Source organism: Pseudochaenichthys georgianus, chromosome 19 (genome assembly GCF_902827115.2).
Source record: "Pseudochaenichthys georgianus chromosome 19, fPseGeo1.2, whole genome shotgun sequence".
NCBI classification, from domain to species: Eukaryota; Metazoa; Chordata; class Actinopteri; order Perciformes; family Channichthyidae; genus Pseudochaenichthys; species Pseudochaenichthys georgianus.
In genome coordinates, this window is record NC_047521.1 from 13,738,744 (window position 1) to 13,807,314 (window position 68,571).

The following is a 68,571-nucleotide window of genomic DNA, read 5'->3' on the forward strand; positions in this document are numbered from 1 at the left end:
AGGTGACTAAATACCAATAAACCACACCCACGTGACCATTGCCGGAAGTGATAAACAACAAGAATGAAACGCGATGCAAACAGAAATACAAGATAATAATACAAATAATAAGTAAGGCAAAAACAAGCATTTTGGCTCCTACATTCCGGCCCCTAATTATTATATAACAATTTATAATAATTATTCAAAACCAATTACAATAAAGCACTGTATATTCTAATGATATGCAGATCATCATGTTTTAAATCCAGTATTCATATATCAATATACAAGCAATCAAGTCTGCTGTGTGTGTATTGTGAGTGCAGGGTGCAAAAATAGTCACTGTATGCAGGGGGCAAGGAGCAAGGTCAAACATTTTAAATTATTTAGACATGGCAAAAGTTTCTCTGCCACATGAAAAAGGCGTACTTGGCTGAGGGGTATGTTCAGAAAGCCACTATTTGTCTTCATCTGAATCCCAAGTACAAGTCCTTTTTTCCTTGTCCTTTTCCAATCTAATGTGATTGAGCCTTCCAATAGTTTGGCAGATTTTAAGACTGGATCCCAGAACCGCTGATTCCCCATGGAAAGTCTCTGGATGTCTCTGCCACCTTCAGGATAGTGCATCTTAAATTGATGTTTCCACAGCATATCCACTGTCCTTACAGACGTCCTGCTGGCACCCATCACTGACTCTGAGAGTTTGCAGTCCCCTTCACCGGCCCCAGTAAGGCCACTTGTATGCAAAGAGGCTGGTTCTTTTCTGTACATCTTAGTTTCTTTTGTTTCTATGTCGTATTTAATTTGTCCCGCTTTCATGGTTGCAAATGTGCTTTCTACTGGATGAGGTTGTGACTCGAGTGTTATGGTAGATGTGATGATTTCAGTGTCAGCTCTGTCCTTGGTTGTTATTGTTGATGTTTTTAGATTAGCTACACTGTGCTCTGGAATGATTGGTGCAGATGTATATATAACTTGTGGCTGGGGTACAAAAGGATCTGTTTTGATATGAAGGGTTTTCTTTTCCTTAAATTCATTTACAAAATATGACTGCTTGCCATCAGATCCTGTAGTGCAGCTCCTCGGAACACTGGATTTCTTTGATGCAGCAAGAACCTTCATGTTAGCCATGGTGTCGGCGATGTCTCCTTCTAGGTCCAGTTGTTCTCTTCTTCTCCTCAGCTCATGTTCCTGTTTTTCTAAAGCATGTTTCTTTTGAAGTAGATTTTGTAAAACCATCAGGGCGGCCACTTCCGCCTGAGCTTTTATATAAGCAGGTGCAGTTCTTGAAAGGCTTCCTCTGGATCTTGAGCCATGAAAAGTAAATTTGCTAGTTCTGTTTCCAATATTTAACACACTGTCCACTCCATCCTCATTTTCGTTGTCGTCACTCATTTTGCATGTTCCAATATGCACACAACAGTTCACTCATGTCAATCTTGTCACAGACGTGGCGCCTGATCAGTGATCACAGCTGTGCACGTTACAAACAATTCCGGAAATCCAAACCTTCGCCGATATCGGCATAACCAGCACGCACAAAACAGGCCAAATAGCAGTCCCCAATGGACTAACGGCGGCACTTCCAAACTGTGTTCCAAAATAAAACATACACAGAATGAACGCAATTGTGCCCACCGCCTCAACTGGCTGTGATGTGCTCCAGTCAATCAGTTTCCGCCTGCGGAGTTGTGGCTTTTCCTTTCCACTTCGCCGAGGGGGAAACTGTCTCAGTGTTCCAACTCCGTGCTCCCGAACGTCCTGGCTTCGTCTGCTTAGGATCCGGTCCATTGCGTCGCGTCTTCAATGCGGCGATCCAGTTTTCTGTTGACTAATTGTAGCGGCAATAACTCCCTATGAGTTAGCTGCTGAGAGGCTAAAAGATGCTCTTTGCTGTGACGCGTTCCATATAAGAGTCCGTAGTCATTTGTAGTCCATGGTGTTTAATAAAGACGAAAACAAATAATATACGACTCCAGACCTGACGGTCAACAGAAAGTATCGGAGCAAATTCACCCTCTTCCTACATCATATCCTCCCAACCGGCATCCAACAGGTGACTAAATACCAATAAACCACACCCACGTGACCATTGCCGGAAGTGATAAACAACAAGAATGAAACGCGATGCAAACAGAAATACAAGATAATAATAATAAGTAAGGCAAAAACAAGCATTTTGGCTCCTACACAGAGGCTTATTATATTTACAGCCCTTAATAACATCCATTTTCTGGGCTCAATATGTGTCTTGGCCGTTTTCGTTGTGATCGCTAAATTCACCTTGTTTCCCTTTGTTTATAATATTATCACCGCTTTGTTTTGAAATCACTTCCGTGAGTTTCGCCCCGCCCCTCGCTCCAATGACCATTAGACCATTTAGTAAGGTAAAAAGCAAAAAGCAAAAAGGCCTCTCAAACGCTCTTCCGTTTACGTGTTTAATAAAGAAAAACAATTGGACGGTAGATACACGGATTATACAATCATACGTATTGGGATCATTTGTATTTAAATTCCAACTTTGGTCACGAAGAATATGTTTTTCTGTTGTCCACGTTCATAAAGCATAAAACAACAGCATCAGAGCACGGTGCAGAGTCTAGATGAGTTTACAGTCCCTCGTTCTTATTATACATCCATGTTGTACATCAAATACTTATTTCCCACAGTTAAATGCAAATCAATTTGTATCTTTTATATAATGTCAATTTCTGGATTGTTGATTTATTTGTAAGTGGGCAAACATACAAAATCTGCAAGGGATATAGGTCGATTGTTCAGCAGCTAAATACGACCCAGAGTCACGTTTTAAAGTGTAGCACCTCTAGTGGTCGTGTAAGAAACAACATGCTCCTGTCGATTGCAAACGCTCCGGAGGGTCGTTTATTCACAAATAACCCTCTCTGGGAAATCATAAATTGTGGAATAGTTTGGCCATTAAAATGCTTTTTTATTAGATTTCTAGCGAGAAGTGTGTAACGATCAACTATCTAAACTAGTTGTGTTAATTAAACGCACAAGGGGTTCTTGAATGAAACAAGATTATAAAGGTAAACAGAAATAATAAACGGATAATCTGCTCCTTTAAACAAAATAAACAGAGACAGATTTCATGCATGGATCCATTATATTGACAGTTTTCCAGCCACACAACACAAACAAAACAAAACAGTCCACTCTGGGATACACAAAAAGTGTCTTTACTGCCTAATCCAGGCTATTGTTCATTGAGAAAAAAACTGTTGCTCCTGCGCCCGTCGGCGGCAAAAACAGAAATGTTTGTAGGCCTTTTACGGCTATATTCCACACAAAAAAGAAACACGAGGTCCTGCGTGGCACACAGGAGCGATCTCACCCTGTGTCGGAGAGAATATCTCTCTCTCTGTGCGCGTCCTCTCCACGGAGACGTGCTTCCAGGTCGGTCGATGCAATATCCAGATACGGTTACTTTCAGTTACTTCCCCTATTTTTACACATGCTGAGAAACCGTAACCATCCCGCTGAATACCCGCATTCACCACACACAGGCTTCCTCCTCCCGTGAGAACCACCTCTGGCATCCTGTTGACGTGCCCTCTAAAAAGCCTCTGGGCGCGCCGCGACAGGTGAATATGCAAATGAGGCTTGCAGAACCACACCCTCAAACCAATATAAAAGTGGACATTTTAACGATTGTAGTTGCGAGGATAATACACATGCATCATAGATTCTCATTTCATTTGAATCTAAACTACATGCCTTAACCCTTTCCCCTGCCCCTACAGTTTATAACAAACACTAAGATCAATCTGCGACTGTCACAGATCCCCCCCCCCCCCCCCCCACCGGAGGTATGAGGGGATGCACCCCGAAGTAGGGCTTTAGGTTGACCACATTGATAGTGTCCATTTTCTTGTTCTGGCCGTTCCACTTTATCTGGTAATTGATAGGGCCTAATTTTCTCACCACTGTAGCTGGACCCGACCATTTAGGCGCAAGCTTTGCTGAGAAGTTCTCTGTTGCTTTAGAGAGTGGGTGAGTGCGGACTGTAAAGAAATATTTGTATGTATTCAGGTTAGTAAACTATCAAGATGCTTAAAAAGGGAAAATGATTTGTGTAGAAAACTGGGCTGGTTTTGGGCCTGCTAACATGTGGTTTTGTGAGGACAAAGGAAGAGGGGGAAGGTGTGGAGTTGACATAGTCATCTCAGATCCCTGTGATAAGGAAGCTGAGCCACTGGGATTGGGGACTTAAGATGTGGGGTGTTGATGATAATTTGGGCAGCCAATCACTGGTCTGGAAGGGAGGCGCAGATAACTCCTCCTTGGGTCAGCGAGGGATATAGACAGAAACCCCGCTGTGTTCGGTCTCTTTCTCCTCTGGCTGGCTGGCTGGCTGGCTGGCTGGCTGGCTGGCTGGCTCACGTGAGTATCAGGTAAATGTGGGATCCCACAGAACTGTATGTAATTTGTACTGTATTGATTGTACTTGATTGTATTGCATTGTATATTACCATTAAAGTGGATTATTGTTAAACGGTTACTTGTAGGTTCTGGGTTTCCTTCCTGTAAGATAACGGCTTGTAGGAACGCGAGGAGATTTAAGAAAGTGGACAAGTTGTCTACCAAATCTCCTAACAAATGGTGATCTCCGACGTTTCCGAGTAAACAGGGCTGTGGAAGGATTCAGAGGACCACACTGGGTCGGGAACAAGCACTTTTGGGCGCCTCGGACAATAGCAGGGCCATGTATGATTGCCTGTAGGCGTTTCAGAGTGTTTTTGAAGTTTGAATGGAGTATACAATGCATCTTTTTTACCATGTTAGGAAAGTTATATATAACACGTGAACGTTGATCGTCAGGTATAGAGAGTCCTGCGTAACAAGAAATTAGAGCAGTTTAGCGTGGATCTTCAGGTAGTTTAGTCCGGAAGTGGCGTAGGAGCGGTGCAGTTCGTGGGATGTGCGGTGTGAGTCCCACACGACGTAACCTGGATGATCGATATTTAAGATCGGTCCGCCGTTTATAACTGGGGGTAAAATAAGAGTCCAAGACCAAATAAGCGAAAGTGTCAGCGGACTTTTATCTGTTAAATCCTTGGGAGAGAGCGCTAACGTCACCTACATTGTGACGAGACCGGCTCCCGTTTCCCTTGTCTGTAAAAATTAATTTGAAAGGCTGACATAAACATAACGTTGATCGCAAGGTAGGCAGAGAGTCCTGCGTGACGACATATGAAGCACGTTATCAAGCCGGACAAAATGTAAGGGGAATAAATCTGTGTGATTTTTACCTAAATAACCTGTATGAGCATTGTCTATGGATATCAGACATTGAGTCAGAAGAGTGAAGCTCATTTGTGCTCTGCTGCTGCCATCTAGTGGCTGAAAGGGGGGGAAGCACGTTAATTAAGTCAGATAAATAAAAGCGAAGTCAATATATTGCGTATATTTAACTAAATGAGCTGTCTGTGGGTTGTCATTGTTGATTAGTACAGACCTTGTTTTATGTTGGTAAATGTAATGATACAAAAGCAAGCTATTCATCACAATTGTATTTTTAGGTTATGAATAAGACAAAAATAGTGGCCTAAGGGATAAGCAGAAAGGTTTTTGAACGCTTGTCAGTTATGACAAGGCGTTTAGGTTTTCAATGTGCGCCATCACGTTAAAACAGGATTGGTGGCATTTTCAGTTCATTGCTTGCTTCCACACGCCTTCCCCCTCCTTGTCTCTTTCACGACTATAGTTAATGCATTGGAACGATTGTCAATTTGCCGTGTTTCTAGGAACACGGCTGTTCCGGAACGGCCTTTCAAAATAAAAGCCAAAGGCCGCTGTTCGCCAGAGATGCCTTCACAATAAAACAGTAATTACCTTAACAATATATTTAACTTATATTGCGTCTTTAAATATTGATTTTAATTCATTACAGATCTAACCTGCTTGTAACACCACTTTGATCAAAAATAATAGGATAAGCAAGTGGTTAAAGGGGGTTTCCTGTCTGGCTCATTTGATTTAGAACTGAAGTAAGGGAGAATAGTGTTTTATGAGTCATTCCTCATGGTTTATAAAGATAAATCATCAGTTTGTCTGGACTTTGATATAGAGATAGGATCATGGTGGAGAAGGAAGACCTTTTTTGGTTTCAAATTAAAGTAGAGTTTAAGGATGAAGTAAGCAGGACCTCAACTGGCCAAAAGACATTTTAAAGTTTAATATTCTTGGTTAGCAAACAAGACATCTGATTATTATGTCACACGTGATAATCTTGTTATAGAAACTAGCTTAAAATATTGGAGAAAATATGTAGATGTTCTTTCGTGGTGTGTGGAATATGTGATGCTGGAAACATGTACGTTTTTCAATGTATAGGAGAAAATGGTTTCCTGAAAGAGTTATGTTGGGTACATATGTAGCAATGGATGAAACAATTTTTAGAGTGAGTTTTTGTAATATCATTTGTAGACATCAATTAGGTTGTTTAGATGGCATTTAACAATTAAGACAGATAGTATGATTACAAAGAGTCAGAGTGGAAAGGGTTGGATTTATTTAACCTCAGTGTGCTAGATTTTTTTATAGGTAATGCGTCCCGAGACCTGGACTCCCCCTCTGAGTTAGAAAAGGCTTCGATCCCGACCCTCCAAGCAGACAAAAGACCTAACCCAACAGGAAACTCCTCCTTCTCCATCGAACAGACAGAGAACCAGAGCTGAAACGACAACAACAAGACTGCAGCCAGAACTATCTCCGCCTGTGGCATCCAGAACCAGACAGCATGCTGACGGGCAGAAATCTACGCTCATCAGTCCCTCAGACAGGACCATGAAGTTCCAAGCTGAGCACAAGAGCAAAGTGTGGGAGATGAGAGCAGAATCTGCCCTCCATAAAAACAGCAGAGAGACTGTAAAGGAGGGGATAAAATGCAAAGCAGTGCAAGATGGGGCATGCAGAGGTAACTGGGCCAATGGCTGACAGCGGATGAAGTTACAGCTGAGGGACTGAAGAGAACACAGAATCAGAGGAGTTGGCATGGTCAATTAGAAGTGAGGAGGCCGGGGTCACGGCTTGAGAAAACCAAAGGAGGAGAAAAGGAAAACGGGAATGAGTGAGTTTACACATAAACACACTTATTCACAAAACGCACATTTAAAGCATAAATACGTAAAGACAGAAAGATTTATTAAATTAAAAATAGCAGTAAACTATTAGAGTAAAATGAGAACACACTGAGGGTTAAAGGGGGCCACATGACAAAGTACAACCATATTCTTCAATCTTTTCATCAGGTTAACAAAATATTCTTTGACATTTTTATTCACGTGTGAATAAAGTAGTGGGATAGTTTTGGGAACCACTCTATAAGACAAATCTTTATCTGTTTGAATAATGTTAAAGGGAGAGCTGGTGCCAAGCCAGATATAGTATTCCAATCTAAATAATTGATTTCACCATTGTAGCATAGTTATTACCATGGGAAATATGAAATGACTTCTGTTTTTAAATCATTGATAAAGGAGGGAGGAATGGTTGCATGTTCGGACATCCAGGGTTCCACACACTGCTAAAGAGTTTAACATTGGTTTTTAGGTGGACCAGAATGGATGACATGTGGTTGTTATACCATTGTTATCGTGAACAAAACATAAATAAAGAAATAGTATCTGCTTGAAGATGAATGGATTTCATATCCTAGAGGGGATTTAGTTATTGTGAAGACTCCACAAGGTATCTACTAATGTATTGTAAAGAACTTGAATTGACTTGATAAATAAGTGAAGATAAGAAGATGTATGGCCCATAAATTAGTCAAGTGGTAAATAAAAATAGCGGAAAAGAGGGGAACTATTAAAGGGAAGTGGAAAATCAGTCTAATACACACTGATAAAAAAAAGGGGGGGGGCATGAAGGAAGTATGCACTGGATTTTTTATTCGTGTGTGAATTTGGTAGTGTTTTAATTTGTTACAGTATTGATCAGTTCAAAGGGAGAGTTTTAGTAACAGCTCTATAAGATCAGATAAATATTTATTTATATAGGTCATGTTGAAGGGAAAGCTGGTTCTAAACAAAATATAGTATTTCAATTTGAGGTACTGGTTTCATGTTCAGACACCCAGAGTTCCACGCACTGTGAAAGAGGGTAACATTGTTCTTTAAGTGCACCAGAATTGAAGATAAATTGATAGAATGAGTTATGGAATAAATAGCAGAGCTTTACAGATCCTAGTAATGTTTTGACACAAGATAGTGAGGTACACATGTTTCTGAAATAGATCTATTAGTCATTTTAATACTAATTAGGTGTAAATGAATTGCAGTAATAGTAATAGTACAATAAGGAAGTGACATTTTTTTGGCTAGACACTTTTCAGGGAATGTGGGAAACAGCAAGGAGGGGTTGGAGATATCTTGAACATTATAGTTGTAATTGTGAATTAATAAGTGATGGCGCTCCATATATACAGATTTGTATAGACGGAGGATGCTGGCCTGTGCTGGAACATCAAAGTCTCTGCAGAGCACAACACATGGCCAAAAAGACTGAGACCAACTGACCGACAGGGTAACTTGGGAAGGCACTGTCAATGACTGACTCTGCGGTGAACCTGACCAAACCTGACTTTACAACCTGACAGTGTGAGTGTGAGTGTGTGTATGTCTGCACCTGATCAGTGCAACTGCGTGATTTGAAACGATGACTAATCAAGCATGTTTTGGACTAACACATTATTTTTGTGTGATAATAATGTGTGAAATGAGAGCTTTCCTAACATTGCACAAAAGGGGAAACCGTATCTAATCTGGTTGATGATGTTTCACTCCCACAGGAGGTGGCTGTTTGCAGAATGTGAAACTCAAACTAGGAAATTTGGAATTCTGTTTCTTTTAGGACTGAATGATGGAGAGAAACACTCTCAAGTGTTTACTGGGAAAAATGTTTGGTATTGTCTTATAATCCATTATGATAAGGTTTTCTTCCCATACAGGTTTTTGTTTACACATGAGAGAATGTGTAAAAAAGGGGGAGTGTAAACTTTACAATGTACATTTTTCATTTAGGGACTGAAAGGAACCTGCTGCCCAACTCCATTGTTCAATCTGACCATTGATTGACAGTTTTAGAATTGACCTGCTCCATATTTGGGGATAAGAGGCTGTTTGGTGAATGTTGACATGTCTCTAGTATTGATTGAGTTATAGCAGGTAGCACAGGTAGAGAATCAGTGGCCAAGGGGCTACCAGAGAGATGTAAGTCCAGAATGAAATACTGGAGAGGCTGACCGGTGAGTAATGTGTCAACTAATGTTTCAACAGGTATTAAAGTAACTGAGGTTTGAAATGTAGAAAGAACATATTTACAGTTAAGCTAAAACATAGTAATGTAATGAGACACAATGTGATTTGGACAACATCATGTAACTAGTCTGGTAAAGAAGTAAAAGCCATAGACTTTATTGTTTAGGTCATTATGGGGATATACATTTCATCTACATTTAGAAAGACATTTGATGACAGTTGGTGGGAATTCTGTATTCATTTTTTCAGTGGGATAATATCTAAGCACTGACGGGTAGAAGCAGTATCACCAGGAAGCCATTCACTTTGTTAGTATTGTGATTTTGGTTGTTTTTGAATCCATAAGATTAGTGTGTTTCTTTACCAGAAACATTAGCAGTTCAAATCATATTTTTAGATTTTTAATGGGATCTCAGGGATTTCATTTAAAAATAAATACAGATGCTTGTCAGAAATTCAGAGCTATTGAAATATGTTATTTAGTTTACCTAAAGATGTTGGGGTTCTTATTTAGTGGGCACAGTCCAAGATTCTGAAGCAGCACAATTAATTTAGAAAACCTGTGCACACACGTCTGTTGTTTTAAGATACCCCACCAACAGGCTCCAAGTTGCCACGCACTGGTGGGTTAAACAGCCGAGGGCCCCAGAGCCCGGAGCGTAGGCTTGAGGGATTTGTATCAGATTTCTCCACACAGGTTGTTGATGCCAAAAGGGGGACAACTGGTACCACTGTGCGGAGCCAGTATGCGGCGGGGGAAAACACCTGCGAGGACCCTAGACGACATCAGGACGGATCTGGCTCTCATCAGGGAGGTCGACTCGGAGGCTGTCATCAGCGGATTGGAGGAGAAGGACATCCATCATCCATCCAGCAGTCGTCCCGGGAGGCATCATCATCGGACCGGAGAAGGAAGATCGGGAGGACATCTATTCAGCATCGACTCGGAAGCCGCCATCAGCGGATCAGAGGGGACAAAGACACGGCAAGCCAGGACGGCACAGGGGACTCCACTCTCCGCTGAAACAGGAGTGTGGGTTAAGTGCAACAAGACGGTGTATGGAGCCAGCCAGGCCTGCCAAGCTATGGGCAGCCTCTACCATGACAGCTGCTTCACCTGCAGCGCCTGTAGTCGAAGGCTGAGAGGGAAGGCGTTCTACTATGACGCAGGAAGGGTTTTCTGTGAAGAGGACTTTCTGTACTCTGGGTTCCAGCAGTCTGCAGACAAGTGCAACGCAGGTGGACATCTAATCATGGACATGCAGGCCGGCAGGCCCTGGGGAAGTCTTACCGCCCCGGTTGCTTCCGCTGCGTCATCTGCAACGAGAGCCTGGACGGAGTGCCCTTCACTGTGGACACTGAGAATAAAAAGTATGGAGACTCAGCAGACAAGGATGCAGTTTTTTGCAAGTGCCTTGTGTAAATTGCACTCTCTTTTTTAAGAGTGCAAAAGAGGGAATTGTAAAGAAATATTTGTATGTATTCAGGTTAGTAAACTATCAAGATGCTTAAAAAGGGAAAATGATGTGTGTAGAAAACTGGGCTGGTTTTGGGCCTGCTAACATGTGGTTTTGTGAGGACAAAGGAAGAGGGGGAAGGTGTGGAGTTGACATAGTCATCTCAGATCCCTGTGATAAGGAAGCTGAGCCACTGGGATTGGGGACTTAAGATGTGGGGTGTTGATGATAATTTGGGCAGCCAATCACTGGTCTGGAAGGGAGGCGCAGATAACTCCTCCTTGGGTCAGCGAGGGATATAGACAGAAACCCCGCTGTGTTCGGTCTCTTTCTCCTCTGGCTGGCTGGCTGGCTGGCTGGCTGGCTCACGTGAGTATCAGGTAAATGTGGGATCCCACAGAACTGTATGTAATTTGTACTGTATTGATTGTACTTGATTGTATTGCATTGTATATTACCATTAAAGTGGATTATTGTTAAACGGTTACTTGTAGGTTCTGGGTTTCCTTCCTGTAAGATAACGGCTTGTAGGAACGCGAGGAGATTTAAGAAAGTGGACAAGTTGTCTACCAAATCTCCTAACAGGACCCAGACCAGGTCTCCCAGCAGGAGTTGTACACCTCTCCTGTGGGTATTATAATACTTGGCTTGTCTGGCTTGGCATACTCCAACTCTCTTTTTTACTTGTTCCACCATCTTTTGTTGTCTTTCCAGTAGTGTATATGTAGGTTGATGAGGAGGAGGTGGAGGGCTGATCAACCTCTCCAGTGGGCCTTTCAGGGATCTTCCGAGTGCCAGGGCTGCAGGTGTTTGCCCTGTTGTCTCCTGATAGGCAGCATTGACAGCAAAACGAAATTCCCTGATCCACTGATCCCAGTTCTTATGTTGTGTCCCCACATAAGAAGCAATCATCGTTTTGATGGTCCGGTTGGACCGTTCCGTGAGATTGGCTTGAGGATGATAGCTGGTGGTGAACTTTTGTGTGACTCCCCAGGATTTGCATAGGTTGGCCATTTCATGGCCAGTGAACTGCGCTCCCCGATCAGAAACCAACTCACGTGGGACACCGAAACGGGTGAAGATCTCATCTTTCAAGACGGCGACAATTTTGTGAGTTTTGCTGTCTTTTAGGGGAAACATCTCAACCCACTTTGTGAAATAATCCACAACCACGAGGAGAAAGCAATTGCCTTTTTTACTGCGGGGAAATGGTCCCATAAGATCAATCCCCAGCTTTTCCCAGGGCTCCTCCACCGGGGTAGGCTGCATGAACCCCGCTGGTTTTTGATTATCCGCTTTGTAGGCCTGGCAGGTGTTGCAACACTTTACATGGGCCCACACATCCTTCCTAACAGACTGCCACCAAGCCACCTCAAGGATCTTAAGAAGAGTCTTAAGTCTGCCCAGATGTCCACTCAGGGGATGGTTGTGGAAGTACTCCAGAAAAGATGTTACTAGACTCTTGGGAACCACTAGCTGATATTTGTCTCCCCCTATTCTCACAGGAGACCGCCGATACAGAATACCCTGTAACACAGTGTACCCTATCCTATCTGGCTTACAACTGGCAGCAGACTGTTTTGACATGTCACTGATTTCAGGGTCCCTTTCCTGGGCCTCTCGTATGTCTGATAGGGTGGTTGGTAAGTCAGAAGCACAGTGAGAGGTGTTTGAGGCAACATACGCAGTTGTGGATGGATGTGCAATCGCTCTGGACAGAGCATCAGGCACTATGTTGTGCAGGCCTTTTCTGTATTGGACCCTAAATTGAAATTGCTGGAGTCGTAAGATCCACCTAGTAAGCCGGGAAGAGGTCTTCGGACAGTTGAAGGCCCAAGTCAGAGCAGCATGGTCTGTGTATACCGTGAATTCTTTTCCCGCAAGAAAATGTCGCCACTTTTCAACAGCCCATACAACAGCTAGACATTCCTTTTCTGATGTGGAGTAGTTACACTCGGCTCCTCTCAATCCCCGTGAAGCATAAGCTATCACCTGCTCCCTTTCCTTAGTAGCTTGGACTAAGACTGCACCCAAACCGGCGTCACTAGCGTCTGTGTGCACCTCAAAAGGAATTGAGTGGTCAGGTTGTGTTAGGATGGGAGCGCTGACCATAGCCTGTTTCAAGTGTTCAAAGCTTTGCTGGCATTCTTCGCTCCATATCCACTCCACCGCTTTCCTTGTCAGGCGATGCAAGGGAGCTGCCATATCTGCAAAGTGGGAAATGAATTTGTGGTACCATCCCACAAGTCCCAGAAATCGTTGCAGTGACTTGATATTTGTGGGAGTAGGATATTCTTTCACTGCCAGTGTTTTCTCTGGATCCACCTGAACCCCTTTCTCAGACACTATATGGCCAAGGAACTTTAACTCTTGCTGGAAGAAATGGCATTTCTTCAGATTGAGTGTTAAATTAGCCTCATGCAGTCTCTTCATCACAGCGTTTAAATCATTGAAGTGCTGTTCTTGTGAGGGTGAAAAGATGATGACATCATCAATATACACAAAGCAGAATTTTCCCCTCAGCTCTCCCAGGACCTTTTCCATCAATCGCTGGAAAGATGCACCGGCGTTCTTCAGCCCAAATGGCATGCACTTGAACTGGTAGAGGCCTATCGGTGTGATTACTGCTGTCTTGGCCTTGCTTTCCTCTGACATTGCCACTTGCCAGTAGCCTGATTTTAGGTCAAGGGTACTGAAGAAGGCGGCTCCATGCAATGACTCCAACAACTCATGAATAAGTGGCATAGGATAGGCATCTTGCCGAGTCTTAGCATTTAGAGGTCGAAAGTCAACACAAAATCTTGGGGACATGTCAGGTTTTGGCACCAAGACCACTGGGGACGCCCAGGCTGACTGTGACGGTTCAATAATGCCATCCCTAAGCATCTGCTCTACCTGGTCTATTATGATCTGACGCTTGTGGGGTGATACCCTGTATGCTTTGCAGCGCACTGGAACCTCGTCTGTAGTAAATATCTTGTGCTCTTCTACCTTAGTTTTCCCTAAACTGCCTGAACACACCTTTGGCCAAGCCTTCAAGATTTCTCTAACCTCTGGTGGATGAGCTGAAAAATCTGGGGCAGTCTCTTCTTGAATAGGAAATGACTTGGATAGCGGAAGTGCTATTATGAGACTAACACTGGGGTGAGCTGCCGGGATCTCAGCAGGTTGAGAAAGGAATGAATAGAACACATAATCCCTTGGCCCCTTTACTCCATATGTTCGGTCTCCCAGGTTGATAATGGTTGAGGTCTTGGTAAGGAAGTCCAAGCCTAGAATGATGGGGAATGCCAGGTTGTTGTCATCGATGATGTATGTTTCTAGCGACCACATCATCTCATGCCAGCCGTAGAGTAGCTGTACCTTTCCTAAGGCTCCATGGCATGTCTTCCCGTCAGCCAAAGCAAAGCTTTGGTCCTCACTGGGCTTCAGTTGCTCTCCTTTACGGACTACATCCAGCCATTGGCTGTGTCGCATGAGGGAGTATGTACATGCAGTGTCAAAAACAGCTTTACACTGCATTCCTCTCACCTCTACGGGGACATGTAAGAGACTTACTGGATTTCTCTTTTGCTTTTTGTTGATCCACTTTCCCCCAATATTCTTTTGCAGCTGTGCAATCTTTTTCCACTAATGTGCCAATTGACACCAGTTGGTCCACGGTTCTGACAGTGCCCCGAAGACAACCAGCTATTCTGGGATTACAGTTGTTGAGTATTTTCCTCACCAACTCCGCCTCGGTGATATCGGGTTTCCATCGTAGACAAAGGGCTCGGTAATCATAGGCAAAATCCCTCAAACACTGTTCGGGTACCTGCACCATATCCCTCAACTTCTCCTCCACTTCCATGAGGTAATCAGGAGGTAGGAAAGCTGCATGAAAAGCTTCTTTGAATTCTGGCCAGTTGTGTACTGTGCTTTTTGCTACACACCACCAACTATGCACTGGCCCCTTAAGAACCCCAGATAAAGCCCCTATTAGCTCTGCATCTGTTAATGGCCTAACTTCAAAGAATGTTTCACAGCGATCTACAAAGTTCAAAACCTCTCCAACCTCCCTGGAACCACCGAACGAGGGGAACTCCATATGAATGACAGGCTTTGAATACACCACCGGCGTACTGCTTGGATGGCGGTATACTGCTCCTACAGGTGTGATGGGGTTTATGTTGTCAATGACTCCTGGTGGTTGTCCCAGCGGAAGTAGGTCAGTGAATGATGTCCTGCCATGTGGCGCAGCATCAATAGTATCAGGTTCTCTTCTGGCAATCTCTGCTCGGCCGACAGAAACCCCAGCAGAGGGAACTGAATGATTAGGAGTGGGATAACTAATATGAGGACCGGACACCTGAGTGTCAGTACCAAGAGAAGGAGCATGGGTGTGAGAGGCACTAATGAGAGGTGTTTGAGCTGGAGTGGTGCGACCATAAGACGTCTGAAAACTAGCACCAGCACTGACAAAGGGCCTATGGACAGCAGGGAGGCTGGCGCGCTTCAGCCTTTGGATTTCTGCCTTCCATTTTTCATCACGCCTTTGTAAACAGTCCACCAGTTTCTCTTCAAAGTTTTTCAAAGTTGACATAACATGATGCTCCAGTGCTTCAACATTCTTATTCACGAAGCCTCTGATGCTATCTTCTCGGTTTAGCGCACTATTAACTGAATCTCTAAAATCAGCCTCAAGGGAGTTAACTCTCTCTATAACTGTTCCCAAGTCTGTGGAGAAAGATGCAAGAGCAGGATATGCCTGGTAAGATGTATTATCCCAATCTCCTACACTTTCCTCCTGCTCTGCATCAGATATATAAAGAGAACCGATCAAAGAGGTAACATCAGTAATAGATCTTCTTGTTATCCATGCATCACCTCTATTCTCATGGTGTTGCCCACTGTTCTCCTGTGCTATACTACCTTCTTCAGACTCATTCTCTTCTAATTGTGCTTCCATATTCTGTTGTACATTTTCTTCAGAAGCCATTGCCTGACTATGGTTATTTTACACAAGTACAGAACACGTTTTTCTCTTCTCATCCAATCATTACAATTCAACACATAGGCTTAGTGTCTCAGTAAACAAAAAATATGCCAATTGGCAGTTTCAAAATCTCCAAAAATGTTCTCTTTAAATAATATCAGATTTTTAAATCACATTTCATTCCCCATACTGGCCACCATCTGTAACGATCAACTATCTAAACTAGTTGTGTTAATTAAACGCACAAGGGGTTCTTGAATGAAACAAGATTATAAAGGTAAACAGAAATAATAAACGGATAATCTGCTCCTTTAAACAAAATAAACAGAGACAGATTTCATGCATGGATCCATTATATTGACAGTTTTCCAGCCACACAACACAAACAAAACAAAACAGTCCACTCTGGGATACACAAAAAGTGTCTTTACTGCCTAATCCAGGCTATTGTTCATTGAGAAAAAAACTGTTGCTCCTGCGCCCGTCGGCGGCAAAAACAGAAATGTTTGTAGGCCTTTTACGGCTATATTCCACACAAAAAAGAAACACGAGGTCCTGCGTGGCACACAGGAGCGATCTCACCCTGTGTCGGAGAGAATATCTCTCTCTCTGTGCGCGTCCTCTCCACGGAGACGTGCTTCCAGGTCGGTCGATGCAATATCCAGATACGGTTACTTTCAGTTACTTCCCCTATTTTTACACATGCTGAGAAACCGTAACCATCCCGCTGAATACCCGCATTCACCACACACAGGCTTCCTCCTCCCGTGAGAACCACCTCTGGCATCCTGTTGACGTGCCCTCTAAAAAGCCTCTGGGCGCGCCGCGACAGGTGAATATGCAAATGAGGCTTGCAGAACCACACCCTCAAACCAATATAAAAGTGGACATTTTAACGATTGTAGTTGCGAGGATAATACACATGCATCATAGATTCTCATTTCATTTGAATCTAAACTACATGCCTTAACCCTTTCCCCTGCCCCTACAGTTTATAACAAACACTAAAATCAATCTGCGACTGTCACAAGTGTATACTGTACTTTTATAATCTACGTCCAGTGGATGTGTAGGATCTACAGTTTGATAGATATACGAAGATGATTTGAGGTCTCGCCAGGAGAACGTGTATATGGGGCAACTTCCATGTAAAGTTAGCGTGGGTGAAAACAGTATTTCCGGTCTCGAAGTTTTCATAATAAAACCGGGAGTATTCCCCACACTGTCAAATGATTACACAGTGATATCTCCATTACTCATCCACTAACAAACATCAGTTTATCCTTGTTAATTACACAATATTGATTGGTTTAAATTGTGTACAATGCTTTTGTGTTTTTAACCTTCGATTCGGAGAAACAAATTGTTTTTTCGGAGTTTAGACACTACAGAGTTTCCGAAGACACTACACTACCCAGAATCCCCAGCTATCGTTTGGGACTACAACATCCGCCTTGCTTTACAAACCCCGTGATTAGCCCTCAAGCTCTGTGATTGGATATTGGAGTGGCAGTGCGACAAGGTTACGCTGTCAAACAGCTCTTTGAAATGGAATGGAACCACGCCAGACTATCCAAAACTGGACTTGGACGGGTCCAGCCCGGCCCTCCCCCCCAGAATTACACTTGCTGGCTATTGTGTGTTTCGCAACATGTTCTATGGCACGTCTCTACTGGGAAATGTAGTTTTAAAAGACGTTTTCGTATTTCCCACAATTAGAAGTTGCCAGTATTAAACTGTATACATCCCTGGAGGTTTAGGGGATACGAAACACATTGGTGTTATCAAATTTAAAACATATAATTAATACATGGGTGAAAATTGCTTGTGTCCATAATGGGCAGCATTAATACCACATGACAGCTAAGGTCAGAAGAGCTTTATTTAACAGCTGGTCTTATGTCTGTGACCCCTCCTGTTGTTAATTGATAAGCCTGAAACATGCACTTGTCAAGGTTCAGATGCACATTTAGCAAATATGGCAGTAGCCATCGATCATCTTAAGTTAAGATACTTTATTGATCCCAAGTTGGGAAATGTTTTTGTTACAGCAGCATGTACTACTTTGTTCTACTCCACTACAATTCAGAGGTTAACCTGGTATTTTTACTCTACTATATTTATTTGTGTTACTTTGCAGATTCTGATTAATTATGTGAAATATAAACAACCCTTAAATCAGACTTTAGTTACACCTGAGTAAAATTCAGCCTTATCAGTTTGTCTGTTTTGCACATCCTCCTGTTAATATCTTTGGACGTCCTGCACTAAACTGTTTTATTGTAGAGATCACTACAGTATCTTCTTGATATTTTCCATTCTATATTTCTATCATTTATTGAAGCCCATTTCCGCCACTTGAAAAAAATAAAATCCCCATGAAAAGTCATAATTATGAGATAAAAAAGTCGAAATAATGAGATAAAAAGTCATAATAATGAGATAAGAAAGTCGAAATTATGAGATAAAAAGTCATAATAATGAGATAAAAAGTCATAATTATGAGATAAGAAAGTCGAAATAATGAGATAGAAAGTCATAATTATGAGATAAGAAAGTCGAAATAATGACATAAAAAGTCATAATTATGAGATAAGAAGTGCGCATGCGCTGCAGTGGCGCTGTCTTTAAAAGGTCCCTTCATCACCTTGCTGCTCTCCACCATGCAAACAGCATCTATCTAGTCCTAAATAAGGTAACTATTACAGGTGACTTTTGTAAATGTTAGATGTTGCCAACAAGTCCTCCAACTCATACGACCAAATGGGTCGATTGTTTAAGCCCTTATTACGACCAAATATGTCGTTTGTTCAAGCGCTTAATACGACCTATAATTACGTTTTAAAATTGTCTATGCAAACGTTACAGAGGGTTGTTTATTCACAAATAACCCTCTCTGTAAAATCCTAAATTGTAGGATAGTTTGGCCATTAAAACGCTTTATGATTAGATTTCTAGCGAGAAGTATATATTGTACTTTTAGAATCCACGTCCAGTCGATATGTAGGATCTACAGTTTGATAGATATTACGAAGATGATTTGAGGTTTCGTCAGGACAACGTGTGTATGCGGCAAGCTTCCATGTAAAGTTACGGGTTGAAAACAGTATTTCCGGTCTCGCCGTTTTCATAATAAAACTAATGATCAAATGATTTAACAGTGATATCTGCACTACTCATCCACTAAAAAACATCAGTTTTTCCTAGTTAATTATACGACATTAATTGGTTTAAATTCTGTACAATGCTTTTGTATTTTTCCCATAGGTTTTTCTCTTTCGATTCTGAGAGACACATTTCTGTTTTCAGAGGTTTTGATAGGCTAAAATCACGCCGCAATGCACGTCGGGATATGGTGTTTATGTGATATGAAATCGGAAAACATTAAAAAAAATTATAATAATACTTTATTCCGAGTGTTCTTGCTTTTCTCTTTGAAAGTCATCACATAACGGCATTGTAATACACGGTTCGGCTGCATTAAATATTACATATCTGCCCTAGATATGTATTTATAGAGCCCTGATCAGAAGACCTTTTGACAAACTGGAAGAGATGCCGCCAAAACTGAATACGTGACGTGGACCATAAATATATCAACAATTAAACAACATCTTCCATTTCTTTTCACACAATACGTCTCCTTGCAGTATCAACACTAATTCGGCTGACTTTTATATTTGATCCAATTAGTAGATAGTCTGTATTTACACCATAACGGTGCACAGCTGAGAGAAAGGGACTTTTTTGTAGTTTTTAAAGATATTACTGATTTTCTGAACTACCTTTCCAACTCCTCATGCAGTTGACTGTTACAGGTCTATACAAGTTCATGGTACAATGCATAAGCTTCACATCGAGAGACTGAAACTGTATTTTCCTTTAACGTTCTGTTTTAATTTCACAATAAAGTGTATAGTCATATTATGTACGATATTATTATGTTTTATTAACTAGACCACTGGTCTAAACCGCACCTCCTAGTGGTTAAAGCACGTTATTGAATTTAGTTGTAGAATAAGTTATATTTGATGAAAACATTTAAATATTAAGAGTAGCCTACATACAAAATAGGGGTCAATGATAGAAATATAGAATGGAAAATATCAAGAAGATACTGTTGTGATCTCTACAATAAAACAGTTTAGTGCAGGACGTCCAAAGATATTAACAGGAGGATGTGCAAAACAGACAAACTGATAAGGCTGAATTTTACTCAGGTGTAACTAAAGTCTGATTTAAGGGTTGTTTATATTTCACATCATTAATCAGAATCTGCAAAGTAACAAAAATAAATATAGTAGAGTAAAAATACCAGGTTAACCTCTGAATTGTAGTGGAGTAGAACAAAGTAGTACATGCTGCTGTAACAAAAACATTTCCCAACTTGGGATCAATAAAGTATCTTAACTTAAGATGATCGATGGCTACTGCCATATTTGCTAAATGTGCATCTGAACCTTGACAAGTGCATGTTTCAGGCTTATCAATTAACAACAGGAGGGGTCACAGACATAAGGCCAGCTGTTAAATAAAGCTCTTCTGACCTTAGCTGTCTAAACTCCGAAAAAACTATTTGTTTCTCCGAATCGAAGGTTAAAAACACAAAAGCATTGTACACAATTTAAACCAATCAATATTGTGTAATTAACAAGGATAAACTGATGTTTGTTAGTGGATGAGTAATGGAGATATCACTGTGTAATCATTTGACAGTGTGGGGAATACTCCCGGTTTTATTATGAAAACTTCGAGACCGGAAATACTGTTTTCACCCACGCTAACTTTACATGGAAGTTGCCCCATATACACGTTCTCCTGGCGAGACCTCAAATCATCTTCGTATATCTATCAAACTGTAGATCCTACACATCCACTGGACGTAGATTATAAAAGTACAATATACACTTCTCGCTAGAAATCTAATAAAAAAGCATTTTAATGGCCAAACTATTCCACAATTTATGATTTCCCAGAGAGGGTTATTTGTGAATAAACAACCCTCCGGAGCGTTTGCAATCGACAGGAGCATGTTGTTTCTTACACGACCACTAGAGGTGCTACACTTTAAAACGTGACTCTGGGTCGTATTTAGCTGCTGAACAATCGACCTATATGGTCGTTTTTTGTAGGAGGACAGGCTGGATGTTACATATAACCTATATTGCAGCTAAACTACAACAATGCAGTTCATAGCTTTGACATTACCTGTTATGAACTATAATATATATGCCTATAGTTTTGTGGTAACGTTCACGCCACTAATGACAATAGTGTAGGCATACTGCTGCTGTGAGTTGCTCTAACTCTAACCCGTGAACGTTACCACAAAACTATAGGGATATATATTATATATATTATATTCATAACAGGTAATGTCAAAGCTATAAACTGCATTGTTGTAGTTTAGCTGCAATATAGGCTATATGTAACATCTAACATTTACAAAAGTCACCTGTAATAGTTACCTTATTTAGGACTAGATGCCGTTTGCATGGTGGAGAGCAGCAAGGTGATGAAGGGACCTTTGAAGACAGCGCCACTGCAGCGCATGCGCACTTCTTATCTCATTATTTCGACTTTCTTATCTCATTATTATGACTTTTTATCTCATAATTATGACTTCTTATCTCATTATTTCGACTTTCTTATCTCATAATTATGACTTTTTATCTCATTATTTCGACTTTTTTATCTCATAATTATGACTTTTTATCTCATTATTATGACTTTTCATGGGGATTTTATTTTTTTCAAGTGGCGGGAATGGGCTTCCATAATTATGCTTCCAAAATCATAAAAGTGGTGTTTAATATGTAGAGATTATCCAGCTAAACAAATGTATGCCACAGATCTTTTGCTGCAATATTCTAAAATCCCTTTTTCCCCCCGCGATGCTCACTTCCGGGTCAACCTACAAAAACACATCATTATTGCACCATTCTATGGGGCAATGGTATATGAGAACAGTGGTAATGACCACAACCATAGCACATCCAACAATATCAGACCAGGACATACAACTACTCAGTATCAGACATTACTGAAGTGGTAAAAACATCAAATTCAAACTGGAAGGTTTGGGGAGCAGATGAATATCATAGCAGCAGCTCCAACCCCTCTCAGCTGTCAGAAGTCCCAGTTGAACTCTCAGCAGGATTACTGGGAAGAGAGACGCTTGATAAACACAGGTCCAGGTCTTTTACCACAAAGACATTCATGCTGCCTATATGGGTGAATACATTACAACTGGTATCTAAAAAGGTATCATCTACTCCTCTGGAGATATCTACACTAGGTTCACTATGGTACTGTGCAGATACCTTCAGTAGTAACCATGGACACCACAGGGAGCCTGTGTCAGGGTCTGCTGTTGTACTTTCAAAAGAAAAGAAGAACACCAGAAGTGTATCATAAAGTGAACCACATTTCTGCTATGGTCCTGCACCAAAGATGCTGCACACACACTGCTGAAAACATCTTTCTAATATTTCTCCTAATATTATTTAGAAAAGAGAGGATTGATGAAGCTGCATCACAAGACTTCCAATTGTCTCAACCATGGCAAAACAGCTTACAGCTCTTTTCTTGGCTTAAGGTTGATTAATGCTTAAAATGGCAACCATAATTACGGAGTAAATACGTTACCTTTAAAGTATGTTCTAGGAAACATGGTGCCACCTTCTAAGGCAAGAGAACATATTCAGCTCATTTTCAGGTTCATATTTGTATTTTGGGGGGAGGATCCTTTGCAGATCATTTAGTTTGATAAATGTAGATGGAAGATGCTAAAACAATTAGCCTCTTGTCCGCAAGGTATTTGTCATCCTACGACGATGGTTGCCTGTGTGTGTGTAATGTGAGCGATACCGAGTTTCGATTATCTATCAAACGTCTGGAAGGAAAGTCTTAACATCTAAGCTTTCCTCAGGACCGAGGGGAGTGTTTTAGTGCCACGCATCATGTCATCATAGATTTGTGGTTCTAACAAAAACTCTATGCTTGGCCGGACTTTGGTTAGCGCATCAAAATCCACACTAACGGACTTAAGGTAGGTCTCTGCATGCTGTATGTTTTCTGTCTCAATACACCCCTTATTACAGATCACCGTTGTGTTTCTCTTTATGTGGAAAGCACAGAAGAGAAAAGCAGTCCGATGACCGAATGAGAACACAAGCACTGCTGAGTAACTAAATGAAGGGCTCTCATTACTTTGTAAAAACCTTGTTTGTAGACTAACCTGTTCCACAAGTCGTCATCCTCTCCTCCCCAGCCCCAGAATGCATTGGGAAAGCCATTAATCTTCCGAAACTGCTCCACAGTGAGTCCACTGACACCACCAAAGAACTCGCTATATGGAAGACTGGAAACAAAAACAAACAAAGTGTTAAAATCAACATGATCTGTATAGTTCATAGCCTGTCCAAACACTTTGAAATCTATTGGTCATTGCCACCAAAGGAAATCAATACTTAACTTAAGCAGGACAAACAGTTTATGTTCTTAAAAGATATCTGATGACACACTCACATGTACATGTATTTGTCCAGCTTGGCAGCAAAGTGGCGTGGCATCTGACCGCAGCCGTAGTAGTTTCGGTCATTCTCAGGGATGTGGTCGACGTCATGGAAGATCAAGCAGTCCCAGTCCAAGTCCTTCATGGCCTCCAGGAATCCCACGTTAAACAGCATGGCTCTGTTGAAGGGCTGGCTGCCACTCTACACGCCATGAGTTGAGTACACGTTAATAAAGCTGTCTTGTAATGCACAACGTGTTCATACAGCAGCATGCAGTGCGGGCCACACACCTGTTCGATGACGTAGAAGGCAAACTGCAGCCGCTGTCTCTGCAGCATGGGGATAAGATGTTGGAAGAGGATGGGGAGATGCTCGTGACGGTTTCTAAACGGAATCAGGATGGCCACCTAAAAGGGAAATATTAGAGTAAGAAATAAGAGCCAACCTTCGACTAAATTCATCTGCTTTCTTGTTGTTTTTCCCCTAGAGGAATCCATTTGCATCACTGGTTTAAAAAAAGTTTGAAGGACATATATTATTTATACACTTCTAAAAGGCCTACCTTCCAGCGAGGTCTGCAGTCTTTTGGTTTCCAGTGGCCTCCAAACTCAATGTCAAAATACTTGGAGGACCTCAGTTCTATCTCCTCCATGGGGATCTCTGTCATGTTTACTTCAATAAGGCCCTCTGTGGAGAGAGTTGTGTGTGTGTGTGTGTGTGTGTGTGTGTGTGTGTGTGTGTGTGTGTGTGTGTGTGTGTGTGTGTGTGTGTGTGTGTGTGTGTGTGTGTGTGTGTGTGTGTGTGTGTGTGTGTGTGTGTGTGTGTGTGTGTGTGTGTGTGTGTGTGTGTGTGTGTGTGTGTGTGTGTGTGTGTGTGTGTGTGTGTGGGTGGGGGGGGGGGTACATAAATCAGCTTCACATTAAAACAAATAACAACTTTCTACAGCGTAAAACATAGGGCTTTGTTTTTCTCTCGTTCCTGTGCTACTTAGCTCATTGGTCTGACCGCTATTAGCTAATTCTCATTTATTTTATATTTGTGTTGTATTTTTACAACAGAACAATTAAGCAGCAAAGCTTGAAGTGCAGTAGATTTTAAATTATGGCTTTCCTGAAACGACATGTTAGAGCCCGTCTTTCAATTTGTAAAAAAGGTCAAATATTGTCACCGAATCGTTACCTCAGTATTCATGGAAGTATAAAAGACTACATTTCCCACGGCGCAAGCCTCTTAAGAGACACATAGATAGGCAATCTGTGCGAAAGACACAGTTGAGAAACAGTTTTATACCGTTTAGTAATATTATCGTACACAAAGTAAAGGAAGAAAGACGATCTAAGTTGTTTATTATTTTATGGGAGTTTTGCCTCTTTTGTTTTGATTTGTTTGACTATTTTAAAAGGCCAATTTTCTTTGTTGAACATGTGAAAAGTTTAGCATTTTCTTTTGACGACATGCAGGTTGCAAAATATCAATTGGAAGTCAAACAAGTAAAAACAAATGAATGAAAGATAACGCATTAAAACTGTCTGTTTAAAGCGTCTACTTGCTTAATGGAAACAAAGGGAGGAAGCTGCGACAACCCTTTCCTGTTTCCTGTCAGGTAAAAGGTCTGTACTCACTCATAGAAGGTAATCGCTCTGGACATGGCAGGTTCTGGGCGTAGGTGAAGTTCTCGGGGAGGTACGTGGTCGGCTGCACCAGGTATTCACTGGAGTTGCTGCCATCAGGATAGTCTGCAGAAAAATCAACCAACATCTAGTATAACAGCAGAATACGCCAAACCACATCATTGACATCAAATGACTGATGATAGGGCTTCAATATGGACCCTATTTCTCATGATTGTGTCAAATGAAAAACATTTTTAGGAAATTGATACAGCCTGCAAGGTAATCCTATATTAAAATAAATATGGGGGAGTAAAAAGATGTTGACTCTTAAATGTAGCGGAAGTGATAATGAGCAATACAATGAAAATACCCCAAAAATTACAAATATCAAAAAGTAGGCTAGATACAATAGTTGATTACATATCGGCTACTCAGTTACTTTCTATAATGACCTCAGTTCGATATTATATTATTTTTGGGATATGAAACAGTTTTTGAAAAACTTCGACAAGTTTATATCAACGCCGTGAATCGATATTTGCGCACGTGTGCATAACCGATGGGATTTCTGGTACATCCATGGTAGTAGTGAGTGACTGTGACAATGCCTTTGTCTGCAGGTTACACGCAGGGGCGGCGGGTACTGTAGGCTAGGGAAGGCTATGCTCCTACGCTCCTATGCAGCCACCTGTACTACGAAGCCAGTTCAACAGACCCTGGATATCTTTGAGTTATCTTAACTAACCCTAACAATAGAGATCTCGCTAAACGGTCCTACGACGCTGGTTATCAACTTGGTAAATCAAGCCAGGGTTTCTCTCTCCAGCTGAAAGCGTTCACGTGAACGGGGCGGGGTGAGCAACATTTTACCAATCACAAACAGGGACAAGTCAGAGCCGTATCTGGGACAAGTGTACTGACACTGACAGCGCAGCGTCATACTTCATTAATGAAAAGTAAACTAATATTAGACAAATATGAACTTTAAACATCCATGATTTAAACATATAATCCAGGATACAAGCCACATAGTTGCACCTGCAAGGTGAATACAGAACAACTGGTTAAAAAATAAATAAACTACTATAAAGTGTTTGAAAGCGTACAACAGTTTTATGATATCACTGCCCCATCTAGACACGAGTGGATCTGACTTTAATTACATTTGAGTTGAGTGTTTCGCCAACCTAATGTGTTGCTTAAAATAATACTTCTGCATACAGTATGACAGTATGTGACAATGTAAAGTGTTGCACGGCCAGATACGGCTCGAGAAGCTGACTCAGATAAGGAAATATATGATATATTATGATATTAAATGATCGATGATCTGATTGATGATGTGATATGAATGATAAGTGCGACACGTCGCCGTCTTCCCTGCTTAGGCCTACGGCAGTTTAAACTGTATTTCCTTTATCCTGTAATATGACTTGATAGATTTAAACTCCGCACACTGAGCTCTGATCAGCAGGCGGTGCTTTCACTGAGTTGATCTCTTTTCTATAGACGCCGGAGGCGGGCCGTATCAGGTAAAAAAAGCTATTTAGCCTTCCCAAACCTGAGCCTCACGCGCCGCCTATGGTTACACGCAGGGGTGAAAGTGGTTTGAATTTCTTGCAGGTACTATAATGCTACCCCTTCATTGGTTCATATTGTTCTCCTCCCGCCCGCAGCTTCATGAATCCCTGAACACAAACTGGCTATATAATGAATATAGGCTGTCCATGAATGCCTGGAAGTCCTTTGTTCCCCCTGTCATATCCAGTGCCTGGTCAACAGCAAGCTCCAGTCTGTGATTAAGGCAGTGCCATAGTATGATGCCTGCAAGTCATCCTGGAGCAACTTCCCAACACCTAACTTCACTCCCAGCATGACACTGGCCCCATCACTGCAAAATCCAATGAGGATTTCTCTCAGCAACTCAACAGTGAAGCCATTTTTAAGCAAGCAACCCATAATCTGTTCCTTGATATGAGCAGCAGACATACTATCCAGCTCAACCAGGTCCAATGGAAAGGCAATGGGCTCCATGTCTCCATCAACACTAGCCTTCAGGAACACAATTAGTGTTGATTTGTGCCCAACACTGGTTGACTCATCAGCCAATACTGTGATTTTGCTCTTGGTCTCTATTATGTTTTTTAGAAGTTCCTTTTTCATCTGTGATGACACATGCTCAATTATGTCAACACAGACAGTTTTTCTATGCAAAACACGCCCTAAATCAGCAGAATGTGCATGCTGCAGGTCAATCAGACTCTCAAAGTCTGTGAAAGGCTTGTTGTTCTTGGCCACATAATAGGCTGTCATGAATACCTTGGCAGTAGACTCAAACAAAGACTCCTGACTACTCACGTTCATGTTCAGAAGAACATCTTTCTTTGCTGTCTGAAGAATCTTGACTGCTTCATTATGTGCTGCAGAGTTCTTGTGCTCACGGATTTGTTTGCGCAGTGATGAAAGCTGGACATCCCTTGATTGACCAGCTGGGATTATCTTTCCATCAGCCCACTGAATAGCAATATTAACACCACGGGGTGCCATGACACCTATCCTTCACATCATGGCATGGGGTACAGCCTAGCCTTCCATTGTGAGCATACATCCATTCGTTTTTCTGTTTGAACTGTTCATATTGTTCTTCTTTCCATATAGAAGGGTATGCAGTAGGGCTAGCATCACCTGTGGTGGCTTCTGAGGGACCTGCTGCCACTTCTTCTGGCTGAGTCTCCTCTTCCTCCCTCTGGGCCTCAACTGTTATAAATTAGAATACAAATGTATAACTAAATTCAGCTGACAGTCAAAAATGTACAAATCTCTGTCTTTCTTAGAATTTTCAGAATATTGGTTACATAAATTAAAATACTAATAAAATAAAATGTCTCAAAATGTATGCAACAATGTGCAGATTAAAATAGAAGATATCAAAGCAAAAATATTTAATGTTTATATTTAAGATATACAGTTTGCTAGTTAGCTAACTTATTATACATCATGGCCAGGTTCATTCTCTGGGCTAAATAAGCATCATCACCTGTGTCATCTGTGGGCGTTGTTTTTCTGATTTTAAGCACATTCTGAGTTTCTTCATCTCTCTCCTTTCTCTTAAACATCTGAAGAATCGTCGTTTGCATTTTTGCTTTAATTACCACGTAGCCTAATTTTATAGCTGTCATTCAGTCACTCTATTCCTTTCTCCTCCCGCTGTTCTGATCAAGTGTGAAAAAGCAAAATATCTGCTCTATCGAAATTAGTCGGAAGTCTCAACGGCTCATTTCAAAATAAACGTGGATTTGCGTAAAAAACTATTTTTTCGGGGTTCGGGTGTTTTGTTTGATTTTAAACAAACAAAGTCTTGGCTTTCAGAATATGAAACTTTTATTTCCAAAATCACACGATAAATACATTTTTGAAGCTTGTAAAGGGACGAAGACAGGCACCTCTCCCTCGCAATCTGCTCTTCCACAGCGCCGCCCCCCCTCCCTCCGGCTGACATTATGAATGTAAGGCGTTTAGTAATCATAGATAACACGGCAGGGTCCGTGACAGTTTGTTTTCATCTGATTTCAATTAAACAAAGTCTTGGCTTTCAGAATATTAAACTTGTTTCGGCAAATTCAGGTGATAAATACAACTTTGAAGCTTGTAACGGCATAATTACAAGCGGAGAACGGAGTAATTTAACGTCACTGCAGGCTTCACAACAGCCGGTGTTTTGAGTGTTTTCCCCGGGAAACATACACACACACGTATACACACACTCGCGAGCTTCCCTCAGACCAGTAATCCAAACCAAAATATCTTCCCTTCGTAGTATAAATTCCACGGGTGGAGCTGTCAATTCTTCCTGGTCCTCCGGACCGCCTGGAAATCTCTTACCGGTACTAAGGACCGGGTAGGACCGGCACACTTTCACCACTGGGTACACGTTTATATTATACATCCATGGATTAGACGTTATTCACACGTTTGAGGTGAATGTGATTGACAGGTGGATCCGACCAATCGCGGAGACGCATTGGTACACAGCAAATGTGCCAGTGTTATATGTTCAGTGTTAGTGTTAATCAGCAGGGTTCAGTGTTATTGTAACACTTAGTTTAGTCAAGCTATCACTCCGAGAGTTTTTTCCTGAAAGTGTTGGTGTCCATTTTGGTCGTTGTAAGGACTCTCACACGCGGAGACGAGTGTTGAATTGACCAAACCCCTCAATTTCCGAGATGGGTCTGTCTGCAGACCGCAGCAAGGAGGCGTTTCCTATAGGGGCGTTTCCTATAGGGGCGTTTCCTAACTTTTTTTATCCAGCTGCTTTTATAAATCCTTGCAGAAGAAGTCATTGTTCTAGTGATGGGAATTCCGGCTCTTCTTGCTGAGCCGGATCATTTTGCTCACCGAGAAGAGCCGGCTCTTTCGGCTCCCAAAGGGCTCTTCAGTTTACCACATATTATACCTTTTAATTCAATCAAATGTAGCGCTGTTTTGACTAATGATTTATATGTGTACACATATATCACTTAAATTATTCAAGACATCCTTTGTACTAAAGTATTCAAAAGTAAAAATTACATGTTTAATATAAATTATTTGCTGTGGCCAATTGTTTTCATTGCATTTACAGACCCGTGTAACTCTCTGATACCACCCAATTAATGCATTGACTTGCTTGTAGAACCACGCTACACAAAACAGATGGCAACACCTATAAAAACTATTTAAAAAAAGGGGCTACTGTATCAACCTATATAAAGTATATAAATATAGTTTTTCTCCCTGCAGGGGAGCGTGCTTTGAGACCAGCTGCTAGGCTGCAGCGGGGAGAAGAGGGGGACAAAAAGTAGGAAGAGAAGTAATGGGTCAGAAACCCTCCTTTTTACGCAGCGGTCCAGACATAGACATCATAGCTACGGCGACATATATTCAGTTGCCAGTTACTTTTGGCATTAGGGCAGGGATATCTTTCAAGGTTTGACATAATGAATTGTGCTACTTTTAAAGCAAGCAACGATGTTTTCAAATCTGTAATCAAAAAGCTCCTCAAAAACACTATAGAAGCAGTTCCTGCCGTTGTTACGTTAGTTCAAACAGTAACAACGGACTACTTTTCTTAGCGGATGCATGTCAATTTAAATCAATACAAAAAACTATTTTTTAAATCAATAAAATCTTTTTCTAAATCCATAAAAGCATTTCAATTATTATTGGGAGTCATGTCGTGACTTTGTTGAGAATGTGGCTGTTATGTGTTTGTGCCCTGATCAGGCGCTCCTAGTGTGATGTGTCATGTCTAGCTGTAGTTTCCTGTTATGGTTTTGTAGTCCTTATCGTTTCTCCTCCAGGTGTACCCATTTGTAATTAACCCAGGTGTGTCTTGTCTCGTCATTACCTCATGTATAAGGATTCTGCTTTCCCCTTTGTCTGTGGCTGATCCTGTCTGTGCAGTACGTGTTCTTGTCTGTCATTACTTTATATTTCCTTTGTCCAACCATGGTGGTAATTATTAATTAAATTCTTCTTTTGACTACTTCGGCTACCGTCTCCTTTATTATGTTGCCTTGACTCGACATTGAGCCTGCTAACAGTCAATGGTTACGTAATATGGGGGCTCGTGCCAAACTGATTTGAGCAGGAATTTGGTGGTGGCCGCTTAGCTTAGTCCACACTTTGAATTATGGTTGACAGTGTCGTGTGTGTGGCCCATGTTTTATACCCTCTTGGTAAATAATTCTCCAATAAGGAGCGTTTTCATCCAGCTAGGGCAGCTGGACCATTTTCTATGGTTCCTTCCTTCGCCTGGAAGACATACCGTCTATGCTGGTCGGGGTAGTAGGAAGACCCTGTCAGGCTCCTCCTAGGCCGGCGTATGTCAGCTAGTTAGTTATATAGGGGGTCTGATAGTGAGGGATGGAAACGTTTAAGGGATGGGCCTTAGTTTTTTTTTCCTGTTTTGAACACACGACAGTTGTTAATCTCTTGCGAATAATTTTGAGTGTGGATGCTTCAGAAGGTCATACCGGTGCTCTTCTCTATTTAGTGGATAGCGGTAGGGGAGCGGTGGCCAGAGTTATTAAGAACAGACTGTACAGACGTGTAGGGTGAAGCCGGTTTTGTTTGTTTTTTGTGTATATGTTAATTGGTTGGTCGTATATGCTGGTGGAAGCGGGATTGGTTCTTTAGTTTCTTCCTCCCCCGGTGTGACGGTACTAGGGCAGGTATGCCTGTGAAGGTATGTGATTTTGTGGCTAGGCCAACGGTCAACGTGTTGAGCTTGTGCACTAAGGAGGAATTATCGGGGATAGCAGAGCATTACGGTGTCAGGCTTGCCCCGAGCATGAAAAAGCAGCAGCAGCGGTTAGCGCTGGTGGAGGCTTTGACCGCCATGGAGGTTATGGAGTCTGTGGGCAAACCTGAGGAGCAGGAGGTAGTCACATGTGACCCGGTTTCGGAGAACCAGGTTTTGCTGAGGAAGATGGAACTAGAGTTTAAATTCGAGCAGCTGAGACATGCAGAGCGGTTATGCGCTCGGGAAGCGGAGGAGGCAGAACGTGGGCGTGTGCATGAGCTTGAGCTTGGAAGGCTTGGGGTAGAGGCGCGGGCAGTGCATCATTAAACTGGGTTCGATGCTACTAGGCACCTACGTCTGGTCCCGCAATTTTCCGAGAAGGATGTTGAAATATTTTTCTATGTTCGAAAATATAGCCACAACTCTGAAATGGCCTAATGACCAGTGGACATTACTTCTCCAGAGCGCACTCACCGGGAAAGCACAACAAGTTTACGCGTCACTTTGCCCAAACACCCAGGATTACGCCGTGGTGAAGGCTGCTATCCTTAGGGCTTACGAGCTTGTGCCGGAGGCGTATAGGCAGAGGTTTCGCGCTCTTAGAAAGAACAATGTGCAAACCTACGTGGAGTTTGCTTACGAGAAGGAGCTGTTGTTTGATCGTTGGTGCGCGTCGGAGAAGGTGGACACTTTGGTTAAGATGCGGGAACTCGTGCTTCTTGAGGAGTTTAAGTCATATTGTTTGCCCGATAATGTGGCGATGTACATTAATGAACATAAGGTGACTGAGTGCTCGGTGGCTGCGAGCCTGGCGGATGAGTTCGTGTTGACGCACAAAGTGCTCTTTGACAGACCTAATTATCCCGTGCGCAGGGTGGAGAGTAGACCGAGGTGGGACTTGGGTGACAGGCCTGTGGCCTCTGGCGGTGGCAGTGTGGGCCAGGTTGCTGAGCGGGGAATGAGGGGAGAAATGCGTGAGTGTTACCACTGTGGTAAAAAAGGCCACATAAAGGAGAACTGTTTTGCCCTTACCCGTCCCAGTAAACAAATATCGTTGATAATGACACCCACACACACATCTCTGAGTAGGGATGCCCAAAGGGGTGAGGATATGAAAGCGTACTTACCGTTCATCAGTGAGGGGTTTGTATCCTTGTCCGGCGAAGGGGTGAAGGTTCCTGTGACCATATTAAGGGATACGGCTGCATCCCAGTCATTTATTCGGAGAGATGTGCTGCCTTTTGACAGTGGTTCAGAGGTGGATGCTGGGATGACTGTCAGGTCTTTTGGGATGCATGTCATGGAAGTTCCGCTTCACACTATCCATCTTACATCTGAGTTGGTGTCGGGGCCAGTGGTAATTGGGGTGGAAAATTGTTTTCCTGTCGAGGGCGTATCATTAATTCTCGGGAATGATCTGGCAGGGGGTAGGGTCCTCGTGAAGGCAGATGTGACTTGTGTGCCAGCAGAGTCTGGGGCGGTGGACGTCCTGGCGGATGCGTATCCGAGAGTGTTCTCCTCATGTGCAGTCACGCGGGCCATGGGTATTAAGGCTCTGGCCGAGGAAAAGGAAGACGTGGACTTGTTTGATACCATCATAGCGACTGTTAACGGGGTGCCTGAGTGTCGTGACCCACTTATGGATAATCCCCAGGGTGCAGTACCACGGGGGCCTGAGGTGGAGGGGGCGCTCCCGGGGCAACCCGACTTGTGGTCATCATCTCAGTTTGTTCCTGAAATTGCCCCTCTTGAAGGTGATGCTGTTCTTCCATCTATTCCAGCCGGTCTCAGCCCTTTACTGCCCTCTACTTCCTCGTGTGAGTCTGCCAGTAGTGTGGCTGGGTTTTCTTTTGCTCGTGAGGAGCTTATCGCGGAACAGGGTAGAGATCCAAGCCTGTCAGGCCTTTTTGCGAAACCACCAGCAGGAGTGGGAGAGAGTGAGATTTCTAAAAGTTGCTATATCCTGAGGGATGGGGTATTGCTGCGTAAATGGTCTCCTAGCCTCGACGCGTCAGCGGAGAATGATTGGAATGTGGTGACGCAGGTTGTGGTTCCGTTTAAATACCGTCACGATATTCTGTGTTTGGCTCACGATCACAGGCTCGCAGGACATCTGGGGGTCAATAAGACGTATGATAGAGTGCTGCGTCAATTTTTTTGGCCAGGGTTGAAACGGGATGTGGTGCAGCACTGCAGGGGGTGTTCAACGTGTCAGGTGGTGGGTAAACCTAACGGGGTCATTCCACCGGCGCCACTCTACCCTATCCCGGCAGTGGGGGAACCTTTTGAGAGGGTTATCATTGATTGTGTAGGTCCACTCCCTAGAACCAAGGCAGGTAATAGCTTTCTTTTGACCATTATGTGTGCCAACACACGGTTTCCGGAAGCAATTCCGCTGAAACGGATAACGGCCAAAACAGTGTCACAGGCCTTGGTGAGGTTTTTCTCCGTTTTTGGTTTGCCTCGCGTGGTACAGTCCGACCAAGGTACGAATTTTTTATCCCGCATCTTCTCGCAGGTTTTAAAGCAGCTGGATATATCGCATAGTTTCTCTAGCCCATATCACCCACAATCCCAGGGGGCTTTGGAAAGGTTCCACTCCACGCTAAAAACAATGCTTCGGGCGTTCTGTCGTGACACGAAGGACGACTGGGATGAAGGGGTTCATTTAATGTTGTTTGCCGCAAGGGAGGTGGTGCAGGAATCTTTGGGATTCAGTCCTGCAGAGCTGGTATTTGTGCATTCGGTTAGGGGGCCGCTTAAGCTGCTGAGGGAGAAGTGGTTGGGGGAGAGCGAGCCGAAGAACCTGTTAGACTATGTCTGTGGCTTTAGGGAGAAGCTGAAGAGGGCATGTGAACTAGCGAGGACACATCTGAGTGACACACAGGGGAGGATGAAGGGCTGGTATGACAGGAAGGCTCGGGATAGAACGTTTGTGCCAGGGGAGAGGGTTTTAGTGTTGTTGCCTGTCCCAGGCTCCAGCTTACAAGCACGGTTTAGTGGGCCGTACCTGGTTAGAGAGAAAGTAGGGGATTTGGACTACCTGATCGAGACACCGGATCGTGGGCGGAAGACTCGCTTGTGTCATGTTAATATGATTAAGCCATATTATGTGAGGGAGCCTCTGGTGAATCCTACTGACAATATTGTTGTGCCCTCTGCGAGTGTGTCCACTGTGCCGGTGTCAGTTTGTATGTTGGCGCCATCTAGCGTTGATGAGAGTAATGACAGTCTTTGTTTTTCAGAGGGGGTTGGAGAACTGGAAGATGACGTCATTATTCCGTCCAAGGCGGTCGTGGAGGGACGGTTGACAAACACTGAGTCATTGATCACTCTTGACTGTCATCTTGGCCATTTATCAACAACGCAGCGAGATGATATCAGGGGTTTGGTTGGGTCTCATTGTGAGCTGTTCTCCGATATTCCTTCGCGCACTAACGTATTACAACATGACATCGATGTGGCGGAGGCATTACCCATTAAACAGCACGCGTATCGCGTGAATCCATATAAGCGGGCACGGTTACAGAAAGAGGTGGAATACATGCTCACTAACAATATCGCTGAGCCCAGTTTCAGCCCATGGAGCTCGCCATGCTTGTTGGTTGATAAGTCAGACAAGACAGATAGGTTTTGTACGGATTTTCGCCGAGTAAATGACGTGACTAGGCCTGATAGTTTTCCATTGCCCAGAATGGAGGACTGTGTCGACAGGGTGGGGAGTGCGTCTTATGTAACCAAGCTGGATTTGCTGAAAGGATACTGGCAGGTGCCACTTACGGATCGCGCTAAACTAATTTCTGCGTTTGTGACACCTGACAGTTCCCTGCAATATACGGTAATGCCGTTTGGTATGCACAACGCGCCTGCGACTTTCCAGAGGCTGGTGAATCGTGTTCTGTCAGGCGTAGCTAATTGTGAGGCCTATCTCGATGACCTCGTCATCTATTCTGACGATTGGGAGGGGCACATGGTTAGTTTGCGGGAAGTTTTTGACCGGCTTGGTCAGGCAAACTTGACCCTGAACCTGGCCAAGTGCGAGTTTGGCAGGGCGACCGTCACCTATCTTGGCAAGGTAGTGGGGCGGGGGGAGGTCCGCCCTGTCCACTCCAAGGTGGAGGCGATACTTGGCTTTCCAGAGCCTGCTACACGTCGGGACCTCCGGTGTTTTCTGGGGATGACGGGGTATTATAGGGGTTTTTGCAGGAACTTCTCAGCGGTAGCTTCTCCCCTCACAGATCTCTTGAGCCCGAAGATCCCATTTCAGTGGACGCCTAGGTGCACTTTTGCGTTTCAGCAATTAAAGTCCATCCTGGTCAGTGCTCCTGTCCTCGCAGCGCCTGTGTTCACAAAGCCTTTCAAGTTGGCTGTGGATGCTAGTGAGCTGGTCGCAGGCGCGGTACTTCTGCAGGACGATGACGGGGGTATAGAACATCCGGTGTCGTATTTTTCTAAAAAGTTTAATATACACCAGCGGCGCTATTCCACAATTGAAAAGGAGGCTTTGGCCTTGATTTTGGCTCTCTCCCATTTCGAGGTGTATGTCGGTTCATCCCAGGTACCGATTAAAATATACACCGACCACAACCCGTTGGTCTTTATAGGCAGGATGCGGAATTCGAACCAGCGGCTAATGCGCTGGAGCCTTTTCCTGCAGGCCTTTGATGTTGACGTGGTTCACGTCAAGGGCAAGGACAATGTGTTGGCTGACGCGCTATCACGGCTGTAGACAGGGTGAGGGGGTGCTATTTATCCTTGAGGTGGTGTGGGGGTTATGGCCGCTGTTTATGTTCATTCCCCCATTTCGCCTTGGGGTTATGGACATAAAGTTGGGTGTGGGGGTGTTATGTGTTTGTGCCCTGATCAGGCGCTCCTAGTGTGATGTGTCATGTCTAGCTGTAGTTTCCTGTTATGGTTTTGTAGTCCTTATCGTTTCTCCTCCAGGTGTACCCATTTGTAATTAACCCAGGTGTGTCTTGTCTCGTCATTACCTCACGTATAAGGATTCTGCTTTCCCCTTTGTCTGTGGCTGATCCTGTCTGTGCAGTACGTGTTCTTGTCTGTCATTACTTTATATTTCCTTTGTCCAACCATGGTGGTAATTATTAATTAAATTCTTCTTTTGACTACTTCGGCTACCGTCTCCTTTATTATGTTGCCTTGACTCGACATTGAGCCTGCTAACAGTCAATGGTTACGTAATAGTGGCCATGTGTAATAAGCGGGATAATGTCCACATTGCACATTGCATAATGTGCCTTCATGCCGATCTAGATCCCTCCGCAAAAACAAAACAAAAAACGTCTCGTTCGCAGGCGAGAGCCGGCTCCCGTCGTTCACTATAGGAAACGCCCCTATAGGAAACGCCCCTATACGATCCGCCTCCTTGCTGCGGTCTGCAGACAGACTCTATTGCAATTTCCGGCAAAGGAGCTTCATCCAAGACCTTCGACAGCCATTTCTCTAACCAAAGCGGTAAGTTTCACTCGATTAAAATTAATGTTTTGCGGTTGATGTAACCATGAATAATGTCTGTAAATTGTAATTATTTACTTAATATGTATGTTTTGTATCTGTAACTTTTTAATCCAATTTGAAATAGTTTTTTTATGTCGAATTTCACCATTGCAACTATACTGATGAGTATACTTGAATTATAGGAGAGTAGACCTACATTCGACACGAACAGGAGACGCATTAGGGGACAGAGGTGAGTTGTTTTTACAATATGCGAAAAGGAGAAGTTAAATAAAAAGTATCTTGAAACTGGTATCTTGTTATAATGTAAGGTTGTGGATTATGGCGTATGAGTCGACGACATCCACGGTAGCATTATTAGCTTGCAATTAGCAACCACGGCGCTCCCCTGTGTGTGTGAGACGGGGGGAGGGACACGAATGTGGACTATTGTAAGCTTTATTTCTCTAAGCTATTAACTTTATAACGCTGCTTTGTCACATGTTCACCTATTCCCCCCGCCGTCCCGGGGCTTGCGGACCGATGTTAGCCGCATTGCATTGTGGGGTGTTTCCGCCATGTTGGAAGCTAGAGTTATAAACCATAGACATATAAAGAGTAGACGCCGCATCGACCGCTGCTGCCTATTGGCGCTGACGAGCCGTGGGGCCGCCATCTTGGACCGGTCACCCGCTCCACTCAGTGTAATCTGTACGGCAGGCGCAATGAAGTGTCAGCGCATTTTATCAATCATAACTCGCTGAATACAAAACTGATTTTCACGTTTTTTTTCTTTCTACAAACGTCATATATGTAGGCATGATACCGGACACATGATTCGGCGTATTTGAGTATTCATAGTAGGCTTAACAGCAATAGAATATTCTGGTATTTGATAGCCTATATGTTATGTATGATAGGTATTTTGCAAAAGACACACAATATATAATGTAGGCTAATATATACACACACACATATAAAAAAACACTAATGGTCTATATGATAGAGAAACAGAAGCAGATTGTGTAAGCCTACTACTCAGCTATTTTAATAAGTTGAAAAATGAAGAAACAATAATACATTATACATAGACAGAAGTTATATATCAGTAAAAATAAATATCTATGTTAGAAAAAATGAAAATCTACATCTATATTTATATAAAAAATGTAAATTTTCAAGTTAAACACAAGAACATGACACCACCCCGCCCAAACCATATTTACACAAAGTTGCTCATGAAAGTTTAAATGAGCTAAAAGCCCTGAAAGAGGACTGTTTTGCAGAGCTTCTTTCTCGTGCTCCCTTTCTGCAGGTCAAGAGAGGTGAGTCTGGCAATGTGGTGTAGTCTTATTTTCAGAAACACAGACACAACCAATGACAACAAGTCGGAATAATGGTTGTCGATGCCAAACTGCGTCTCCTCAATGTGTTCCCCAAGCTGAAAAACATCCTCCGTTCCAATCTCCTCCCGGACGATGAAGGTGACTGTCGACACCTTTGGAGTTTGCCTTGTTGAAGCTTGGCGAATCCCCCTCTCTGCAGCTCTCAGCACCTTCACTGTGCCTGGTGATGGAATCACTAGGCCACCGTTGTTTTTCAGGGCTAGAAGGTGGTAGCTCTCATCAAATGATGAACGTACAGCATCTCTGACCAAGCTTGCACGGCACACATCACAGGACAGCTTTCGCAGAATCTGCCGGACTACAAATCCTGCGATGTAGACCAGCGCATTTTCCACCAGACCACCAAACCGAGTGGGAAGATAGCTGTGGTCACTCACAAGTCACAACAGCCGAAATGTTGGCGAATGGAGATGGGTGCTCTTCAGCATTTTCAGCAGAGGACATCTCGACCGCAGACAGGGACACAGTGTGATCTTGGGCTGCCACGTTGCCTGTCTCACTATGAAACACCCAACCATCAGACGGCGGAAGATGGCCTGGAACTGGCGTGCAGATGGATTGTTATTCCAGCCACCTTGTATGGAAAACAGGCACACAATACATACATTACTCATAAGTCATTTTCAGAATGGATTGCAATTAAAAGAACAACCCTACCTGACGCTCTGATGGAATTAAATGGGAGCTCCAAGTGATCCTGGCTGAACCTGTAGGTGAGGACATACCGCTGAACTTGGAGCAGTTCAGGAATCATCAGCATCAACGTGTCGATGTTAATGACAAATCCGATGACGGACAAGTACCTGCAAAAGAAAAACATGTTATTACTCTGATCATGGCAAAACATATACAGTATACTTGTAGGACACTTATCTAACTAGGAACAATGTAATTGCAGAACTGGGATAACTTGAGAACAAGAACACATGCAAGAACACATGCAATACATACCATTTTGACACCTACATGTGCTTGATGTTGTGTAATACGTACCATTAGAAGCATCTGGGACCTCAAAAACACTGAAGACAAGATCATTCCAACAAACAAAAGTGAACACAGAAAAACATTGAAATAAAAGAGCATCATGTTGGCAGACCAAACTAAAGGAAAACACGTTGTAACGGTAGCATCATATGAACCTGATGTAGAGAACAGAGCATCTTATGAACTCGATGCATAACGGACAGAGTATCGTTGAACTCATGTCGTGAACTTTTCCTGCATGAATAACAAGCACTATTTGAATAGACCTCTTAGATCGGTGAAGCGGTGCTCCATCTTTTGTCACCAAAGTGAGCAAGTACTCCCTGGCTCTTGACAAAAATGCTTTCCTCTCTCTCCACTTCAAAGCACCCAAGGGAGATTTGAATCCTTTGGCACAAGGATGGCGTCCATTCATTGTGTCAAACAGCCTGTCAATAATCTATAAAGAAATATCGGCATCTAAATCACTATCATTACAGTGTTTCATTAGGTATCAGATAGTTGTAATCAATACTCATCTATTCACGATATAAAGAGAACAGAGTACTTATTTCTAAACTGTATGTTCAACGTGCAACATGCAAACTTAGTATTTGCTTGACTTCCTTCTCTCCATAGGCTGCTTTGTGCTACAGCACATTTCACGCAGAGCTTTACCACTCTAACATGTGTGAAGGTTTGTGTAAGGTTATATACAAACTTTTGTATTTATGAATATGCAATATCACGGTTCATGAAAATATTTGCATGTTGAACTTAGAGAATTATCAACAAATTGTTCCTGATGCTCAAATCACATTTTGATCAATTATTTAAAAACAAACACGTACTTGGTTCTATAATCACTAACCGTTTACCTCAGTGAATTCTGCCGTTGCCTCACAGCCTTTAAACTGAGAGTACCTAAGATCCCTCACTGTGCGGAGAGCAACTGACACGGAGCGACTCAGGGACACCCTCATCTTGTGGTTCTCAAAGTAGACTTGTTTGTCTGTGATTTTATTGGCAGCATGCAGTCCGTCTTTTTTTTGCACAACATTGAGATGATTGATGAACCTCCACTTGATCTGTCCGGTGGTCGTTGCAATTGGACTGTATGCCTGCAGAGAAAGATTCAGTCACTGCTCAAACAAGTACAAACAGCAACATGTTGATCATCACGTCCAGCCATAACGTGCAAATGAACAGACAACAATATTTAGATACAACTTTTAGCAGCAGAGACATAACTTATACAAATAGGTCTAAAAGAATCATCATTTACCTGCAACATATTACATGCCAACTTCAGCATGTGGCATGCATCCGTCATTACAAATACTTTGTCACCAGTCGAGGGATGCGGGAAACTGGTTTGAAGTGGCTCCTGTGGGTTTCCCTTCAGCTCACACCCAAGTTGGCTGCACATGCTGACGTTGGAGGCATCCATCGTGACAGATACCGCCCGAATGCCCCGTGCATGCAGCTCCTCCAAAGCATGACTGAGAAGGACCCTTTGTGTTTCAGGTGACAAAGACTTCGTCAGGTAATATGCAATGGGAGCCTTCCAATGTCCTTGTAGGCCAACCACCATGAACACCAGAGCCTCAGTAGCAACATCGGTCTCATTGTTTCCATCACCCATGTCTACAAAACCGGACATTGACTGGTTATGTGGATTATATTGCACATGTTTTCTGATGGCCATGGCATCCAACATGAGTGCAACACATCCATATTCAGCCTGGTCTTCCTGGCATCTTCTCTCCAGCATATCCAGCAGCATCATCTTGTTCAGGCCAGGCTTGCCATCCACCGAACACAGCCACCTGTAAAAAAAAAAATGAGAAGTAGCTATTTAACGTATTTGCAACCGTAATTTCCAAAAATGAAATTGAACAACATTAAGACTACCTTTGTAATGTATGTGGATGAGGGAGGGGAAGATCTGTAGTCTCTCGGTATTTGTATGCCTTTGGACCATGTAGATGGAGTGTGAGGGCAAGCTCTCTGTGGGCCTTTGAGTACGCATGGCCCTGCTTTGCCTTGAAGTCTATTTGAAGTCTGAAATTGTATGAGAACAAATGTATAAGTCCCCTTCATATAATAACAAAGGAGTTTAATAAAGAGTGTAAGAGTAAGATGTACATGCATTTCAAAGTGCTACTTTCATCTTACCTAAGTAGAAATCAAGCCTCTCTTTGAGTTCTTCATTAATGAGGCTCTTTTCCCTCAAATCCCCCAAAAGACTCCTCACTGTGGTCTCTGCCCTCTTTTCTCTAGCCATGGCATTCTTCCTCTCTCGCTCGAGACTCTCCACTCTTGCTAAAGCTTCATTGAGTCTGGCCTTAAGAGCAGTAGGAGAAGCAGGCAAGACATCGCTATGATCCTAGTAGAAAGAGGGATGAACATGGTTTGAGTGATGTTTCACTTCACACACATCACTTTGACACAACTAGAGTATGGCCCACATTCTTTCTTATAGTCATCACCTGTCAAAGCCACTGCCAGCATCGTGTGTGTGTGTGTGTGTGTGTGTGTGTGTGTGTGTGTGTGTGTGTGTGTGTGTGTGTGTGTGTGTGTGTGTGTGTGTGTGTGTGTGTGTGTGTGTGTGTGTGTGTGTGTGTGTGTGTGTGTGTGTGTGTGTGTGTGTGTGTGTGTGTGTGTGTGTGTGTGTGTGTGTGTGTGTGTGTGTGTGTGTGTGTGTGTGTGTGTGTGTGTGTGTGTGTGTGTGTGTGTGTGTGTGTGTGTGTGTGTGTGTGTGGAATGCATGTCTTCAATTGTGTGTGTATGGGTTTATGTGTGAGTGTGTTTAATATGAGTGGCAGCAAACAAGAGAGATTTTACTTTGTCTAGGACCATTATGATATGATGTTGAAAATAGAAATACTCACATCATTAGGCTGAGGTTGTGAGTGTGAGGTTGAAGCTTCTGGGTCGTCCTGAGGGGCCTCAGACAGGCTCTCTTCAGCTTTTCTGGAAGTAGACATAGTCCTGCCCTTTTCCGGCTAAAATGAAGAAGCATAATACTTGAAAAGAATATATATATATATATAAACACACGCGCACACACACACACAGAGATAGGTATTTCACCCTGCCCTGTTATTGATAATAGAATATTTACATGTATGAATGCTATTAGTTTTATGATGATACACCTACTCTTTGGAGGTGAACCGGGAAGCTGAAGATGGAGGGAATAACACCATCTCTGAGTCGGACAATCTGTCCTGTCAAACTCGTCCTGCTTACAATGCTCACTGCAAATCACGGATGACTCGCTTGCAGTGAACCCTTCCCTCCTCAAAGCAACTTCCCACTTCTTCCTCATATCTTTGTCTTTGGGAAACCTTCAAAATAAAAACGGGAGATTTGAGAGTCAACACAAACATTTTTTAAGAAGGAGGTCAAGCTTATTTTCTTTCTTCTTCATAGATAGATTAGATTAGATTTTACTTTATTCATCCCACAACGGGGAAATTCACTTGTTACAGCAGCATATGATTTATAAAGTCTCAGTTGGCCATACACATAATGTTTGCTGGCTACGATTTCGCTGGCGGACATCAATACAGTACAATAATATTCTATTTACAAAATACAACCAATAATAATGTTGAATCTTACTTGTGAAAAGTAATCCCCCGACCCCTGTTCGCAATCGTCCGCCGATTTGCACAGCAATACGCCGCACAGTGCTCTGGCATCTTGAAACCTCTGCTGTCTCTGGGTAGAATGTCTGTAGGATGACCGGTCCAAGATGGCGGCCGTATTTCTTGCGCCCCAGCAGCCAATGCGGCGTCTACTCTTTATATGTCTATGTTATAAACCGCTATCACTGTGTGTCCTCGTGGAGTCGACGGTCGCTTTACTACTAGCATTATTAGCTTGCAATTAGCAACCACCCAACAGCAACCTCCTACTGAAGCAGAGAACGAACGCGAGTGAACACTGCGGCGCTCTCCTATGTATGTGACGGGGGGGGGGGACGATTGTGGACTATTGTAAGCTTTATTTATCTAAGCTATTAACTTTATAACGCTGCTTTGTCACATGTTCACCTATTTCCCCGCCGTCCCGTAAATTAAGCAGATTAGCACAAAAATCCCAGCAGTCATGCATTCCCTGACGTGAGCCCAGCGGTCCTCTTCTAGTTCCTAGCTTAAACATGCTGATATAGTACAATCAACTTTATAACCAAGTGTATTTTAGATAATTGTAGCTAAATAACCAGTTATATTATCTTAGCTAACCATAACAAATGTGCAGGCTGTTTTTATAAGTTGTATGCTTCATAGTATGGGTTGTACATACAGTATGTATTATATGTGTGTCTGTATTTATATACATATATGTTTGTGTGTATCTGTGTATATGTATGATAATATAAGTCATTTTCCCTTTGAAGGTGGTGACATGCTGGTTCCTGTCGAATACAAGAGTGTGAGCAAATGGGTCAGGGTACCAAAAGTAGAGGATGTCTACATTTACTCTGAGTTCTTACAAGGAGGTAATTAAAGTGTCTTGCATCATGGTTGCTTTCAAGAGTTTCAGTGTTGTATGTTTATCTTGTGAGTTATGATATGGTCCAAATTATCCTTTGTTTCAGTGCTGGCAAAATTCAATTTGCCAGGTTTGACTTCCTTGATTCTACAGGAGTGGAAGTGGATTCTGACATCTTTGATGAGCTTTTGAATTCATCTCGGGTGTCTTTCAAGGCCTTCACTGAAGAATGCAATGGTAATAAAATGTTATAATAAACGTTATAATTTGAATAACCTTGAAGTGTGTGTGTGTGTGTGTGTGTGTGTGTGTGTGTGTGTGTGTGTGTGTGTGTGTGTGTGTGTGTGTGTGTGTGTGTGTGTGTGTGTGTGTGTGTGTGTGTGTGTGTGTGTGTGTGTGGTGTGTGTGTGTGTGTGTGTGTGTGTGTGTGTGTGTGTGTGTGTGTGTGTGTGTGTGTGTGTGTGTGTGTGTGTGTGTGTGTGTACAATGTTGAAGAGTCTTCTTCAGAGGGATCATTCTTATCTGATGGGTCATCATCAAGCTCGGACTCAACAATAAGACTAGAATCTACCAAAGAGATGTAAGTTATCTGGTGTGTTTTAACTGATGCTGCACATAATTCATAATTATTTGTACCAATAGTAAGTGTCTTAAAAAAACAAGGGAAATTCCCATGAAATGCTCAAATGGAATGTTCTGTGTGAAAGGGGCAAGATGCCAGTGAGGAAAGCTGTGTATCCAATATCCATTTTTCCTAAAACGCTGTTCAGCCCTGATTTATTGTTACGAACCGACATTAATATATGTCCTTGTTATCTAGGTGTAATGTTTGTGCTGAATGCTAGGCAATTGTTGTTTCAGATTGTCAACGCAGCCCTGCATTCAAAGCCAGGTGGTGACCATCAAGGAATATGAGAAAAAAAAAGAGTCTTTGTGATGGTACAAGAAGAAAAATGATCAATATATGTTACATTCCCACTTTGCTAGGGGTAAGGAAGGGAAACGACACGACCAGTTTGTAATTGGTATAATTATAAGTGGTTTTATTTATAAAGCCAGGTAAACAAAATGGCAGGCAGGCAGCCTGAAACAAACAAAAGGGCCAAAAGGGCACAGGTTGACAGATAACCAAACTAAGGGAGGACTCAAAAGGAGTCTAAAGTCATACAGGGAAAATACATACTAATGTGCTAAATAAAGAACAAAACAAAACCTCACTTCAAGAGTGGTACAACTAACACTAGGGAGTCTGGACAACACACACAGCTAAACTAAAGGGAACAGTCACAAAATCCTAATGATACTCTAAACCCTAACTAACCTACTCTACACTCTAACTAAGCTACTCTAAACACTCAACAGTAAGCACATAAGTTGTCACTCGACACTGAATACATAAGTTGACACTCGTCACTAAACACAGTCTGTAGTGTCCATGACACACGCGCAAAAGGTATGAGGCGTCTGATCGCAGCAGAGCCTCCAGAGTGATGATTGTCGCAGCCTTTGTACTCCTCTCCAGCAGGTGTGCGCTGGGCTTGCACAGGGATTGGAGAACGTCGGGCCCGGCGTGCTCCAATCAGTGTCCTCGGAAGTGAACCAGGAGATGACAGCCAATGATGTTGGGGCAACCACACAGCTCATTTGCATAACCTCACACACAGCTGAAAACCCTCAGGCAGATTAAAGAACAGACAGACAGCATCCGTAACAATATACTTGTGGCAGACATGGTAGAGAGCCATGGGTAAGTATTGTATGCTTAACATCTTGTTTTGATTTGATACATTTTCTTCATTTTCTGTCTTTATAAATATTTGTAATACATTTGTTTCTTCTCAGGAGGATCCCTCCAGTCCATGTCCGCATTACCTACGCACTTGGCATTACAACGTTGTTCCCAAATTTAAAAGACCCCGATTCAAAGAATGGTTATGTAAGTATTGATATTAATATGCTTTTGTTTTTAAAGCTAATATATTACTTTCTGCTATAATAATACATTTTATTTCTATAGCGCTTTTCTTGAACCCAAAGACGCTTTACGTTTGGGAGGGAGGGTAGACAAACAAAACAAAAAACCACAAAGAAACAAAACAAAAGCAGTCAGGAGGAAGTTGGTTGAGGGGGGGGGGGGGGCTTATAGATACAGAGTTGAAGAGGTGGGTTTTGAGTCGGGACTGGAACAGGGTGAGGGACTCAGACTCACGGAGGTCTTGGGGGAGGGAGTTCCAGAGCTTCGGGGCTGCCACAGAGAAGGCTCTGTCCCCGAAGCTCCGGAGTTTGGCCTTGGGGATGGAAAGCAAACCGGCTGAGGTGGATCTGAGGGACCGGGGTGGTTGGTAGAGGGTGAGGAGGTCAGTGAGGTAGGGGGGGGCAGATGGTGGAGGGCTTTGAAAGTGAGGACCAGGAGTTTGTAGTGGATGCGGTGTGAAACGGGGAGCCAGTGGAGTTCTTTGAGGACCGGGTGATGTGATGCCATGATTTGGTGTGGGTGAGGAGTCTGGTGGCTGCGTTCTGGACACGCTGGAGTCTACTGGGGGATGTAGTGCTGATGCAGTAGAGGAGTGAGTTGCAATAGTCAAGGCGGGAGGAGATGAAGGCGTGAATGAGTCGCTCAGCTGCAGGGCGGGTGAGAGAGGGACGGCGTTTGGCAATATCGCGGAGGTGGAAAAATGAGGTTTTTACAACTTGACGGATGTGGGGCTCGAGGGAGAGGGTGGGGTCAAATATAACGCCAAGGTTGCGTTCCTGGGTGGAGGGGGAAACAGGGGTGCCATCAATGGTGACTGTCAGGTTGGGGTTTTGTTGAGGGTGGATTTGGAGCCGATGAGGAGGAGTTCAGTTTTACTGCTGTTGAGTTTGAGGAAGTTGTGTTGCATCCAAGATTTTATTGCAGTCAGACAGGATTCGATGTGGGGGGGGGGGTTGTTGGGGGATTTGGTGCTGAGGTAAATATGTGTGTCATCAGCGTAACAGTGAAAGTCCAGGTTGTATTGGCGGAGAATCTGACCAAGGGGGAGGATGTAGATGATGAAGAGGAGGGGGCCGAGTGTTTAAGTAACAGTTGAATTATTCAACCCATAACCATGCCACAGCTCTTACATGCATTAAATCTAACACACATGACACAGGTCATGTTTAGGATAATTCCTTGATCTTAACCAGGTGATGGATTAACTTTGAATTAAATCAACAGGAGCATTTCTATGATCACCAGAGTGGTTCTGGTTACCTGGCATGGAGGCTGAAAACTGTGCAGCGCAACTCGGCTCAAGAAATCGAGAAATCCAAGGTCTCTTTTCAAGTCGGACCTAAGACTCATCACAGCATGCATTCACCTGTGAGGCAGTTATCAGGTGATGAATGCAATGAAGCTATGTCGGTGATGAGGCACTCAAGTGACATAACCCTGGTCCAAGACAAAATGAAGGCAACATTTCAGAAAAGACAAAAGGTTGTTCAAGACCGAGCCACAGCCTCCACTGTCCTAGACCTTTTTCCAAGATTCCTGGACACATCAGGCTTGGTAAGAAATAACGACTTTTTAAAAGCTTTGTGGTAGTTCATTTTGCTCACTAATGTAGTTTTCCCTGTCATGTTTTGTGTTTAAGATTGAACAAGACTTCACTATGCTCTTTGGCAAGGAAGTCTCTGGTAAATTTCTTGCGAAATGGCCAACGTTCTTCAAACCGAGGATCATTGCAGATTGCAAAAATCTTCCTGGAAGTTTGCACGTGGATGAGCTTCTTTTGTCTGCACAACAAGAATCTGATGATGGTGGTAAGTGTAAATTGGTGTCTTCAGTGTTCCCTATCTAATCTAAAGTATTGGACCATACCAGAGCTTTTCGTGTTTTGGCTGCTTTGCTCCATATCCCATGTACTTAACATAACTGCTGGCCAGTTTTTTTATACAATATTAAATTAATGCGATATGGAAATCAACTTCTGGGGAGACTCAGGTCCATCTATTATCAATCATTATTCTAAAAACACAACATATAAAGCATCAATGATCTGTGAAAAATAGGCTCAAACATGAGATAATATTGGTAAAGTCATTCAAGTAATTGAAATGGTGTAAAATATTTGTCTGTAGTATGGGACTGTGAGGTGGCTGCCATCCTTCTGCTTCTTCACCTGTTGCCGCCAACATCCAAGGGCAAGAAGTCACCAGTCAAGATTAGTGCAAAGGATGCTGCTGGCCGCCTGGTGAAGTTCTTAAGGGTATGTTCTTTCGAAACGTTTTTAATATATATTTCCATTTAGAAAACAACAGATGTTTGATTGTAAAGATCTGATAGTAATTTTGAAGTGGCTTGACATGTTGCAGATTTTTTTTAAATGTTCAGACCGGGTTGGTGTTTTACAACACGGGAGCAGCTTTTGTCCTAATTTGAAAGTAATTGTGAAAGAAAAAAATAATTGTGCTCTTCCAGTCATTTGAAGATTTTATCCTAATTCTTCTCCAAATTCCAAGTTCTGTTCCTTGTGATTCATTCGCTGTCTCTTTTTCTCTCAGGTCGGGAAAAGCATTGAGACCTTCCTCAAGGACACTGGCCCTTCTCAGCCGTTTCTCCTGTGTGTTGGAGAAAGAAACGACAGCATCCAACATTTCTACATCGTCATGGACCAAAAGGCCATTCCTTGTAAGACGCAGACTGGAGTTGCTGCCTTTGACGAGCTCTTCAAGGCACATTTTGCTTTTGCTGTGTCTTATGATGAAGCACTATGCAACTTCTACACATTCATCCAGACAACCGTGTATGGCATTGATGTTGGAAGTGTGAAGGAAAGTCCTCGAGTCAAGGAAATTAGAGCAAGACTTCTTCACAGTTCAGTTTGAAAGGCAGTCCTTTCTGACTTGAACTAATGTTCACATGTTACATTTGCAAGGTACACCACATAAACTGTTCAGTGTTATTTAGACATTTGAAGTTTCAGCATGGTTTGTACCCAGGAAGGTCTTTGCGTTTGCACTGTGGAGAGCTTGGATGTTTATTTGTGTTTTGCACATACTCTGGTTACAAGCGGCACCTATCTCGAGCACATGAACACAGTGTTGATCCAGATGTCGCCAGCCATGTTGAGTTTGAACCTGGAGCTTCTGTTGGAGCTTCTGTTTCACAGTCAGTTAATGTGGATTCTCCTGTGATGGTCACTACACACATCCCGATGGAGAAAAAGAAATTACTAGACATGTGCAGCTCAGTTATTGCTCAAGTCCAAGCATCAGGAGTTCCTGAAAGTACTGTGCAATGTTTAGTTGGTTCGATGGAGGAACTGGTTAAGGACATCTATGCCCATGCAAAAGAAGCTGTTGTTGAATGTTTGTCATCTGAAGCATCTAAAGAAACCCTGGAAAAAGTTGAGAATTGTTTTGATCAGCTTGGGAATCCTTTTTCATGTCTTAACACAGAATCTAAACGGATGAGGCATTTTGAGGAGAAATGGAAAATAGTTCAACCTGTCGAGTATATTCTTGGTGTGCGTTTTGATACACGCAGAGATAAAACAACAGGACTATACAGGCAAGTTCCTGTCAATGATAAGTTCATGTATGTACCCATCATGGGGTCTCTTTCATCTATGTTTAAGAACACGGAACTTTGTAACAGTTTTCAAAGAGCTAAACAACACCAGGAGGGCTTTTACAGAGATGTAAACGATGGCGCGTACTTCAGGAACCACTGTTTATTCTCACAACAAGAGCATGCTATGCAGATACAGCTCTACTATGATGATTTTGAGACCGCTAATCCATTAGGCTCAAAAAAGGGTGTGCACAAACTTGGCTGTGTTTATTTTATTTTGAGAAATTTCCCTCTTGTATCTCTCTTTCACTCAGAAGACTTAAAGAAATATGGGTTTGACGCTATTCTAAAGCCACTTCTCGACGATTTAAAGATTTTAGAAGTTGAAGGAATGCAGGTGCCTTTTTCAACCACACCTGTGAAATGTTCAGTGTTTCAGGTTACAGGTGACAACTTGGCTATACATGGCCTTTTTGGTTTTGTTGAATCATTTAGTGCAAAGTACTGTTGTCGTTTTTGTTTAACTGAAAAGGGAGAGATGCAATCAGTTTTCAGTGAAGATCATCCAGGTTTAACTTTACGTTCTAAAGCCCTTCATTCAGAACACTGTGCTGCCATTCAACAAAATCCTGCTTTGGCCTCAACATTTGGTGTTAAAAAAACCTGTCCACTCAATTCCCTACGGCTGTTCCATACTACAGACAACTACGCAGTAGATATAATGCATGATTTACTGGAAGGAGTGGTGCAGTATGAGTTGAAGCTTGTGTTTCAGTACCTGATAAGGAACTTTATATCCAGAAGTTCATTGTCAGAGAGAATCACGAGCTTCAATTATGGATTTACACAGAGGAAAAACAGGCCAAGTGGGCTACAACTGGATGATGATGGCAACAATCTTGGCCTTAATGCTGTTCAGTCCTGGTGTCTTTTGCGCAATACCCCATTGATGTTTGGAGATTTAGTTAGCAGGAATGATAGCTGCTGGAACTTGCTGCTCCTCTTAGTACAGATTGTGAACATTGTCTTTTCACCCATTGTAACCCATGGTATGACCTGCTATCTGAAACATCTTATTTTTGATCATCATACACTTTTTAAATCTCTGTTTCCAGAACGAAATTTGATTCCCAAGCACCACCATATGATACATTACCCAAGCTGTATTAGGAAGATTGGGCCACTAATACACATGTGGTGCATGAGGTTTGAAGGCAAGCACACATTTTTCAAAACGTCTGTAAAGAACTTTAAAAATATCACAAAAACACTGGCAAAGAGACATCAGAATCAGTTGGCTTTTCATTCTGATAACTTTTATTTTAAAAGATTCCAATTTGGCCCCATTACTGAAGTCTTGGTCAGCAGTTTGGAGGGCAGTGAGGTGCTGCATGAAACTTTTGATATGTCTTGTATTGTTCCCACAACTTCCTGGGTCAAAAGCTATGGCACAGAGTACCAGCCTGGGATGTATGTATGTTCTGGTGTTGAAAATGAGATGCCTTTGTTCAACAGGATTGTCAGTGTGATTGTTAAAGAGGACAATGCTTATCTTCTAACTTGTAAAGTCTCAACAACATATTTTGATGATCACTTAAATGCATTTAGTATCGAGGAGAAAAGCGATGTATTCACACTGATCTGTGTAGATGACCTGCCATACTACAGACCATATGATAGGCAATTTTCAAATGACACTGATGGCCAAATGTTTATTGTCCCATACTGTAATTTTGTGTCACTCCATGCTGAACTGTTGTAGGTTTATGAATGTAATTGTGGTGTACTTGCCTTGTAATACAAACTATTTTGTTAAATTTGTTGTCTTGTATTTTTTGTAAAGTGGGTTATGGGGTTTTGGCTGGGAGGGATTGGATCTTCACAACATTCTACACTCTCAAGTGTTACATTTTGTAACACCCAATAGTGTTACTAAATTGAGATCCAGTGTAGTCTGGTAGTGTTGATTCTTTAACACTGACACTAGTGTAGAGTAATATTAACACTACTGCGTGTTGGCCAGTGTTGATTTTCAACTCGTTTCAGTGTTCCATTAACTACAAGTGAGTGTTAAAATATTAACACTTTCGAAAGTGTTAATTTTACACTGACAAGAGTGGACGCATATACACACTTTTCTGGTGTTAAATTCAACACTGTGTTAATTTAACACTGGCATTTTTGCTGTGTAGCTTTGATTGGTTTACATTTCTGTCTGTTAAAGACACGTTCGTAATCAGCCAATAGATATTCGAGTTGAGGAGAGAATGGGCGGGCCTAGTTGTTGTATAAATCCGAGGTAGGAGCGGATGAGCTGCACTCTGCACATAGAGAAAGGCGCAGTCGTAGTACATTCAGACTTTTACCCCACATCGGAAGAAAAAAAAATGAGGGAAATTGTGCATCTTCAAGCCGGCCAGTGCGGCAACCAGATCGGTGCTAAGGTAAGTCCACTTGTATTCGCCCTGAGTGAGTAATTTACATTCAGAAATATCGTGTTCTCTCCTCTGGGAGCCGGTGCTTTGTGCTCTTTCGGGTGGGGCGCCGCAAGGGGGTGAAACGTTAGGACGATTCTAAGGGCCCGTGACTGACAGCTCTGACAAGTTTTTCATTTTGAACTCAGCTTTTCTAGTTTTAGAAGGTTAAACTTACATTTATTCACTGTCTTGACAACTTAAACATTTTTGTCACATTGACTCAACTTGCCTTAGCAAGTTATCAGTTGAAAAAAGAAACAAAAGAAAAAGGCGGGAAGGCAGGTTTGAGAGCTAAAGAACAAAATGTATGCTTCCACATTTGAGTTTAAAAAAAAAAACCTCCTCCCTAAACTGAATGCAATGTTTAAGCATGGATGTAATCAACTGGTATATCCTAAAGATGTCATGTTTTAAGTATGGGATAATCTCAACAAATTAACGAAATGACTCCCAATATTAATTGAAATGCTTTTATGGATTTAGAAAATGATTTTATTGATTTAAAAAATAGTTGTGTTGATTTAAATTGACATGCATCCGCTAAGAAAAATAGTCCGTTATTACCGTTTGAACGGTTTCAACGGGCGGCAGGAACTGCTTCGATAGCGTTTTTGAGGAGCTTTCTGATTACAGATTTGAAAACATCGCTGCTTGCTTTAAATGTAGCACAATTCATGATGTCAAACCTTTGAAAGTATCTAGATATCCCTGCCCTAATGCCAAAGGAACTTCACACTGAATATGTGTCGCCGTTTGATGTATATGTGTGGACCGCTGCGTAAAAAGGAGGGTTTCTGCCCGTGACTTCTCCGCTGTTTTCTTGTCCCTCTTGTCTTTTTCTTTTCTTCACTGGGGACTCATCAGCCACTAACAATTCCTCCAAATTACTGTGCTCTCCAAATATATTAAAATTAATGTTAAAATCCTCCATGTTGCTATCACACGCCAGCGGGAAACTAAAGACAATCAGACAGTTTGCTTGCTTTTCAAACTGTTACATTTGAAAAACAGTTAGAGCGTCTCTTGTCAGTTTGAAAAGCCAACGGACATCAGATGGAGCGTACTTGTGAACATTGCAATTAAATGTTTAATAGAACGAATCAAGGGCGGTAAAATGTCAGCTTCTTGACTAATAAAATGATTTTCGCCATTTGATAAAACATGTTTTGACATAAATATTGATTCTGTCCGTCCGCTTGTTGCTTGCAAACACCGCTTTATCACTAGTGTTCCTTCGGCAGCCGTTACTGCAATGCGTAAAAAGGAAGTGAGTAGGCTACTGAAAAAAAGAAAAGCACTACAAACTAGTAACTTTGTATTAAAACTACAATGACGTTGATAGTTAAAACGTAATTTTCTTCTTTTTCTTTTTTACAACAGGCACGTCTAAATCAGGCTCACTGGGTTATGCCATACCGAGCTGCGTCGTGCTTTTGCATGAAGCAGGCTTGGTGGTACAGTGTCGAGTGGAATTTTTCAAATTCATAACCCGTGAGTTGCAGCCAATAAGGGATTAGGGCGCGCGTGTCGAAGTCGGCACAGGTGGGACAAATAGGTTCATCCAAGACAATTTATCAACGTTTAGAACAGGCTGATAAATACACAGGTAACTGTAAATAAAATGGACGAATCAGAAACCGGTTTATTGCCAAGTGGGTTAACACATACGAGGAATGTGTCTTGATGTTATGGTGCATACATTTACATGCATGAAAATAAAACAAACATTGGAACTGGGTGTTGAAAGTCATTTTGGTTGGAAGAAATAGCTAACTGTATTTGTTTGTGTCCTATAGTTTTGGGAGGTGATCAGTGATGAACACGGTATTGACCCAACTGGTACATACCACGGTGACAGTGACCTGCAGCTGGAGAGGATCAATGTCTACTACAATGAGGCCTCGGGTAGGTTCTAAACAGCCATGCTTTCTTATTGGCTATTATGTAAAAAAACACACATGTGAAAGAATCTTAATTTTAGCCATGTTCCCTTACTTCTAACCTGTGGTTTCTAGGTGGTAAATATGTGCCCCGTGCTGTGCTGGTTGATCTTGAGCCAGGCACCATGGACTCAGTAAGGTCTGGACCTTTTGGCCAGATCTTCAGACCAGACAACTTTGTGTTTGGTAAGTGATATTTATTAGGATTGTTCAGAGCATGGCAACTGATTGTTCACACGGAATGCAGCATCTTCATTTATGATTCTTGTCTTGCAGGCCAGAGTGGTGCTGGCAACAACTGGGCCAAAGGTCACTACACAGAGGGTGCAGAGCTGGTGGACTCTGTCCTGGATGTTGTGAGGAAGGAGGCAGAGAGCTGTGACTGCCTTCAGGGCTTCCAGCTTACACACTCCCTGGGTGGTGGTACGGGCTCTGGTATGGGAACCCTGATGATCAGCAAGATCCGTGAAGAGTACCCTGACCGCATCATGAACACTTTCAGCGTGGTGCCTTCCCCCAAAGTATCAGATACTGTTGTTGAGCCCTACAACGCCACACTATCAGTCCACCAGCTTGTAGAAAACACAGATGAGACCTTCTGCATTGACAACGAGGCCCTGTATGACATCTGTTTCCGCACACTCAAGCTCACAACCCCTACTTACGGTGACCTGAATCACTTGGTCTCTGCAACCATGAGCGGCGTCACCACATGCCTCAGGTTCCCTGGACAGCTCAACGCTGACCTGCGTAAGCTTGCTGTAAACATGGTGCCATTCCCCCGTCTGCACTTCTTCATGCCAGGCTTCGCCCCCCTCACAAGCAGAGGCAGCCAGCAGTACAGATCCCTTACTGTGCCCGAGCTCACCCAGCAAATGTTTGACGCCAAGAACATGATGGCTGCCTGCGATCCACGTCACGGCCGCTACCTGACAGTGGCTGCCATCTTCCGTGGCCGCATGTCAATGAAGGAGGTTGACGAGCAGATGCTGAACGTGCAGAACAAGAACAGCAGCTACTTCGTTGAATGGATCCCCAACAACGTGAAGACCGCTGTCTGCGACATTCCTCCCCGTGGCCTCAAGATGGCTGCTACCTTTATTGGAAACAGCACTGCCATCCAGGAGCTGTTCAAGCGCATCTCTGAGCAGTTCACAGCTATGTTCAGGAGGAAGGCCTTCCTCCACTGGTACACCGGTGAAGGTATGGATGAGATGGAGTTCACTGAGGCTGAGAGCAACATGAATGACTTGGTGTCAGAGTACCAGCAGTACCAGGATGCCACTGCTGAGGAGGAGGGAGACTTTGAAGAGGAGGGGGAGGAAGAAGATCTGGCCTAAAATCCCTTTTAAAAAATCTAAATGTAAGATTTGAAGTTCTTGCCACATTCAGTGTTCTGTCTGATAATGTTGGCTTAAGATGGAATGTTGTCTCAGTGTTCTGTCTGCTTTTACGTTTGAATAAAATGTAATGTTCCAAGATCTTTCAGTGTTCTGGCTGCTGTTCCAGTTAATATATTAATCTGCAAGTGGAGCTGCTTACTATTTTCTCCCGAAATTAACAAATGCACTCAAATGTAGGTTCAAAGATATCAACTGTGTATATATGACAATACCATACATGAGCTCATTTTTGTTGTTGTCACAAATATGCTTAATAAAGGAAATACACAAGCAGAACATGACACGAGAACAATGCCAGATCACATGCTGCAGCATAAACAATGGCTTCCTCGTGACCATTCCAAAGGCTGAAATTATCCTTACACAACGTATCATAGTTGTCAGTAGTCATGTGAATAATACAGATTTCTATAGTTAATTACCGATCCGACACGTTTCTACCATGTTTCTACACACTTTTAAAAGATATATGAAGTCATTTACATATTGCAGGCAGCTCACTCCTGCAGGTAGTGGCAAAGGTCACTAGATGGCAGTGTTGGCTAAGTAGGTTGATGCTGAGGGCCAGCGCCAGCAGAGTCCAGCCGCATCCTTTCTTCACCTGGCCCACCAAGCCCTGCTTCTCTCCAAAGCGTGATATGAAACCATTCTGTCAGAAGCAAAAGAGTAGATGAAAGTTTACAATTAAAAGTTTACATTTCACTACAATCTTTACTGTGATATTTAGATTTCCTGTTCAAAGGATACACCATTAGGATCCCATCAAAAACAGTATTTAGGGAGGATTTGCTTCATGGAGTAAGAGAGCAATCACATAACGTTCAGCGTTGCCGTTGGGCGTGAACTTATTTGGATCAGTGTTTCTGTAAAAGTGCAAATGGTGGCTCATTACAAACCACACACAGTGCGTCGATGTCCTCCATCGAACATTATGGAAGTACAGTGGAGGAAATAAGTATTTGATCCCTTGCAGATTTTGTATGTTTGCCCACTTACAAATAAAACAGTCCAGAAATTGACTTTATATAAAAGATACAAATTGATTTGCATTTAACTGTGGGAAATAAGTATTTGATGCCCTTGCAAAACATGTCTTAGTAGGCTACTTGGTGAAGAAACCCTTGTTGGACAGCACAGAGGTCAGACGCTTCTTGTAGTTGGTCACCAGTTCTGTGCACATCTCAGGAAGGATTTTTGTCTACTCCTCTGAAGAGCCTCTCCAAATCCTGAAGGTTTTGAGCAGGGGCGTCGCCTGGACCTGAAAACATTCGGGGCTTAGTCCACAGTGGCGGCGGCGGCCGCGGCGCTGCAGTGGAATTTTCTACTGCAACACTCCCCACACGCACACACACAGTACACCCGCGAATGTTACAATGAAGGCTCGATAATCAGCTCACGGCATATAGGCATGGCTAAAGTGCTACTTTTTATGAGTGGGGAGCGGACCTCACCAAAAAAAATCAATCTGGTGCACTTTGACAGCAACATTAAGAGATCTATGGATACATCTCTCAACACCCATATGAAACAGAACTGGAAACAGATTTTCTTTTTCTTTATGGATATTTTACAAATCACTCCCCTTTTAAACTCTATTCTTGTTTTACTGTCATATTTCATAACTGTTTTTCCTTTATTCTCTTATTGTTTTTATAACTATAATGATCATATGGTGTGCCGCGGAAATAATCTTTTGAATAATTTGTGACCAAACCGTTTGAGACCCACTGAGATAACTTAGATAACTAAAGTTAACTATCTAAACACTCAGAGAGTCCTTTAGCTCACCTGAGACTCTCAGTCTGAGAGGAGAGGACTCTCCTCCAGCTTGTTGTGGAACAAACAGCTCCTTATGTCCGTTAGTGCAGCTAGCTAACCAGATGCTAACAACACGGTCCCAGTGAGAACAGCACTTTTAACCCTGAGTGGACGGACTCATTCATGTTCATCCTGCCCACTGGGAGCACAGAACCAGTGTGTCTCATTTGTTCAGAGACCGTGGTGCTCATTAAAAGTGCCAAAACGCCACTATGAGACAAAACACAGTGTTTGACCAAACATTCCCTCTCAAGTCAGCACTGAGGTTACCTACTGTAACCCAGCTTCTATGAGTAAATGGCGCAGCCCTCTAACGGGCCGTCCACACAGCGGCGTGCGTTGACGCTTGGCGGTGGGCGTGTCTGAAGCTTGGGGAGTCAACGTGACCAACAACCAATCACATGAATCTCCCGCCCCCGACATAGCAAAAAAGGAAAAGCCCGGTTCTTCTCCACTATTGCCAAAAATGGATGCCGGTTTTGTAGCAAGGGTAGCTTTAGTGTATGCAATGTCTCGCAGGAGGCCATGTAGTGTGCGTCGCTGTTGGGTACATCCGATACTCAGTAAACGTCTGCAACGGGGGGAATACCACGTTCTGGTCCAAGAGCTCCGCCTGGATGATGTACTGTTTCAGCAGTACTTCAGGATGAGCAAAGACGTGTTCGACGAGTTGCTCGGAAAAGTGGGTCCACTGATTTCAAAGGCAGACACCCATATGCGTTTGTCAATCGGACCCGCCGAGCGACTCGCCATCTGCCTACGGTACGTTTTGTGTATTTCTACTTCTGTAACCTGACTCTGTATATAAAGAGAGAGAATGCATGCCATGGATGAATGATGAATGAAGTCTGTGATTTAGTTCAGATGGATGACATTAATTAAGATAGCTAGGTAAATACAGTATTGCTCCCCTGTGTGTGTGTGTGTGTGTGTGTGTGTGTGTGTGTGTGTGTGTGTGTGTGTGTGTGTGTGTGTGTGTGTGTGTGTGTGTGTGTGTGTGTGTGTGTGTGTGTGTGTGTGTGTGTGTGTGTGTGTGTGTGTGTGTGTATCTGGGGTCTGTGTGTGTGTCTCCGTGGTCTGTGTGTGTGTCTCTGTGGTTTGTGTGTGTTGGGGGGTGGTCTGTGTGTGTGGGGGGTGTGTCTCTGTGGTCTGTCTGTGTGTGTGTGTGTGTGTGTGTGTGTGTGTGTGTGTGTGTGTGTGTGTGTGTGTGTGTGTGTGTGTGTGTGTGTGTGTGTGTGTGTGTGTGTGTGTGGGGGGGGGGGTCTGTGTGTGTGTCTGTGGGCTGTGTGTGTGTGGGGACATATACTTTTTTTTAATCATGTATATTATTTTGTTCTCAGGTACCTGGCAACCGGTGACTCATACAGGACCATAGCATTCAGCTATCGGGTCGGGCATGCAACCGTGGCTGTCATTGTCAGGGAGGTTGCGGGTGCCATCTGGACCGCCCTGGTTGAGGAAACCATGCCGGTACCACAGACCGAGGACTGGAGAGCCATCGCTGCTGGGTTCCAGGAGCGCTGGAACTTTCCGAATTGCGTTGGTGCCATTGATGGGAAGCACGTGGTGATCCAGGCTCCGGCAAATTCTGGGTCCCTGTACTTCAACCATCAGTCCACCCACTCCTTGGTACTGCTGGCTGTCGTGGATGCCCAGTACCTCTTCAGGGTAGTGGATGTCGGAGGCTTTGGAAGGAGCAGCGACGGTGGGAGCCTGCGGAATTCTGCATTTGGAGAGAGCCTCAGAGATGGCAGTCTGCAGCTACCACCTGACACCGTCATCCCAGGAGCAGAGCGGCTCGGCCTTCTTCCCCATGTGTTGGTTGGAGATGAGGCTTTTCCGCTGCTGGACAACCTGCTGCGTCCGTTCCCTGGACGTCACCTCACACGCGAAAAGAGGATGTTCAACTACCGCCTCAGCCGGGCCAGGTTGGTGGTTGAATGTGTGTTTGGCATCCTCTCATCCCAGTGGAGAATGTTCCGGCGTGTCATCACCACCAGCCCGGAGGTAGCAGAGTTGTGTGTGAAGGCCACCTGTGTGTTGCACAACTTCCTCCGCAGGAAGACGATAGGAAGGACATCACGCACACCTATCGCAGAGTCCACGGATGAAGCTACAGCTACTCGGTGATGCACCGAGGATGGGCTCCAACAATGCCACATGCAGATCCATCCAACTGCGGGACACCTTCTGCAGCTATTTCAATGAGGAGGGTGCAGTGCCATGGCAGCATAACGTGGTGTAGGGTCACCATGGCTCTTTTAAGAGCCTCCAAACCAAAAGCTCTTTTAAGAGCTACCCATCATTTCTTTAAAAAGCAAATATTCCATATGAGCCATTTTAAAAACAAACATTCCTAATAAACATGTTTCTTAAATTGATATTATGCATTGCTAACAACCTTTTTCCTTCAGCCCTGTTTTTACTGATAAACCACTCGTGATTTCAACAGGTTTTCACATGAACAATTATACAGAAGACAGCACATTATACATCGACATACATGAAGCTTCTGTATCTTCCGTATGTTGTAACTGACAAACGACATGAACAAGTGAAGACACAGTATAGCCATAACATACTTTAAATAACTTGTATTTATAATAATGTATATGTAATATTGTGAGTGAAGTGTGTGGCAGTGATGAGTGCAGTGATGAGTGTAAAACATGTAGTGTGGATCAGTATGGCTGTAAATAACAACAAAAAAAAGATTAATCAGTCTTCCTCCTGCTCTGCTTCAAAAAATGCCTTATGAATGGCAAATGTCAGCCTTATTTTCTTTGCCATGGACATCCTTCGCAATGAAGGCAAGAGACCCCGGAGAAACAACTCGTCCTCGTCCTCCTCCACCACTGGACGAGGTTGAGGTAGTGGCATGGAGAGAACAGGAGCGATGGCTGACAGCATCCCTTACTCAAAGGCGGACATCTCCCTTCCTCTTCTCCTCTTTCCCCGGCCCTCAACATTATCCTCCTCCTCTCCTGTCTGCCCTGCCTCAGCTTGCTGGCTGCTGGCTGGCTGAGTCTCACCAAGGCTTTCATCTAGCTGGCTTTGGCTCTCATCCTCTGGCACCTGGCTAGGGTCAGGAGTAGTACAGGGGGGTGGAGGCAGGGTTTGCCGGGGGATATTGCTGGACGTCTCACGGTCAATGAGAGATGGGGTTAAAAAACCCATCACTGCCGTGAAACGCCAGGGCTTATATCCCCCTGACGACCCTGCCCCGCTTCTTTTTGCCTCCTTCTCCCTAGCTTTCTCCTTCCGGAACCTGTCCCTCAGAGACTTCCACCGTGTCCTGCACAATTCCTCTAATGAAATTAAATAATAAAGTTAATTTGTTGAACTACTTGAAGAATTGACTAAATTATTCCTACATTAATGAAAAGCAAATCCCTTTATCACTGTCATTTGCATAAAAGGTTTTACATTCACACTTTATATGATGAACATTTATGACATTAATGTCTATGGTGCTATTTTATGCTACATTCCATGCTGGCTAAATATACTGTCTATGCCTGCAAGCTGTCCATTCAATGTTAAAATTAAGTACACTGGATATATCAAATCAAGTTTTATTTATATAGCACATTTATAAACATTTATAAACGATTTTTGGTCGAGCCAAAGTGCTGTACATATAATCAAACTAGCCTACAGTAGAGACACGTTACAGCTAATACAACAGCACAGTATGTTCAGAATATCATATATAATATAAACTCCCCAAACTGGCGAAAGACCTACCAGTTTCATCCACTGTCTCTGCCACCTCCCTCCATGCCTGGCTCCTCCGGTTTGTATCCCGGTAAATGAACAGAGACTGATCATATAGCACCGGGTGATTCACTACCGCTATAATTAATTTCTAATTATTTGGAATATGAGGAAAAGACCTGCGTAGTCTCTCCCAGCATACACGCGGTTTGATTGGCTAGCGCTGTACTGGCAGATTTGCATAAACGGGATTTCATTGGCTGACGCCTCCATCGAGGCGTCAAAAGTTGAACATTGCTCAACTTTTGACGCCAGCTACGCCAGCAACACTCCACGTCGCTTCCCAAAATGCAGTTCGGCTAAAAGTGACGTCACCCCATTCAAAGTGAATGGGCAGAAGCGTTGGAAGCCTCAACGCACGCCGCTGTGTGGACGGGCCGTAAGGCTATCGCTATTGGGTTATCCCCCTGTGCCCCCGCACAGCACTGAAACACTTGTAGTCAGTGGCGGCGCCAGAGTATTTTTGTTGGGTAATCTATGGTAGGGCTAACCCATACAGTGGTGGGGCTCAAGTCAGTATTTGTAATGTAATTACATACACGCTATATCGCACCCCTTGACAGTGAAACGCACGCGTGAGGCTTTTATTAGCTTTTAATAGTCTCCTTTTATCAGCTAAATTACATCGAGAGCAACAGGTGTGAGTTAAACAATACAATAGCCTATTATGCTAATTCCACATTGTTACAACATGCTACGCAGCGGCAGGAAACAAGAAAAGTTGGCATATAGAATTGACACGGAGAGGGAGAGAGAGACAGGGAGAGGGGGAGACAGAGGGAGAGAGACACAGGTAAACAGAGAGAGACTGACACAGCACACAACAGGTGGCCTGTGTCTCTATTGTCATACAAAACACTTTTTCAAATGACCCATTATTACAAAATATATTAAAAACTCACTATTCACTCTTCAGGTGGGTCGTGTGACTCTGGCACCTGTTCGACTTGTACCTCAATGCGAGGGCGTTTAAGAACAAATCTATCCATCCGAAATATACAATTAGTCCTAGAAGTTCTGCTGTCTGTCTGCTGCAATTTACTCGGCGCGAGTTTGGGGACTTTTCACTGTGAACGTGACGTATCAGTAATGCATGACGCAGCAGACCCAACGTTTCGTTGCTCTGATTGGCTGTAGGTCTGTTCAAATTGCATTCGGAGGCATTTTGATCTGACCGCGGCCGCGCTGATATTATAACGCCAGAGAATTTTCACACCTTTAGTGTATAAAACTCCCCCACTACTTAGACTATTCCTGGCACCCCTCTAGCATAAGCCCGCATGGTCTCAACCATATTGCGTCAGTAACGTGCACTTGTTGTTTCAGCTGAGCAGGATCAGTTTGTGTGTTGTGGACACGACTGGTAGATTTTCGCAATCCGTGTTCTCAACATGCTTACTTTAACATCATTTTTCATGGTCGGGCTAAGGTAGGGCTAAGCCATTTCTTGGTATGGCTGTAGCCTACCCCAGCCATACCCTGGCGCCGCCACTGCTTGTAGTCCACGCCCACCCGCTAGGTGGGCCCCACCCTCGGGGCCTCCTTCCGGTATAAATAGGAAGGGGGGCCCGGCAATCTGCTCCCATACAATATAACTTTTCTTCAGCTATTCGTAGAGCCAGTGGGGCCCCGCACTTAGAGGGCTGCGCCATTTACTCATAGAAGCTGGGGTTACAGTAGGTAACCTCAGTTCTATTTCGTATATGGCTTCACCCTCTAAGGCTATCGCTATTGGGTTAAGGGCGAAGCATGATGTAGTCTGCGCCCCACTGGGTCCGCCCGGCACTAGAAGCACAGACACACCTGCTCAATAACACCCCCCTGCCTGTTGTGCCATGCGTAATGGCGCATCACCGTCCCTGGAACATAGCAAAACATGCCTGTCTTCCCGACGGGGTGAAGGCTGGGAACAATACATACTGGCCGCTGTGAGAAAGTAGAGACGAAGGTCCCACCTTGCCCAGCGATCATAGAGGGGGAACAGCTGCTCTCTGCGTGTCAGACAGGTAGGAGAGCGCTCAGCTGGATCCCTGACGTCACTGCCTCTGACCAGGCACTCCGTACGAAGTGTGTCAGAGAGGAATGGGAGACATCCCTCAAATAAAAATGAATAAATGAACAGGGGGAAGACCAAGATGCAGCAGTGCAAATATCTTCCACTGACATTCCTCCGTGCAACGCCGTGGAGGAGGAAATTCCTCTGATGGAGTGCGCATTGATGTTCTCCGGGGGATCCACCCCAGAGGAGACATATGCCTGCGACACAGCCTCACACAGCCAGTGTGACAGCCGTTGTGCAGACCGAGGTTGCCCGATCGAGTCCTCTCTATAGTGCACAAACAGGCACTGAGAACGGCGCCAGGCCGCCGTGCGCGCCACATAGCAAGACAGCGCGCGCACAGGACAGAGGAGATGAGACGTGGCTTCTTCCTCCGACCTGTGAGGAGGGGGAAAGAAGCCAGCCAGGGTGATCACTCTTGACCTAAAAGAGTTGTGATGACCTTAGGCATGAAGCCGGGTTAGGGCGTAAAACAGCTGAACTGCCATCTCCTTGGATCCGGAGAGCTGACGGAGCCACAGAGAGAGCAGACAAATCACTCACCCTTTTCTCTGATAGAGCCAAAAGCAGTACTACTTTGGCTGAATACAGTTTAAGGGGAACCTGATCAGGTTCAAATGGGGCTTTGCTTTAGTGCGCGTAACACCAAAGCCAAATCCCACTGAGGCGCCAGTGTGCGTGACACAGGTCTGAGTCTCCATACTCCTCGCATACAACGGCTGCTGCGTTCTGCGAGCCCCTCGGTTAAATTCACCTGGAATATACATTGCTCTGATGGAGAGCAACGTGTGTGCACGCCCAGAACAGTAGCCGCGTTAAGAAGCTGCGCAGATCGTACTCCTCCCTGGCGATTGAGGTAGGCTGCTTCCTTAGCCGTGGCCTGTTGTCTGTGCAAATCAACACATGTTTGATTGTACCGCAACGGGGCGACTCCCCCGTTCTATTTCGTATATGGCTTCGCACGCGGACGAGGCTCTCAGCCAGCAGGTCGCTTGCTCGCATTGTGCCCGTCTCCTGTCAGCCGACAGGAAGCGAAGAGCGGACGCTCTAGCTGCTGTGGCTGAGGAGGACGATTGGCCCGTCCAGAACAGGGACGACGGCCTGTCTCTGGAGCCGAGTGCGGGGCAGGAGTCGGACGACTCCTACCGCTGCCGGAGCGGAGCAGGCGGGTGATATCCGCCAGCACGTCGGCTGGCTCCAGCCTGCGGCGAAGCCTCAGCGGCACCAGCGGCAGCAGCAGCGGCCAACCCGGCCACAGCGACAGGCAGAGAGACGCTCACAGCAACCGCAGCCGAGGCGTCAGACTCGTCCGTCGGCGGCGGCAGGGGCACCGTCCCGCGCCTCCGCCCCCCCACCAGCAGAGAGGGGGGGTCAAAAGGGAGTGAGGTACTCCCGTTCGTCGTCTGCTCCACGAGAGCCGCCGAGGAAACAGAGCCGGCCTTGACGGTTTGGGAGGGAGTGTGAGGAAAATAAAAGAAGCTTATTTCCCAACATGTTGTCTGAGTCATCAGTTTCAAATGTGTTTCACATATCCCCCACTCTGGGTGTATCAGCTGCCTATGACCTATATCGGTTAATAGCCAGCAGGGTTCTTTACAAAAGCCTCGTGGTTATGACTTTTCGGTTATTAAACCACAGACCTCGCGGCATTCCTCTGTCCGAGATACGCCACCTACACACGGTCACAATAAGCCCATGAGCGCCGTGGTAACGCCTCATGTGGATGTCACTGCACACACCTCCACTCATCCTCTGAGCGTGTACGCGCCTCATGATGAGAGTCGGGGTGAAATGCAGCGTGTGGAGGCCTCCTCACAGCCCTTTTGCTCTAGGCCCACCTTGGGTTGCCTCATGGGCAGCGGAGGCGAGGGCTCTGGCGTGGCTCGTCGTCATGACGACCACAACACATCTCGAGCATGTGCGCCCGCTCTCAGAGTGTTTCTCGGAGTGGCAGCGCGTGTGTCTGATGGACAGATGGATGAGCAGGCTGATCAGCAGAGGGTACACCCTGCAGTTCGCCTCCCCCCCCCCTCACAGTACAATGGGATACAGGAAACACTCCTGTCCTCCCAGAAGCTATGTCTTGCGCTCCAATCTGAGCAGCTGGAACTCCTCAGCAGGGTTCCTCAAAGGGAGGAAAATCAGGGGTTTTCACTCCCGTTGTTTTTCTAATCCCGAAAAAGACTGGGGCAATGAGACATCCTCGATCTGTCAGTATTCCACATGCTGACGATCAAACAGGTGCTGGAATGTGTTCACCAGGATGACTGGTTCACTTCCACCTGAAGGATGCATACTTCCACGTACCCCTCATCCCGAAACACAGGAAATTCCTGCGTTTTCTCATTTCAGGGAATATCAGACCAGACAATCGTCTGCCGGTCGGATATTTTCTGGCTCCTTCCATTTTTGTGTAGAGAAGGCTGGAGCCGCTACACAGAGGAGGGATGAGGGTGTGGTTTCCTCTGGACGACCTGCAATTTGCTGGCTCGCTCCAGGGAGGAAGTCGCTTTACAGACGGTACATCTCGTATCGCATCTGTCAAAGTCTGGGTTTCATAATAAATTGGAAGAAGAGCTGTCCTCTTCCCTCTCAGGGTACATGGTGTACTGCGACTCCACTACAGTTCAGAGGTACATGGTGTACTGCGACTCCACTACAGTTCAGAGGTACATGGTGTACTTCTACTCACTACAGCGTCACACAGATGCCTATCTTTATTTATTTATTTAATTGTGAATTTTGAATGTCCATGTTTGTACTAGTGTTTTCCTTCTTAAATTTGTTTTTAAATATTTTGAGATTTGGTTGAGCAGGGTATACTTGTACTTTTACTAGTACTTTATTAGAGATGTGTCTGTTGTTTGTGTTTGTTTTAAGTGTCAGGATGGAACCCTTGTCTTTTTCTCTGCAAAAAGAATCTACCTACGGGTACAAATAAATAACCTGAACCTGAACCTGAAGGTACATGGTGTACTTCGACTCCACTACAGTTCAGAGGTACATGGTGTACTTCGACTCCACTACAGTTCAGAGGTACATGGTGTACTTCGACTCACTACAGTTCAGAGGTACATGGTGTACTTCTACTCACTACAGTTCAGAGGTACATGGTGGACTTCTACTCACTACAGTTCAGAGGTACATGGTGTACTTCTACTCACTACAGTTCAGAGGTACATGGTGTACTTCAACTCCACTACATGTATTTAATACATTTAGTTACTTCACAGATCTGAATGAATGATGTGAAATCTAATCAAGTGTTAAATCAGACTTTAGTTCCACCTGGAGTAAATCCACCAGCTACCCTGCAGTATACAAAGTCATTCAAACTAGCTGCACCTTCACCAGCTTTGAGAACACTTTCATGATCAATCATTATAAAACATATCATATATATTATTCTGAAATGGACCAATCTGCACAACGACTACTTTTACTGTCGCTACTTTCACTATATTTTGATGAGAATACTTTTCTACTTTTACTTGAGGAACATTTTGAATGCAGGACATTTACTGAAACAGAGTATTCCTACACTCTGGTACTTCTACTTTTACTCAAGTACAAGATCTGAGTACTTCTACTTTTATTAAGTACAAGATCTAAGTACTTCTACTTTTATTAAGTACAAGATCTGAGTACTTCTACTTTTAATCAAGTACAAGATCTATACTTATACCACCTCTGTTTATAGCCTATGAAAAAAAATATTAGAAAACGAAGGCTAAAGCTAACGTTAGCAGATAGTGACAATGTATGCTAGCTAGCTAGCTCAACGATTCCTTAAATGATATTGCGACAGAAAAACGTTTCAGTTCACATCACGCTCTGCCGCTCTGCTCTGAACACCTGAACGGCCTGTTCTAACAGCTGTTCACCAGCAGTGCAGTCTGTGCCACAGTGACTCCGCACAGTTAACGAACACACCGTAGATAATGTAGCTGACCCTCATCCCGGACCAGCAGAGTTCAGCCGACAGGCAGGAAGACTCGCGCACACAGCTCGCGCTTCATATATTAAAAAATAACACCATGCGCGTCATGATGGCACATAACAGCTCGCGACCGCAGATTATTGCAGCGATTAGATTAAATGTAAATTATATTTGACGCAATTTAGTTACATTTCCATGACTTTTCCAAAACTTTGGGAAAAATATTGTTTTCCATAACTTTTCCAGGGCCTGGAATTTGCATTTTCAATTTCCATGACTTTTACAGGTTTTCAATGACCGTACGAACCCTGTGTTGGGTGGTTGCTAATTGCAAGCTAATAATGCTAGTAGTAAAGCGACCGTCGACTCCACGAGGACACACAGTGATAGCGGTTTATAACTCTAGCTTCCAACAAGGCGGAAACACCCCATAATGAAACGCGGCTAACATCGGTCCGCAAGCCCCGGGACGGTGGGATAAATAGGTGAACATGTGACAAAGCAGCGTTATAAAGTTAATAGCTTAGAGAAATAAAGCTTACAATAGTCCACATTCGTTTCCCTCCCACCGTATCACACACACAGGGGAGCGCCGTGGTTGCTAATTGCAAGCTAATAATGCTAGTAGTAAAGCGACCGTCGACTCCACGAGGAAACACGGTGATAGCTGTTTATAACTCTAGCTTCCAACATGGCGGAAACACCCCACAATGCAACGCGGATAACATCGGTCCGCAAACCCCCGGACGGCGGGGGGAATAGGTGAACATGTGACAAAGCAGTGTTATAAAGTTAATAGCTTAGAGAAATAAAGCTTACAATAGTCCACATTCGTGTCCCTCCCCCCGTCTCACACACACAGGGGAGCGCCGTGGTTGCTAATTGCAAGCTAATAATGCTACCGTGGATGTCGTACTGCGGTCAAGCCAGCCTCCACTTGGGAAAACACAGTCAAGCCAGCCCGCACGTGATATTGGGGTGCGCGAATATTAGAAGCATTACGGTAAAATCCCAGCGCTTACTCGGTCAATAACAAAAGCACCTATAAAAACAAACCAAACATATTAAATTAAGAAATATGTACTATATAATGTGATCAATAATTATTTAAAACAAACTACGTATAACTACCACGAGTAAATGTAAAATGTAAGGAGTTTCAAAATAAAAGTCCTTTGAAATCTCATATTGAAATCCCATATATGAGCTATCAGCCCCGTGTTTAGATAAGAATAAAACGAAATCTCTCCCTGATCCAAGACTCATCTCACTGCAGGGTGATAGAAGGACACCCCATCTACTCACTCAGAAAAAATCAGGACATTCTGATGTGGAGTTTCAAAATAAAAGACCTTTGAAATCCCATATATGAGCTATCAGCCCTGTGTTTAGATAAGAATAAAACGAAATCTCTCCCTGATCCAAGACTCATCTCACTGCAGGGTGATTGAAGGACACCCCATCTACTCACCCAGAAAGAATCAGGACATTCTGATGTGGAGTTTCAAAATAAAAGACCTTTGAAATAAAAGAAAGGTCTTTTATGATTAATTCTCCTATCCACTATCCCTTAACCCCGTGACGTTTCACTCAGAGGTCAAGGAATAGGAGATAGGGTTAGAATTTAGGAGCTGATTTTTAAACTATCCGAACGCAACCGAGTTCTCATTTCTTTCACCGCCTGCTGCTTCCCCTCCTCTCTCCTCGGTTCCCCTCCTCAGTCCTCCGCTCGCATCTCCTGTGGGCGGCACCAAGTCTCGAGGAGGGGAGTCGAGGAGGGGAAATTTGAGTATTGAGAAACCTCTGATGAAAGCAGTTTCTAAAATAATATCCAGGGGATTCATGCAGAGCTGTCATTGGCTGAGATAAGTCCGGCCGTGCGTCACGCCTCCACCGTTCCCGGAAATGCATCCGCGGATGAGCCGTGGAGGAACCATCAGTGTATCCTCGGTTAGAGCTCCTCCTCGACGCTCGATCCTCGGTGTGCATTTAGAGAAATGAGATGTCCTTCAACATGGCGCGCTGAAATTCATTTCCGGGTCACTACCGGAGGACCGAGGAGTCGAGGAGGGGAAATTTGAGTATTGAGAAGCTTCTTATGTTATGTCTTATGTTTCTGTTCCTGTGAGTGTTCCTGAATCCTGTGTTCTTCAATTTCCCATCTCTCATTGCCTA

General features: G+C 43.7%; 3 protein-coding genes and 1 long non-coding RNA gene across 6 annotated transcripts; 3 read left to right on the forward strand and 1 right to left on the reverse strand.

The window, feature by feature from the left end:
- Positions 1–21,713: 21,713 nt before the first annotated feature.
- LOC117465187 (beta-1,4-galactosyltransferase 5-like) lies at positions 21,714–23,896 on the reverse strand. Of its 2 annotated transcripts, XM_034108117.2 has the most exons (6): positions 23,778–23,896; positions 23,506–23,622; positions 23,229–23,416; positions 22,939–23,061; positions 22,022–22,076; positions 21,818–21,860 (listed from the first exon to the last, which is right to left on the reverse strand). In XM_034108117.2, the coding sequence occupies exons 1-6, from the start codon at positions 23,880–23,882 to the stop codon at positions 21,858–21,860; spliced, it is 591 nt and encodes a 196-aa protein (XP_033964008.2). In that variant the 5' UTR covers positions 23,883–23,896; the 3' UTR covers positions 21,818–21,857. The 2 variants fall into 2 exon arrangements, with proteins under 2 accessions (XP_071062851.1, XP_033964008.2); XM_071206750.1 differs by lacking the exon at positions 22,022–22,076 and having other exon boundaries at positions 21,714–21,860.
- Positions 23,897–36,527: 12,631 nt separating this feature from the next.
- LOC117464701 (uncharacterized) lies at positions 36,528–44,022 on the forward strand. Of its 2 annotated transcripts, none has more exons than XR_004554114.1 (4): positions 36,528–36,586; positions 36,772–36,821; positions 43,352–43,453; positions 43,942–44,022. It is a non-coding gene; the product is annotated as an uncharacterized lncRNA (long non-coding RNA). The 2 variants fall into 2 exon arrangements; XR_004554113.2 differs by lacking the exon at positions 43,942–44,022 and adding an exon at positions 43,553–43,711.
- Positions 44,023–46,651: 2,629 nt separating this feature from the next.
- LOC117464696 (uncharacterized) lies at positions 46,652–48,737 on the forward strand. The gene is made up of 4 exons (XM_034107270.2): positions 46,652–46,975; positions 47,061–47,229; positions 47,548–47,675; positions 47,971–48,737. The coding sequence occupies exons 1-4, from the start codon at positions 46,778–46,780 to the stop codon at positions 48,292–48,294; spliced, it is 819 nt and encodes a 272-aa protein (XP_033963161.2). The 5' UTR covers positions 46,652–46,777; the 3' UTR covers positions 48,295–48,737.
- A 2,544-nt stretch (positions 48,738–51,281) lies between these two features.
- Positions 51,282–54,882, forward strand: LOC117464695 (tubulin beta-4B chain-like). Its single transcript, XM_034107269.2, has 4 exons — positions 51,282–51,426; positions 53,256–53,364; positions 53,475–53,585; positions 53,676–54,882. Exons 1-4 carry the CDS (start codon positions 51,292–51,294, stop codon positions 54,737–54,739), a joined length of 1,419 nt encoding a protein of 472 aa, XP_033963160.1. The 5' UTR covers positions 51,282–51,291; the 3' UTR covers positions 54,740–54,882.
- The last annotated feature ends 13,689 nt before the right edge of the window (positions 54,883–68,571 follow it).

What these genes read in the sequence shown, in the direction of transcription:
- LOC117465187 (XM_034108117.2), bottom strand. Translation starts at nt 23,882, where the DNA reads ATGACAGAGATCCCCATGGAGGAGATAGAACTGAGGTCCTCCAAGTAT. An exon ending in ACTGCAGACCTCGCTGGAAG is followed by an intron (nt 23,623 to 23,777) that starts GTAGGCCTTTTA and finishes TTTCCCTTTTAG; the next exon opens with GTGGCCATCCTGATTCCGTT. An exon ending in CCTTCTACGTCATCGAACAG is followed by an intron (nt 23,417 to 23,505) that starts GTGTGTGGCCCG and finishes CATGGCGTGTAG; the next exon opens with AGTGGCAGCCAGCCCTTCAA.
- LOC117464696 (XM_034107270.2), top strand. Translation starts at nt 46,778, where the DNA reads ATGCATTCACCTGTGAGGCAGTTATCAGGTGATGAATGCAATGAAGCT. An exon ending in TCCTGGACACATCAGGCTTG is followed by an intron (nt 46,976 to 47,060) that starts GTAAGAAATAAC and finishes TTTGTGTTTAAG; the next exon opens with ATTGAACAAGACTTCACTAT. An exon ending in GCCTGGTGAAGTTCTTAAGG is followed by an intron (nt 47,676 to 47,970) that starts GTATGTTCTTTC and finishes TTTTTCTCTCAG; the next exon opens with GTCGGGAAAAGCATTGAGAC.
- LOC117464695 (XM_034107269.2), top strand. Translation starts at nt 51,292, where the DNA reads ATGAGCTGCACTCTGCACATAGAGAAAGGCGCAGTCGTAGTACATTCA. An exon ending in GCAACCAGATCGGTGCTAAG is followed by an intron (nt 51,427 to 53,255) that starts GTAAGTCCACTT and finishes TGTGTCCTATAG; the next exon opens with TTTTGGGAGGTGATCAGTGA. An exon ending in ACCAGACAACTTTGTGTTTG is followed by an intron (nt 53,586 to 53,675) that starts GTAAGTGATATT and finishes CTTGTCTTGCAG; the next exon opens with GCCAGAGTGGTGCTGGCAAC.